The following is a 70,260-nucleotide window of genomic DNA, read 5'->3' as shown; positions in this document are numbered from 1 at the left end:
AAAGAAGCGTCCGAGAGAAGTTAATTGGGCAGAGTTCGGGGAATGGTCAGAGGGCATCTCAGGAAGCATGCATGAACCGCCCCTCACCATTTCAAAATGCCCAAAAGCCACATCCTTTCGTTCCTATTTTATTCTCTTCGTCTCTCTCTCTCTCTCTCTCTCTCTCTCTCTCTCGTGTCTCTACCATGTTTCCATATCTGCACCATTCGTTCGTGAATCATATTATAAAGACTAGCTAGCAGCTTATTCGTCATCAAAATCAAAATTAAAAGGCCTTTTCGCTTTCCACAGTTTTCTTTTTGACAAATTCACTCTCTCCTGAGCCTAGCTATAAGTCTAGCTTCTCGAAGTTTTGCCCTTTTGGTACATGCACGATTATACCGACAAAAACACGTCAATGGAAATAAAGGATCCAGCGTTGACTGTGGATGTCATCAAAACAGGAACTGAGATAGTGTTTCGCAATCAAAAACAAAAACAAAACAAAACAAAAGAAATTAAAATTATTCAAGGCGTTTCATATAATTAACGAAATGAAATTAAATAGCACAGTGGAATCTGTAATTAACTTCAGTTCCTTGAATAACCATCCCTGAGATTCTATGTCGTCGCTTAATTCCAAATCAAACCTCAAAGCTTACCTGTTTTGCACTATGCATGACTATGTATGTCTGAGTGTTCTCTTTAAAAAAGATTAACTAAGTTGAAAATGGTTAGAACTACAACGTATCATAGTGAGAACATATAGAAATAAATTTTATGATTCCTTCAAAAATAATGCTGCGGTTCTTTGTGTAGACTCATGATGATAATGGCCTTCGCACACGACCAACGGTATATGCTTTTGCGAAGCAATTGGACTGTATTAATATCAATGACTAAAAAACCGGATCAAATGAAATGGTCGGATTGGTTGGGTCATCAATTGATTAGGCTAATAGCTCGATTAAGTTGAAAAAAAATCATTTGAAAATTTGGGTAGAATTGAGCTGCTTTAGCCAGGCTATTGGATTGAAAATCAGGATCAAGCTAGGAACCGGATTTAGTTTTTAAAAATCAGACTGTTCAAAAAAGTGCCCTTCCCTTTTTAAAAAAATTTATCAATTTCTTTAGAAAATGATCGCTTTTTTTAATCATTTGATATTATTTTGGATCACATGACATATTAAGTCATGATAAACTTAAAATATTTAATTTTATTTTTAAGTTAAATAGTAATTTCATATTTATTTCTTATACATAAATTATTATATACATATATAATTTTTTTAATTTAATTATTACATCATCGGTTCGACCATTAATCTAACCCGATTGGACCATATGAATCGTGAATTATTGACATTTTCAATTCAATATCCGATTCATTTTTAAAAATATTGGTTTATATATAATTAATGTAAACATAAAACTTTTAGTTTCATACACTGCAATTAAAACTTTCATACTTACACATGTCTAAGCTATTATTTGCAATTCATTTTTGAACAAAATTCTTGGAATCTAAATATAACTAAATTAAACTTTTTCAGGGAACAATTATAAATAACACCCACTCTAGCTCCTACTCATATTTACACTCCTTTACCATACGAAGGAAACACATATACCCATGACCCATCACATACCATTCCGAGCTCAAACACGCATCCTCCAAGCTTTGATGAGTTGGTGCCATCGTGGTGGTACATGGGTCACAGGCATATAAGGGAATGAAAATATATGAACAAGAAAAAAAAAATATAGAATGCTTTGAGAATTACTTAAGGTTATACATATATTTTTTCTCGCATTTTATGTGGTTTGAAATACATTACGTTATTGGCAAAAAAAGAAAGAAATACATTACGTTATTGTTTATAACTCATGAATAAAAATGTGTAATTTATTTAGATTTTATATTTCACACACACTCATATACTGATATTGGTATCAATTAAAAAGTAACCAATTAATTAGTTGTTCTTTTCTCTATTATTAGCTCTGAATCTGATTAAAAAAAGATGATGCAAATCTTCCAGTTTAGAGAGACAAAGAAGTCAATAAGTTAATTAATCCTGATTAAAGAATGACATAGTAACATGGATGCTAACAAGAGAGGAAAATAATTAATGTATATTATCCATGATATGCGGGTGGCTTGATTGATACGATGCTGTTAAAATAAGTGTTATGCTCGTATTCAGTATCACCTCTAAGTTCATAAATTTAGGATTTCAATCTATAAAATTAAGGACTAAAATATAAATCTATCCTAGATGATTTTAAAGAGACTTAATTAATATCCTTACGTTTTAAAAGGCACAATATTACTCCCACACTTTTAAAAACAGGACAATGCTGCCTTATACCAAAAGAAATAAGTAACAGTGTTTATTTCTTCAAGTGAGCCCCACATATTATAATGCCACATATGCTTGACTACTTTTGACCAGTTCCACGTTGATCTTCTTCTTTATCCTCGATTTGTCCTCGCACCCACCTGCAAGACACACTTTCTTCTTCCTCCTATCACCTCGGAAAGCCATAATCCCTTGAATTTGAGAAACATAATCCCTAGCATTTGAGATTTGTACCAGCCCATGGCAGTAAAATCTTGCAAAGCCCTACACCCAATCATTGCGGCAAAAACATAATCCATAGCATTTGATATTAATCTATCCAGGTCAATTGATATCATTTGAATCAAGAATTGAAAAAAAAAAAAAAAAACAATAATGCCTGGGTAAACGAGAACTTGGCAAAATAAGTAACAAGGATATTAGTATTGTTTAGAATATTGAAGATGGAGTTTTGGGTGCCGCACGCGATAGCATGCACTGGAACTAATATCTATAGTCTCGCTTGTACTCAATGATTACACCAATTCTAGGTAAACTCAAACCAGACCGAACTGCCGGTGAAAGTGATCGAAGAGCTGTGCAGATGATGGAGTTCCAATGAGTTCGACCATCAGATCTTGGGAAGCAATGATGGAATCTCGATTCACAGAGTAAGGAAGGAAGGAATCTCGCATTCTTCAAGTCTGAAGTTTGGAGATTTGAAGACGGCGCCGACGAAGGGTTGATAGAGGTAATCTTGCAGTCTTCTAGTTGCAAAGAAAAGAATATTGCATTCTCAATGAATTTGATCTTGGCAAATAGAAGGGGAAGAAGAAGAGCTCAGGCAAAGCTGTCATGGCCATTGATGATGGAGGAAGATGAAGATAATGATGAAGGGGTGGGGAGGAAGACGAAACCATACGGCAGTGAGGCCAAAGACAATGAAGAGGTGAAGAACTAGCTTGCGTGGCAGTAGGCAAACAATTTTCTTGCACATGGGTCGTTAAAATGTTAGCCCATTGGACCAAATTAACACCGTTAGCTATCTCTGTTAGTATAGGGCAATATTGTCCCATTTTTTAAAACGTAGGGGTGACATTGCGTTTTAAAAAGGCAAGGATATCAGCTGTGTCTTTTTAAAAATATCTGGGATAAATTTATATTTTAACCCTAAAATTAATTGGTATGAATCCTCTTAAATTTGTTCCCCTACATTTTCATGAAATCTGATGGTATACAAGTTTGGACTTGAAAACTCATCAATACCTCTTATAAGATGCAACGAGTTTCAATGTTCACCAACTTGATGAGCATCACGGCAATTATCGGGGTAATGAAATTTAAATCATTTAAATTTTAATTTAAATAATCTAGATTTAAAGGGTTATTTTTTGTTTGGATTTTATTTTTATTAAAATAAAAAATTATAAAATTTTAATACATCAATTTATTATCAATCTAAACACTACTGTATAGGAAATTTATGATAGGGTGTAGATACTTTATAGAAGGTGTTTGGTTATAGGAGAGGAATTTTACCCCCCACTCCTTATTTGATTTGAAAAATTAGAGGGATGGAGAGGGGACATTTCTTAAAATCTCCCCTCCCTTCCTCTCCAAAGCCTCTTCTCCAAATTGGGAGAATTGGGAGGGAGGGGTAAATTTTTTTATACTCTAATCAATATATCTTTTGTCATAAGTATAAAAAATATAGATACATTTTTTTAGTATATCAACACTAATAAAATGAGCATAAAATTGTTTATATGTAATTATTTTTCCTCCTTCCTCTTTCTGAATCAAATAAAGTAACATTAAATCCCTCTCCAATCCTCCATTAAAATCATTTCCCTTCACTCCCATTGCCTTCATTAAAATCCCTCCCTTTTCCCCGAACCAAACACACTCTACAAATTTAATCTGAATAGTCTAATTTAATATTAAAAGTTTTATAATTTATTATTCAAATATATTTTGAACAGTTTAAATTTAAAATTATTAACTTACAACTTTTTTCAAAAAAATAAAAATTTATAAAGACTATAAAAATTTTAATATTGAATATAAACTATCTAGAATACATTTAGATAGTTAATTTTTAAAAATTTTAAAATTAATTAAACCACTCAAATTAAATATGTGTTTTTAAAATAGGTGATTGTGAATACCGTATTTTGTCTGAGTATTTTTTAAAAATAATAATAAATAATCCAAAAAAATATAAAAATATAAAAATGAAATTTAATTATTTTTAGGATTATATTTTCAAAAAAATAATGATAATTTAACAAAATCAAAAATCTTGCTTGAATTTAAAAAAATAAAAAAAGAGATCTCTCCCAAATTATCCCAATCATTTAATAATATTGGGAGTCTACTTTTGAAAGTTAACTTTTCTCTCCTCAAATCTTATTTTTATTTAAATATTTTGTGTGTGTGTGTGTGTGTGTGTGTTATTGATAAAAAAAGAAGAAGAAGAAAGCTGGATGAAATACTGATGGGCAATCAGCACACACAAGCAGCAACATGCACGCACATGAGAGAAACAAAAACCTGCAGGGCCACATACACGCAACACAGAAAAGAGAACACACACGCACGTATACTTTCAGCCATGCAGCAGAAATAGCAGAAACAGAAACGCAAAACACACAGCCACAACATAGAAGAGACACATGTTACAGCAAAACATGAAGAAGGAAAAGCAGAGGTGGTCGTTCATGCACACGTTACAGCAAAGGTGGAGGAAAATGCAGGCACATTGTCAGTTATCTTTTTGGCACTGATTAAGGAAAATAGAACACACAAGAATCAGTAACAGAGAAATGAAAAAGAAGCAGAAATGTAGTACTCACATGCAAAAGAAAGAGCAACAGAGTAGAGAACTTTCGGCACATGCAGAAAATGCAGCTGAAAAGAAGGAAAAAGAAGAAGAAGCGGAGCAGGAGAGAAATGATTCACCTCTTCCATTCTTTATATAAGGCTGAATGTGAAACAGAGGTAGGGAGAAGTTGGTTTTGGCTAGAGATAGAAGAGAATGAGAAAATGTAAAAAAAAAAACTGGAGAGGAGAGCACCAAAAATAGGGGAAAAAATGAAAAAAAAAATAGAGAGAACTGGGAGCAAGAAAGAAGAGACTAAGAGAAAGAGAGAACTGAGAGCAAGAGGAAGCTTTTCTGAGAAAAGAAAAGAGGTCGAAAGAAGAGAAGAGAATACGAGAAGAAAGAGAGAAAACTGAGACGAAAAATAGAGTCACGAACGAGCAGAAAAGAGGAGAGAAAACCAAGACAAAGAGAAGAGGAAGACAACGAGAAAAAGGAAGAAGAACAGAGAACAAAGGGAGGAGCATCCGAAAATGAGAGGAAAGGACACAAGAGGATGAGAATCAGCAAGAGAGAAAAGAGAATAGAAAAACAGAGGCTGGGAGGAGGAAGAAGAAACTAAGATCAAAGAGAGAGGAGCTGCTTTTGCTAAAAAAAAAGAAGAGAAACGAAAGGGGGACAACAATTAGGAGACGGAAATGGGCTTTTCTTTCGTGAGTGTGCTTTCTAAAAAAAGACTAAGAAGAGAGAAGAAGGAGAGGCAAAAGAGGAGAGGTTTGATTTTTTCTGTGTAAAAAGAATGAAGGCTGCATCTTGCATGTAGGAAAGAGCAGCATTCTGGTTCAGAAGCGTGACTGGGAGCTAACTATTTGCTTCTATCACTGCAAGAAGTTTGAGTGGTTGGATTTCTTTCTCCCTTCTCTGCTTTGCTAGTGGTACGCTATACTTGTTTTTTATGTTATCTCGTATTTGTTCTAAATTCTTGCAATAGATATGTGTGTAGATTTCTATCAGGAAAATAATCTTTGATGATAATTCCTGGTATTTGAAATAAAAAAAATTTGGAAGTTTTGAAAGTTTAAACATGGATAGAGAATATTTAAGAAAACATTTGAAGAGAAAGTAGCTTTGTATCATTATGTTTTCTTTCTTTAAATCATGCTATGTATCTTAAATATGCTCTAACACGTGTTTATTTGCTTTTACAAATGAGGTTGGTTTAGTTATAATATTTTTCCATGATGCTTTCAATTTTAACATTAAAAAAAAATTATTGTTAAGCTAAGTGTAAAGTTAGATTCAAGTTTGCCTTCTAGCATGAAAAAGTATTAATCAACCTAAATTTAATTTTTATTTCTTTATTTCTCAAAGTCATACATTATTTTGTGTTTAATTTTCATTTGAGATTAATTGAATAATTGTTGAAGGTAATTATGATTTTAATGATATCATTTTCATATGGGGATTTTAAATGTATGGTTAAACATACAATTTTATTTTGTTATTATTTTCCAAATATAATTATAATTAATTAAAATATTTGAATGGTATTGTGAGAGATTTAAAAAATTTCCGTAGATATTCAGCTTAATCGCCTCATTGTGAAGGATAATAAGTCCTCACAAATGTCATGGTCATTAACTTAAAATAAATAAATAAATAAATTTCATAAATAAAATTACAAATGTTTTTTAATAAAATTAATTAATTAAATTAATGCATTAAATCTTTTGGTTATGTGAGATTTTTGAATATCCATAGACCTCTAGAATAATCATCTTACTGTGAAAGTTAATAAGACTTTATAGGTATAGCGATTGAGATTTTTATATTTAAAAACGCAAATTATATAATTACGTATTAAAATATTTTTATAATATATAATATTTAATCATTTATGGTGTGAGAATTTTGAATCTCTGCAGATATTTAGGATAATTGTATTACCGTAAAAGTCAATAAAGCTTTGCAAGTATGATGATTAAGAGTCTCTTAAAAAAAGAGAAGTATATATGAATGCACTAAAAATAATAATAATAAAAAAAACTTAAGTAAATAAACTAAGTTGTTAAACTCTTTTATCATACGATAATTTAGATTCTCCGCAGATATAAAGAATAATTGTATTACCGTATGAGCCAATAAAGCTATACAGGTATAACAGTTAAATCCCCAATCATAAAATATAAAAGAAAAATAATTTTAAAACTCTTTTCTCTCTTTATTCCAAAAATTCAAAAATTAAGAAAATAATTAAAATTAAATTACTTTTTATAATTTAAAACACACATATCAAAATTTCAGAAATTGTTTTATTTATAAAATGGTGAATTAGTTCTAATTAATTTCTTTTCAAAAAAATATTTTCACCAACAGACTTTTAAGTCCAAACTACGTGGACTTAGATCCCCATTACAGGGTACGTAGGCCTCAAAGTCAGATTTTAAGTCAAGTCCTCTCCGTAAATAAATAAATATTTTTGCTTAATTCTTATCACTTTTTTTATATCAAACACATGAATATAAAAGGAATAATTAAAATAATTTTAAAACTATATTTATATAGCATAATAAATTTCAGATAATCGTTCTTACGAACGGGTATTGTGAGATGCCTAACACCTTTTCCACACTCAATCGACTCTCGTACCTATTCTCTGATTTTGCAGATCATCCTTATCTACCTTTAAACGGTTTTTCGAGATTTTTCTCAAAATCTTGGTGACGGCTCCCATCTCTCCGATCTTCCTTCCAAAGGCCGGGAACCTCCACTCTCGCACCGTCCGCGTCACATTTTCGGGTGCGACAGTGATAAAATAAATTTATTAAAATTTTATAATTTTTATTCAATAAAAATAAAAATAGATTTAAATCTACACTAATAAGCATTGAAATTCTTTCTCTTATGAGATTTGGGTTGTCTAAATTTGATTTGGATAGTAGTTCATATTTAAAACTCTTAACTTGTAATTCTATTATAAAAAATGTTTTTTTTGGGAAGTATCAGTCAAGGGAATTGTTTTTATTTTTACTATGTATTTATCAAAATAAGTATTTGTAAAAATTATAATTTTTTTGATAATTATACTCAATATTAATTTGAATGGTCTAAATTTAATATTAAAATTTTTTATAATTTTTGTAAACTGAGTATCTAGATTTTACTTTACACACTCCATATCTAATATTAATGACTTGTATAATATTTTATATATTTTAATTTTGATAAATACAATATTAAAAATAAAAATAAATCTCTCAACTTATATATTTTTTAAAATTTTTAAAAAAATTACATATAGATCTCATAGAGATGACTTATTTACACATAAATTCTACAAATTTCAAAAACTACAACTACATACCTTGAGACTTGAGTGTAATATGAAATTTAGCTCAAAATATAGTAATTTCCCTATTAAATAATATACATTATATTAGTTAAATAATTTATAATTATAATTTTAAATTTCTTACAACTATAATTTTATATATATCTAATAATTAAGTTGACAAAGTTTAACCATTTAATATGTGAAATTATAATTATAAAAAATTAAAATTATAGTTATAAATTATTGATGAAGTAGTTGTAAATAATTAATGTTGAACTATTAGATATGTGAAATTAATGTTATGAAAAGTTGAAATTACTTTATTATTGACTCATGATTGTTTAACTATTGAATATGTAAAATTATAATTATAAAAAATTAAAATTATAATTGTAAATAACTGATAAATAATTATAAATTAATTATTTAATTGACATAATGTATGTTTAACATGAATATTATTATTTTTATAAATTAATTTTAAATTACACTCAAGCTTTAAAAATGTTGGCTGTAGCTTTTAGATTTCATGACTCTACAAAACTTATATATAATTTTTTAAAAAAGTTTTATGTCTAAACTTTTCGTATCAAATCTAAACGCCTTAAATTTTATCAAAAGTGATCAAGACTGTAGTGCTCATCACCTTAAACAGCACCTGTCCCAAACTTTGCTTTTCAGTCTTTATTCGTGAGAGGTCTCCCTCCCTCCCTCCCTCTGTATATGTATTATAAATGAAAAATAAGCAGAAAGTATTGTGCCTCACCGGCCGTTAAAAATACAACCTCAGGAAAAGTTTCAGGGACATAAAATTCAAAGGGATTCGTTTCCTTTCATACAATCAGATTCTGATTCATAAATACTATCGTATAGTTCATCTCAAGCCTACGTAAATCCCGCGAGTCTCCTTTAATTTTACTCCTAATAGTTGAATTTGGCTTCATAATCAATTTTGTATTCCAACAAGTCTACAGAGTTAAAAATAATTAACGGCTGAAGTCTGCTTAGTTGAATGTGAATGCGACTTGGTAACATGACTAGTTCGGTGGAATGAGAACTTCTAATATATATACCTCGTCACTAACATAATATTTTTTAATTAAATAGTGAAAAATCACTCAATCAAAAAATATAAAATTGGTATGATTTAGCGTTATAACAAAATAAAATAAGCTTCATTCTGCACTTGTTTTACATGATAGTATTATGCTACTACATCCGGTTCTATATATATTTTCCCCGTTCCATAGCACAAGATATTTTGTTCAAAATATCATGCTAAAAATATACTCCTTTTATTTCAAATTATAAAATAATTTGAGATAAAATTATACATACCAATAAAATTTTATAATCTTTTACAAAAAAAGCTTAATAATTACATTTTACAATTTTTTTTTAAAATTATATACTTTTAAAATTCCCTACACATTTACTTATTACATTATAATATCATTTCAATTCTCTCTATACTTGAAAGGTAATATTAAAAAAGTATCATTATAAAATCCTAATTTTTTTAAATTATCTTATAATTTAGGACAACAAAATATCTTCAAAGTTGCCTTATAATTTGGAACAAAGAAAATAAGATATTTTGGGTCTTTCAAAGAGTAACTAATAAGATTTTTTCAAAAGTACCATTAAATAGGGTTGTGATTAATAATGTTTTCAAATCGAGACACCTTATTAAAAAAGAATAGACATTGAAATAATATATAATTTTAAAAATAATTAATTAATTCATTAGAGAGTGCAATTTGGTTAAAAGTGGTTCCTTATATAGATTTGAATTTGATGATCAACGAAATAAGTCTACTTACTCAATTAGTATATTAATTATATCTATTGAATTTCATCAACTCTTGAAAATTATCAAAATACATTTCAATCAAAAAATTAAAAAGAATCTCCAGAGTCATTTCACACATGTCCCTTGAAAAAGCTCAGATTTCATGCTTTTTAAGTATCAATGACAAAATCTATGGCAATCTTTGATTGAATAAAATGATTCTCATCATATCATGTAAAACCCTTATAGTGTGAGTTGACTTAAATTACTCACAAGATCAAAATCTTGCCTTATACGAGCAATATTGAAAAATCAAATACCCCTAATTAAAATTTCCTTGAAATTAAATGATTTTTCATCTTTTCCCCTAATTAATATACCGATTTAAAAATCAAATACTCTTTCTATCCTCCTCAATAAAGGGAATTTTTGAAAAAATAATTAAATATTAACTAAAAAAAATTTAAAGTGACTCATAAGACAGACTAGAGTGAGTATTGCATAGAAAAAACACAGCGTTGTCTTAAAAATAAAATGTCCGCAACAGTACCAAGATATTTTTTGGAATGAAAAAACTAACTGAAGGAAGCGTTGAAAAATACAGAGGAAGATAGAGACGAAGAAAATAACAGGCGAGTCCCAAAATGGCTTGTAATCAAGCGAATGATCCCCACAACGGTACATGCTAACCCAACAGAAGCCCCTGTGCTTTTCAACTTTTGTAGTTTAATGTTCTCCCTCAGTGCCGTTAGTAAGGACATGCACCCGACAAATATCACGCCACCACGTCCTTCGCCATTGCCTCCCATTAACCACCACAAACCCAAAAAGATGATCATGGCTTATAGGGCTACGTACAGATTTGGGATTGGATATACACCAACACAATATATGCAAAATGCGACATCACACACACACTTGCCAAGCACCTACCTTCATCGTCAACCCCAGCTAGCTAAGCTATTTTTTATTTTATTCATTTCTTTCCCAAAAAGCCATGCCCGGGGAATCTTGGCACAAATCTTTCACAGATAACACACAGTCACATTAAAAGATACACATGGGGTCCTCTTCCCTCATCATCCCTTTTACTTCCACTGTTTCTCTCTTCTTCTCCATCCATCTCCCTCTTCCTTCGTCTTCCAAACCACAGAGCTCTCTTTGTTTTCTGCGTTCATCACCATGGGAAGCTCTGTTCGTTTCAGAGAAGCTCTGGCTGTCACCCCTTCTGCTTCAACCCCTGCTGCTGTTCTCCAGCTGTCTGCTCTCGATTCCCAGCTCTTCCTTCGCTTCACCATTGAGTATCTTCTGCTGTTCCCGCCCTGCCCTGCCTCCGACCATGCTTCTACAACGGCAGCTCTGAAATCGGCATTGGCTCGAGCTTTGGTTCCTTACTACCCTCTCGCCGGCAGGGTCCGGGCTAGGCATGACGGCTCCTGTCTTGAGGTCGTGTGTCGGGCTCAGGGTGCGGTTTTCATCGAGGCCTTCTCTGATCGTTTTTCGCTCGGCGATCTCCACGATAAGGCCCCTAAAACGGTGAACCAGTGGAGGAAATTCCTCTACCCCCCTGTCGCCGACGTTCTCGCGGGATTGCCTCCTCTGGTGGTTCAGCTTACGTGGCTCAGAGACGGTTCCGCCGCCGTCGGCATTGGGATCAATCATTGTATTTGCGACGGAATAGGAAGCGCCGATTTTCTCAACCATTTCGCCGAGTTAGCGAAATCCTCTGTCCTTAACGACTCAATCAAGCCCGCACACAAACCCGTCTGGGATCGCCACCTGCTCAATTTACCATCTACGAAGAACACTCAGGTCACGAACCCCGCGACCCTCCCCGAGTTCAACCAAGTCCCCGATCTCTGCGGGTTCATGACTCGGGTTTCGAGCGACCTGAGGCCAACCTCCATCACCTTCAACAAGAGACACCTCGACCAGCTCAAGAGCATCGCCCTCGACACGAGTCGACTGGGCGAGTCGTCGTTCACGTCCTTCGAAGTCCTCGCCGCTCACGTGTGGAGGAGCTGGGCCAGAGCATTGAACTTCCCGGCGAACCAAACACTGAAGCTGCTGTTCAGCATCAACGTGCGGAACCGGTTGAAACCGGGTCTTCCCGACGGGTACTACGGGAACGCGTTCGTGCTGGGGTGTGCTCAGAGCAGCGCGAGGGAGCTGGAGGAGAAGGGAGTCGGGTACGGGTCGGGACTGGTGAAGCGGGCGAAGGAGAGAGTGGACAGCGATCACGTGAGGAGGGTGATTGAGTTGGTGTCCGAGTCGAGAGCGTGTCCTGACTCGGTGGGGGTTCTAATAGTGTCTCAGTGGTCAAGGCTGGGGCTGGAGAGGGTTGACTTTGGGATGGGGAGGCCTGTGAGTGTGGGGCCCATATGTTGCGACAGGTACTGTTTGTTTTTGCCGGTGAAGGACCAGAGCGACGCTGTGAAGGTCATGGTGGCCGTCCCTACCTCCGCCGTTGACGAGTATATCTATTACCTCACATCGCACTAACCAGAACCCACTAATTAAATACCTTTTGACTTTTTTTTTCATTTTAAATAAAAAATCAATCACAGAACCAACACAATTTGATTTTAAATTCGTGTTTCATGGTATTTTGTTTAATTCCCACACGGACATTGATGCCTTCATGGGAATGAACATGAGATAGAGTCAGGGTATGGTTTGGCTGTTTCTGTAATTATCATCCGAGAACCAGAATATGAATGAAAATTATAGCAAGTTTTAATGAAATGAATGACGGGTTTTAAAGAAAAAAAGATTCTGGTTAGATTTTCTTTTGGCGAGAAGATATTGAAGGATGAGATCAGATTGTGAGAGCATATTCTAAATTTTGCATGATCATTCTATTATTCACCATTGAGAAAACGTGGGGCATGGAAGAAGAGAGTACGAGTTACTTTGTCGAGAGTAGAATAATAAATATCAAGCGTGTCAAAAATGTTAAATCTTAATTAATAATAAAAAGATTTCGAGCTTCCTTATCATAGTTTATACAGATATAAAAAAATATAAAGCTTTGATAGAACAAGTGTTTAATTTTTATTAAAATGTGAAAAGATTACAAATTTAAATTGACAGACTAATAAATTAAAAAGGCTAATAAATGTAAAATTGTGTCTTTGATTGAGTGTTGGTTAGTTTCTTTTGTGTTTTCTTCTATTTATAGTGTTAAAGTAGCGGTAGCTTTTTCTTTAAAATCTAGCATGTTTTGTCGAGGAATCAGTGATCTCGCGAAACTCATGGCACGATCTTTATTCCATGCCTTTTATTTTGATAATTAGCCCGTTTCATCGAGATACTTGAGCGTGAGGTTCGTAGATTTTGACATTACTTAAGATCACATCTTTTGTGCCAACAGTCTAATATTTGTAGCTGATGAGATTTCAACATATTTATTTATTGTGACTTTTATTGAGCCTCAAGGTCGGCTCCTTTCGTTTATATTGAACCCGATGTTTTAATTACTCAGCCCAACTAATCTTGTGATTTATTTGAGCGACATTTCATATTTAGTTTAAATATTCAAAAATTTGATACTCAAACGAGAAAATGAAGAACCACAAATTTATTCTCCCGAGTATATACTAGCTTAAATTTTTTTAATTCCACATGATGTTACGCCTAAATGATGCACTATGTTTTTTGAGATAAGATTTGCAAGGATTCTTCAAGCCAAACAGTAACATGAAAATTCAAAAGCATACCAAATCTTCCTGTGGCAATCGATTATGGTCACATCACTTGCTTTATTCTAGCTCTTTACATATTAACTTACTTCGGTGAACAAAGTAACTATGCATCGTACCATTAATTTATTAGGTGAACAAAGCGTTGGAGATAAATTTAAATACACATAATGGAAAACAGTCATAGATATGGTAGATGATTTAGTGGTCTTACTTTAAAAAGGGGAAAAAAAAAGAGTAACGGAAAGAAGATGATTGTTCTGAATGATAAAAAAAAACAAGCTAGGTTCCCCTAACCCAGACAAGCAAAATAAGCCATTGGGTTCATCTCTACAGACATGGGCCCATAACTGGAAAAGATCAGCCCATTTAACTTTATGGATCCACTCAAGGTAGGCCGAGTTTGAGGGCTATGAGCCTTTCGCTTGAAAAGGACTGTCTAGTCACCCAACACAAAGTCATTTGCTAAAAAACTATTCGGCGGAACTGAATCTAATGGACTGAATTGATTCTTGATAATATAACAAATCGAGGTTCTAATCTCTGATGAGAAAGTTACCAACATTTAGGATTGCTTCTAATATAAGGATATCTGTACAACATAAAAAAAAAAAACTATCAAGTCCACAAAAACCCATACTTGCCATTGCAATTTGTATGTTTGACTTAATTTTTGACATTTTCATTGAGCACATACAAAAGAAAACCCCTAAATTCACACTCATTGCAGGTGATATTGTTTTAATAGAGGTGTCAAAATAGGAGATACGCTCTAAAATTGAGTCGTGGAAACAAAATTTACGATCTGCTTGGGTACAAGTGAGGTGAAATATACGTGCTACCATTTTAATAAAATAAAAGAAACGATTTTGGAGGTAAAAATTGGAGATTAAACTATACTACAAGTGTTAAATTTTAGATTCGCAGGATTAGTATCATACGATGATGGTGAAATTAATTAATGATATGATGCATAAGGTGTAAGTTGAACAGTTTTTTAAAAGGCATACTTCCCACCAAAAATTTAATTACCACTGCATATTAAGACTCAGACTTGAAATCACTTTTGGTTGAGCTGAATACTCTTATCCAGTTGATCCAAACAAACGCTTGGCGGTCACAAAAGTAGTAACTTGAAAGTGTAGTTTTAGGTCATTCCCATGGTGAAGCTGTTGAACGTGGTGACAGGTTGGGCAAGTGTGGACGAGAAGGAATGCTGGAAAATGAACCTCGTTGATCATCATCCACCGCATTGGACTGTGCAGTTCATGGAGTTTTAGGTCATTTCCATGTTTTCAAGTTTTAATTCTTACCTTTTTCATTATATATATATATATATATATAAATACTGTTATTATATGCTAGTAAAGGTTAGGTGTTGAAAAAGATAATAAGAAAAAAAAAAATTACTCCCTTCATCCTAAATTATAAAATATTTTTAAATAAAATTTTATATATCAATATACCTCATTAAATATATTTAGTAACTTTATTTTTTCAAAATTAAAATATAAATTTTTTAAAATATTTATCATTTAATATATTAAAAAGAGAAGTGATGGAAATTAATTATAGAGAGAGAAAGAATAATATTGAAATTGATTCATTTAATGAAAACTTAATCTATTTAAAATATTTTTTATTTTGAAATGAAAATTTTTTTTCAAAAGTATCACATAATTTGAAATGGAGGGAGTATAATAAATGAGGTTAAATGTTAAGATGAATGTCAATTTGTTTTTTTTTTTAATATAAGATTCATATAATTAATGTATGAATAAATAGATGTAACACCGATCAACGAGAACATAGTAAGAAGTTAATGAAGGTGATGGGGACTTATACGAAGGCGACAGAGTGATATGATATTTTACTTTGGTTATTTAAATTATTTTTAAATTTTATTGAACAAACTTACAATTATTTTGATTTAAAAAAAAGTTGGTAGGGGACCACCAATGTAAGACTGTTATAAATCCTGTTGACTATAATAATTTTAAAATTTATTCCAGGGCCACTAATTAATTAAAAAGCTATTAACTTAGAATAAACTCGATTGAGTTCCTAACCATAATTTTCATTAAACAAAACTATATAACGGCAAAAAGTTATGCAACTGTTTTCACCCAAAAAAAAAAGCTATGTAAATAATTGAATTGAAAAGTTTATAAAAAAATAAGACTACAGCTAAAATAATATCATAAAAAACAATTTGCCTTCAAAAACTTAGGTTGAAGTGCCGCTGTTGATTTGAACACATTTTTAGTAAGTATTTTACACGTGCCCACAAAAGTATACTGTGAGCCACAAAGTCTGTACTTTTCTTGAACTTCATGAGCCTAGAAAACTATATTTATGTATGAAAAATTCATTTACTTTCTCTTGACAAAAAATAAAAAAATAAAAAATGTAAGTGAATTTTGTATAAGTAGCTCAAGATTGTTAAATTTAAGAGTTTAATTAAAATTATAATAGAAATGTAAACTTGCATCATAAACTAAAATAGTAAATTTATAAGAATTTATCGTTATTAATTAATAACTATTAAAATATAATCATAATTTAATTTAAATATATTAAAAATATAAATTATTAAAATTAAACTCATCTATATTAATAAATTATCATATACAAAATATAAAAAAATTTAAAATAAAGAAAATTATTTTTAATATTTTTATTTTTTTATTAATATTAATTTTGCATTTTAAGTTATTTTTTTGAACTAGATCCTATAATATTTATGAACTAAATTTTTAATAATATATACTTAACTCGTTCAACTGAAAAAATTGATAAATTTAATTTAATTTATATTTAATTTAAATTTTTAAATTAATTGATATGATTTTATAAGTAAAAAAATAAACATGGTAAATTTAAGAGTTTAATAAAGTTTATATTTTGTCTAAATTTAGAATTGAATTGATATAATTTTATAAATTAAAAATATAATAATATTAAATTTAAAAAATTAATTTGAGAGTGTAACATCTATGAGCTCGTGCATCTTGGAATGGATCGCAATTTAAAAAAAAAAAAAAAGAGATACGGTTAGATTGACAACAGTAAACAGTCGCAGCTTCAGGCGGCCAGGCGGGTACTAAAAGCCTTTTCGCTCCAACTGCAATCTCCAAAATCCTTGCGGAGGTGACGTCGTCGACGTCACAATTGGCGGTCAGCCCCATTTGCTTCCGACGGACCGCTTTCTCTTTCGTTTACGATTTTCTTCTTCCAACCCTATCCACGCTGGCCCGACACGACAGTTGGAGCGCCGTTGTCTCTGATACTTCATCCAGTCCTGGGGCGGCTGTTGCCTCGAGTTCAACCGCTGGAAGGAGGTTGCCGATGCCGTCAACGCCCCTCAAAACGGCGTCAAGCTTTCCAAGGCCGATGTTCAGTGCAATAATAGGATCGACGCCATCAGGAGGAAATACGCGCTCGAGAAGTTGAAGCGCCCTCCCTCCAAGTGGTTCTTCTATCGCCGTCTCCATTCCCTGATCCGCCCACACGCCATCTCTACAGTCTACAAGAAACGCCTCGCCATCAATTTGACCGTCAAATCGTCTAAAGCGGAAGCGTAGCCCAGCCCCGATTGGCGAGCCGGCTTTAGCAATATGTCCCGGCGGGTTGATGTCGGAATGTGGTGGTGGGTCCCCTGAGAGTTCACGTGGGGGAAGATGATCATGATAATTTATGGATTGATGCGTGGGAGAGATTGCCTTGCTCTTCTGTATTTACAAGTGATTAGTAAAATTTCCAAGAGACCGTACGTTTAGTTGTGACAAAAAAAAAATGATTAACACGAGGTGAAGAGAAAGGGCCGTGCACTGAAACGGAGACATCATTCCCGCTCTCAAGCCTTGATCCGAGTATAGTTAGTCATATCTGGATTTAAACGGAGTAAAAGATGAAACCGCAAAAAACTGCTACCTTCGTGCATTATGTCTATGTGCGCGATTTATTTATTTTAATAATTATAGATGTGTGTGATTATTTTAATTAAGTTATGTGCTGCTAGTCTTGTTTTATTCTACCGCTGTTTCATGATTTGATTTTGAAGAGGCTAAGTCCTCCCCTCACAGTTTACGAGCCAGCTTCAAAGTCATTGATTTTGAAGTGATGTAGTGATGGAATACCTTTTTGTTTTGTTTTGTTTTTTTTTTTTTTTGTGGGTATGGTATTTGTCACTTGGGGTCTACACCGAACAACTACTGTGAAGGGCTGTCAGTCGCAAAATTAAAAGATCCTATCTTTTCCGAGGGTATCCAGGAATTCAGAGGTACTGTAGCATTCCATGAAAGGTCCTCAATGACGAGACATCCTTTTTCTCTCCGAAACTATCACATTGCCACATACCAGGCACACGCGGTTCAAAATATTAAAAATGAGAAACCCTTGTTCAATTAACTTACTGTGTATCTAATTTAAGGATTGAAATTCGAACTTCTAACAAGTTATTTAAATGATTAGAGCCTTTATCACTAAAGCCAAATTGATAAAACATGAATGTTTGATGAGGTGGGAGGCTTGGTGGTGCCATTGAAGTGAGAAGTGGCGTTTCCGCCTTAGGATTCCCCAAAAGACGATAAAGGATAACGGCCACATGTGGGGCTGGGTAGGGAGTACTTGGGTGTGAAAATCATAATGGGGGTTCTCCGTGTTTCGTTGAACAGTGCTGTCAGATCCACTATGAGTCGCAGCAATGCCTCCCAGATAAGTAGGCCTCCAATTTATTAGTTGTGTTGCTTTCTTTGTACTGATTGGTGTCTCTCTCCCTCTCTCTCTCTTCCCCCTCTTGCTCATCGCAATGAATGCCCACCATCCTCTGCCCCTACATCCATTCCCCCCATTACCTCCCTCCCTCCACACTTTCTTTTTCTCACTTTCGGATTCATCCCTCGCCTTCCCCCGCCCATGCCCCCACCCAAAACTCAACCAGTCCTCCATCGAATTAATCCCAAGAAACACTCGGTCACAACATAATTAGAATCAATTGAAACACTCGTCATTTCCAAACACAGTAATTAATTAATGAATTGATAGTGAGAGTAGTAATTCCATGATTCACAAGGAGTTTTTATTTATATCAGCACACACATATATATAACAGAGTGCCCTGTTTTGATTTTCTCGAATCCAATCCATAACAAACCACAATCACACAGGGAAATCACCGAGAGCATGAGAATTCAAAATATATATGGGGTTTGGAAAAAATCATCCACCATATCATGTCGGCTCGATAACTGAACCTGGGACGAGGAGAAGCCGTCGTCGACGTCGCAGCAAGAGGAAGAAGAGTCGGGGAAAGGAGGCAGGGCCGGGTGAGCGGGGAAGGTATCGTCGAAAGAAGAAGGGAAGGCGAGGAAGGCGTCGGGGGCGGGGGGGCGGGGCGGGGGCGGAACTGATGGCGGAGGCGGAGGCGGAGGAATAACGAGCGAGGCGAGCCCTGGCGAGGGCGAGGTCGTGCTGGAGCTCGAACATCTTGGTCTGGAGGAGAGCAATGGCGCCAATGCAACCGTAGACCGGGTCCTTGAGGCGAGCGTCGGCCTCATAGGCGAGGGAGTTGACGGTGTCCTCCCGCTGGTCCTCGGGGACCTCAAAGAGGATCTTGCTGACATTGCTGGCGCCGAAGACCTTGTGGACCTTGGCGAATTTCTTGCACTCGTCGGAGCGAAAGTAGGGAGCGAAGATGCAGGTGGGGGTGCAGCGACGCTTGAGGAGCTTGCAGGCAGCGCAGGAAGAACTGGAACGGGGCTCATAGCCCTTCATGCTTTTCATTCCCTATCTCTCTTCTCTCTTCCCTCTTTCCTGTTCTCTATTGCTATGCCTATCGCCTCCCTATGTATCCTGTCTCCAACTCCTCCTCACATAAATATATGCTCCCCCCTCTCGTCTTTTCACTCCCCCACTATGCAATATATATATAATTATATTTTCCTTTTTTTTCAAAAAAAAAAAAACCGTAACGTCTAACGTTTTCTTCTCCCAATTATGAAACATATTTAATAAAGAGATGAGAGAAATGGTAGATGTTTCTTATATTTAAATAAAAAATAGTCTTGACTGTTTACTAAAATACTCAAAAAGGCTGGCGGGGCAAATTTTATTTTGATTCAATCGTTTGCCATCATGAAAAATCTTAGAATATTATCAGTTCTTCTCTAAACTAATCCAAATTTTACTGTCGAAAATGTTACTATTAATGATGAGGGGAAAATCTTTTCAATAATTTTTTAATTAAATACGCCAAAATCATTTTTAAAATTTTGTAAAATGTCATATAAGAATACTAAAACTTTATAGAGGATATGTCTTGTGAAAATCAAAGGAACGGAAAGAGTATAACTTCTCCATGGGTAAAAAATTTCCATTTGTTTTTCTCCCATTGTTCATCTACAAGGCTTTTCCAGTTGGCCAGATTACCTTGATACTTCCTACAATAAATTTAATTCTCTTCAATCTCTTCTCCAAGGAAAGGAATTTTCAAATTAGCCCCTATTTGAAAGGAAAAAAATATATAAAAAATAATGTTTCACAACATCACTATAGTACCATATAGAGATTATAATTGATAACATGCCATGTTCCTGTCTAGCAGGATACAGCAGAGTTTGAATTACATGGATAGGTAAGAATTCTTTCAAAATTCACTTCTTCACGCAGCCGTAGTTATTTATTTTTACAAATTACTCCCTCCGGTCTCATTTATAAGTTCAATTTTAAAAGATATATTTGGTCCCATTTATAAGTCACGGTGCGTCTTTTTAGATAATATTTAAGAGGTATTTTTAAAATTACCCTTCATGAGAGAGAAAAAGTAACAGGACATTACTTTTTAGATTTGTTATATAGAGGCATGTTTGAAATTTTACTTACTTTTATTTCTTGTACTTTTATTGTATTGGTATTGATGAGGTTGGTGAAAATGACTTATAAATAGGACCGGAGGGAGTAAAATATAAGGAATTCATGATTGTGTAGGTGATATAAATTGGAAGGCATGGTGGGTAGCTAGTAGCTAGCTGCAACTTCATTAATTTATATTTCAGTGTTAGATGCAGTGAGTCATCAAATCTGGGAGTGCAAAGGGGGTCCAGATAATTGAGACATCAGGACTTGGGGGTTCATGTGTTGGTAGTTTTCAAGTCAGACATGATAGTTCGTGACTAAAAGATACCGATTTTTTCATTCATTCCCCCCCCCCCCCAAAAAAAAAAACTATTTTATATGTGTTTGTCACAAAAGGAGAAAACAATCCAACTACTTTATTTTTTATTATTTTATTTTATTTTCTGGATCAATGCAAGTACTTCACTACTAGTTCGGAATCTTCAGTACAGTTTTGTGGAGCCAAGCATAAAGTAGCCACTGAGATAATGGTTTCATATATACTTTCTATAATTTTATATCAATTATTATGGGTTTTTCTTAATTATTACGCTCGAATTGGAAATTCAAGGTATATGATGTGGAAACACGATCTGGGCATGCCAAAAGTAAACCACGTCAAAACATCTACCAGACACAAATAGTGTCACAAAAATCAGTTTCTTTCTTTCCTTTTTCTGGTTTTAATTCTTGGCACGATCTTTTGTTCAAGTTAATTAACATGAGCTTGTACGTAATGAAACATAAGAATGAAAGAAGAATGAGGAAAATAAATAAAGCTCTAGGAGACATAATAACTTTTATGACGTCCAACAATAATTTTGTTAATGCATCTACTTTCATTGTGTTGAAAGATAAAAAAAGCCATTTCTGATCAAACTTCGCTTTTCACTTTAACAATTATGTCGGTTGATTTGTGTTGTTTGTGAATATGGCATATAAGCACGGGATATTGATTAATCAGTTCTTGTTCTTTATCAATTGAACCACGCAATTCCAACCTTGTATTTTGTTATCAAGTATTGATTAATCAGTTCTTGTTCTTTATCAACTGAACCACACTATTTCAACCTTATATTTTGTCATCAAGTACAAAATTTATATTCATTTGACAGGAAAAAGTTATACACAACTTTGGACCATACATTGATTTGGAATTTTGTATTTGTTTGATTATATGATTTTTATTTACCAAGTGTTAAACGCATATGAGACTCTTAAAAGTTATTTGGATATTAAATCTATCTTTAAAGCATTTCTTGAAAACACGTTCAAAAAGTAAATAAAAGTGAATTTGGTAGGCATGAGAGGGTGAAGGTTTTAAAAAGTGAATTTGAGTGCTGAGCATTTATTTCTTTATTTAAATAATATTATTAATTTAATAAAAAATATAATCATCATTTAAATAATAATCATTTTAATTTTCAGCATTAATATATATTTAATTATTTATGTAATTTTTTTGTCCAATATATCCAATTTATATTAAATTATTTGGCATATCAAATTTTATGTTGTCAAATTTTTTTCATCATATATGATTTTTAATCATTTCTAATAGATTGCATTTGTATAACAAACATTGATGCCTTTTTACATTTAAAAGAACTTTTAATCATATGAAATCCAAACAACTATTAGCTTACATTGAATTAACTTTTAAAATATGTATCAAAAATTATAATAACTAATTTTTACTAAATTGATTTTTGTTAAATGATTTTTTGACAAAATAACTTTTAATCAACATAAAGCCAAATGGGCCCATAATTATTTCAATAATGCCTATGATATAATTTGCAATTTTTTGGGTCGAAAATTTGCTTTTGACGATGTTAGAGTTGGGTGTTCAACCACAAATTGAGTTTTTGATTACTCATTGTTTTGTTATCCGACCAATATGTTTTCGGCCCAGGTTTAGATTTAAATTGATTGGAAGGATATATGTATGTGAGAGAGGAATGGGAGCGATAAGAGCCTGAAAATAAGGGAGAACAAATGATTGATGAAAGGAGTAATGGAAGGACCACGTCTTAACTTAACTTTTAAGACCTGAGTTTATGATTTTTTTTTGTTTTTTATTTATTACTTATTAGATGCAATTTTTTAATGTGAGACTTTTTCCATCACCATAAATCTACTTGCAATTAAACATCTTAACGATAAATATACAACCACCCTTGTATAGATTCATAATTTTAATGACATAATCTAATTAGCAAAGTCCTAAATAATAACTTCGAATGATAACTCAGCAGAATGTCAAATACCAGCCAAGTTCATCTAGTCTTATATTTTATTAGATTTTTTTTTTGAACAAATTTATAAATAAAATAAACATAATATCTTGATTCAAATTTGTGTGATCCGTTTGATTGCTAGAAAGAAATAAAATTAAATTAAATGAGTCGATAGAAAGTAAAACTGGCTAGAATAAGGTTATATCAATCCTCATTCTCACCTCTCTACCGTTTCATGACTCTTCTCTCTCTCTCTGTCATTCCCACCTCGTTATTTATGATCTTATTTTAGAGCTCCTTGGGTTCGTAAGAGAGAGGTGCCAATAAAGGAAAAGGACGTAACATGGATTTTCTTTTGATTCGTTGGCGTGAATTTTAATGCTTAGGGACCAAATTTTAAGAAAGAAATTGGAACATGGGTTCCTTGCTAGACCCAATATTACAGATTTTTTTTTTTTTTTCGCTTGGAAAATATTCTTCATCCCCATGGCCTCCCTAACCTCAAACCCTCAGTCAGCCGCCTTCTCCCTCTTCCGTCCCTGCCAACTTTTGTCATCGCCGTTATACAATATTTGGTGGGTAACAAATTATTTTTTTAAAAAGGAAACGATAAATTCTTTCTACATACATTTCTCTGTTTCGTTTTTTTAAAAAATACTTTTCTATACACCCAACTGCCTCGAGGGATTATGTTCAAGAGTCACTTCCATTCCATCTACAAGTTTAATTTTTATTACAAATATATTCACCGAGACAATTTTTCCTTTCACTTGAAGATAAACCTAATGTAATAATTCTGTAAGAGAAACACTGAAGTAATAATAACTAGTATTTTTTATAAGGGTTGTTTAATTTGAGTTGGAAGACTTACCAAAATTTATGTAAGAAAAAGGTTAGTTAATAAAGGCATGAGACGCAAAAATCTTGATAAAAATTGGTTCAATTGGATTAACATGATGAGTGAACCTCAGGGATTATAAATGTGAAGGTGTTGCTGCTAAGAAGCAAAATAGAAGTATTAGTAGGTGGAGGGTTTATGACTCGTGAGGCAAGAGGTGTTTTTGGAAGAGCAAAGTCAAGGATGTGTGAAAACAAAGGGAGAAAAGCGTGAATTTTGTGATATATTAAATAGATTGGAGAGACATGGAACATGGTTTGTGTAAGGCAGAAAAGAGGTAACTTTAAAACTTTGATTGGATTGTGGAAGTTGGGGGTGGAAGTTGGGGTGGAGAGAGAGAGGGGGGGGGGGCAATGATAAAAGGGGGAAGATAGATGAATGTCATCTTCACACAATTTCATTGGAAAATGATAGAAGCTGAGATAATGCATTTGATCTTCTCCTTTGATCTCCCAACTCTCCCTCCTGGGTCCCACTTTCTTTAATGCGCGTCCTTTTCTCCGTCCCCATTCTCCACGCGCCTCCCCACTCCCATTCCCCTTTGCCTCACTATTTTAACGGTCCGTCGTTATCACGCGCCACGTCAGAGAATGGCCGTCCTCTATACTCGGCTCAGCAAAATGGGCCGACCCAGGAATGATTGGAGATGATGAGTCCCACTTTGCTGGGCTCTATTTATTTCTTCCTTTGTTTTTTTATTACTTGGTAATATTTATTTTTTATTTTTTTCTAGTTATAAAATATTGATTTTTTTATCATGAATTTTTTTTATCTTCATTAAACATTAATTAAAAAAGCATGTTATTTAATATCAACAAGGATAAAAATTTATTCAATTAATAAGTTTTTAAGGTTATTTAGTTCCTATAAAATATGTTAAAAATAAATTATAAATAAAATTAGAGTAACAGTATATGAACTTTCGCGTAGAATAAATGTAAGTTTGTAAAGTATAATGATCAAATTTTATTGATATATATAAGCTTATTGTAAATTGTTTTATAATTTATGGTTCAGGGGGTATTATTTTACACCTACCCTTCTCTCATTAAATTCCAGACTTTATTTTCATTTTAAAGAATGTCGGCCATTTTAAAAAATACTATTATTTAGTGGTCTCATTGCAATAAATCTTATTATTTGAATTTAAAAGCGTCAACAATAGAAAATGATTCAAACAGGTTAAAATCATTTCGTCCTCATCTATTTTCTCCCCCAATTAAACTAGTGGGACATACAGGGGCGAAGAGCATGGATGGGTAGTGAGAAGGGACACTACTCTCATGTCATCTGCGAGACTGTTTTGGCATTTATTGTTTTATTTTAATTTGCATGGAAAATTGATTCTCTTTTAAAAAATATAATAATAGGTTCCTATCTTCTGATTGTGTTTTGCTTTTAATATTTATAGTTATATTTCATTAATTTTTTTTTTTTGCTCTTCTAGTTTGATCCGTTAGTATAATATTAGTTTGTATAATTTTAAAAATGTAATTAAAGATTATGAGCTAGCATAAACAGAACTATTTATGCTATTGTTTTGTTAATCCCTTTTCTAAGACGGTAAAAATATGTTGATATAAAAATAAATTGATTAGATATGATTGAAAATAAAAAGTAAAGAAAAAACTTTCTTTATATTAGGCTTAAATAGAAGGTGAAAGACGAATGCGAGATTTAATACACATTAGTGAAGGGGTTAAAAGATCATTAAATACATGTTAATAAAATTAAACCCTTCAACACTAGTTCATGTTTTTATGTGCGTTTTTTAAATTATAGAAACTAATGTTTTAAGCTATCAAACTGTTGTTCATAAACAACAAAAGTGCAAGGTATGCCAAACACATTGAATTTCAAAAGATAGCAAAAGAGTTTTTAGGCTCTCTTACTATAGTCTACTTGAATGTAAAGATACAAAAACTCGAATGTAAAGATACAAAAAAGTTAAAATAATAAGTGTTTAATTAATAGAATGTGCAAAATACAAGATTGTAAAGATTACAAAGCTAAAACTAATTCTAAAATCTATCTGGAAACTAAAATTCTAAAATAAATATTGAGAGTCAATTGCTGATAAGTCCTCTCATCTATGTGACTTTTTCTTGTTTTTATAGTAATTCGGCTAAAGCAGTTGCCCTCAATGAAATTCAGAGCTTGTTCAAAAATTTCAAGGATTCAAATGGGTAAGGTCCATGAGATTCGTGTCATGACACACCACATCTGATCTCATATGCCTATCTTGAATCTCAAGGGTTAAGTTGTGCGTTGCATGTTCTTCTTATCTACATCATATACTGGCCATTGTTAGTTATTTGTAATTGTCAGCTCGGGTCCTTGAAATATTTGTGGATGAGAGTTACTACCCTGCAAGATTTAGGGTTTGTTGAGATTATGATCTTGTGTGAGGTAATCAGTCTAAATAGTGGTTTTGAGTTTTAAAGAATTTTAAAATTCAATTTGTCTTAATTAAATTATTTCATCACGATATGGACCGACTTTGTCATTATAGGATCTCTACCTAGACCTAATGCTTTATTTACTGAGCCCATTTCTTGCTTTAGCCATTGCATCCTTTTGCACAATCGTGGCTTCAAATTTAACCTAAATACAAATTAAAAGGATTGAAAATAATAAAATAGAATTACAATGACCGAAAACAAAATACAATCATAATGTTATATTTTCATTTATAAAGTGCGCGCGTGCGAACATAAGAATGATAGCTGTATAGATGCTTTTTTTTTTTTTAAGTTATAACTTATTTGTTAAGTTTCAAATGATACAAGGGACTTATCTAATTTTTTGTACGTAGTAGGAATTAGAGGCAAATGGATAATTTAAAGAAGAGTGGAGGGGAGAAAAATATGTTTTCAATTGCTTTTAGGGGGCCTTGATTGCTATCCCTTTTTTTTTTAATGGATGATATATTATTCGAGGAAGATAATTAGTTATTCAAATATTGTTTGGGAGATTGATGCAGTATATTAGCATATGTTTCATATCACATTCACAAAATGCTTCCAGCAGGAAAACCACGTTTTGTGATCTGGCAACTTGTTACCAAACACGTCTTTAAACACAGTCGCTTTTGCTGAGAATGAAGTTCATCGAAATCAAAAGATGTGGAATTTGAATAAAAGGACTGAAACAAGCGATGTGAATAGGAACAAAGGAAATGAAAAAATGGAGTGAGATTATATGTTACCCACTTATTCGCACAATTTTAAAGGAAGAGCAATTTTCAACCGAAAAAAAAAATACTTATTAGGTGAAGGTCTCTCACACTGTAAATCTCATATCATTTGAAAAGTCGTCTAATATAAGACTCATTATAAATTTATGGTTTTAAAACTTCTATTCAAGCTGAATAGGACATTTGAATCATCAGTTGTGGCATGATTGATTATATACCTGTTAGTTAAAGCATCATACACACAGAGATATGTATACACGTACATGTGTGTGTCAATATATCCAATAAATTGATAAATAGCGACGTATTATTGACAATTCTCACTGGTTTATATTATAGACACGCGCATGCAGGATGGTGTAGGATGAGCTTTGTTTTTAGTGGACTCTAATTACATATCCATACAATTGTACTGTTCGACAAGAGGATACTGACTTGTATATATAGATTTCATGAAAAGGCTAAAATATAATTAGGTGTCCAAAATAACTAAAAATAATAACAGTAATATATTTAGGTAACAGTTCATAAATTAAAGATAACCTTTTTAGATGATAAATCAGAACCTTTCCATGAAAATTAATATATTACGGATGAGGCAGTTCTCCCATGTTTAAATCAATCAGCCACAAATATTAAAGATACTATATAGAAAGTTGTCTTTTTAATTTCTCTGGACCAATATGTTTTCTATATATTTCATCTAAAAATTTGTCTACCAATATTTTAGATCTTAACGTGCAACCTAACCAGTGTTCTAGTAAACTTCATGATATCTTAAATTTGTCTACCAATATTTAGTGCTTGGATTTATCAGTTATATGTCACGAGGTCACCCCGTGATATATATCTGCCTAAACACAGAAAAATCTCCACGCATTCGACTATTCCATTAAACTTCATGCCAAAAAGTATATATACTCAAAAGTGCATCAATCTTCCCCAACAATAATATTATTAATTCTCTCTCTAATTATATTGGTAAACCTACTGGGCAAAATATATATACATATACATACATATATATATATATATATATATTGGTAAACCTAATCGTCTCGCAAAAAGTCTGACTTGTCGTATCCACACACATTATTCCACAAACTGTAAACGCTTAGCCTCAGCTTCATCACTCACAAAGCACTTCTTCCTCCTTCCGCTTCCTTCTTATAATCTCTTTGGCTTTCTCTTCTGTCCTCCACCATTGACTAAGCTAGCAACAACCAACAAACCACACCTCGTCCCCGTCAACTGACTTCCTGGTTCACATATATTTTAGGCTCAAGGATCTATTTCCTGCTTATTTGAACTCAGACGTGTCTGAGCGTCACTGTGTAGTTAGTTTTGGGTCTGCGGGTTCTGGCTTCGGCAGAGTTACTTGAGGAGGCTGTGACAACGCTAGAAATATCATCGACAACGCTCTGTTTGTGATCAGTGTTTGAGGAGGTTGCCTTTTGATAAATTATGAACGGCAATACGATCACACATGCATGCCTATGATCTACTCATGATGAATTGGTTGGGAATGGCAGAGGGCGTCATGTTCAATTGAAACACTGCTCCCACAGCCTATGCGTTTAAATGATCTTGCATGTTGTCCTGGGTGTGTAGTATGTACATACATCTAACATGATTATTGATTTAGGTGAATGCTAAAAACTAAGCTCCTTGTGGAGCATGCTGGAGTTTTCTGGTTTGTCACTTGCCTTCGCTCATCATCACTCATAGAGCCTAAATATATACAAGTCAAATTGACCTCAGGCCCCTAATGCTTAAGTCCGAATTGATGGGTCACACTCAAGGTCAAGGTCCTTGCTAGAATTGTCACATTCACAAAGTGATATTTGAAGATAGCCTTGTGTCACAAGCTGTGCTAAAAAATAAGAGAACTTATGAGATTATAGTGTTTTTGAAGATGTTCAAGATGATGTAGAGAATTCTAAAAGAGTCTAAGATGTTCAAGAAGAATCTAGAACATTTTGAAAGGTTCTAGAAATAACTGAAGAAATTTGAAAGGTTCTAAAAATTTATAGAAGGTTCTAGAAACTTATAAAGAAAAGTGAAAATATCCATAATATTTTAAAATATTCTATGATATTTTAGAATATTTCACACATATTTTAAATATCAGTTTAAAAATATTTTTATAAATATCTAGATATTTGTTGTAAATATTTTTATAGAATATTTTAGAGATAGAATGTACACTGTTGAAATAAATTAATCCTAATTATTTGATAGAATGTACATTGTTGAATTGAATTAATCCTAATTATCCATTAAGGAGGTGGAAACTTTTTGAAAGAAGGAGGAGGGTTATAAAATACCCCTTCACCTCTCATTTGTAACCACTCATACAAATCAATAGAACTCTTAAGTTCATATGCTCAAACTTTCTACTCTCTAGTTGTGTGAGTTGTCTTTTTGTCTAAATTTTGAGAGTTCAGCTAACTTAATAACAATCAAAAGTTTGATTATGCTAAAACTGGCATGGTTCAAAGACAAGAAGGTTTCAAGACCGTGACACTTGCCTTCAATTCGCAGCATGGATTTTTTTTTTTTTGGAGTAAAACTGCAAACTTCATTAAATAAATGTAACAACAATAACAACATGGTTATTTTCAAAGCTGTGGTCCAAATCATTACGCTTTGAAAACCATATTCCCTTTCATCAGTCATTTGATAATTGTACGTATCCTACCTTTTAAGTTTTAACGATGAAACTGTCATTACTACAATATTTTCCATCTCTAGCTATATGAACACACTCCGTCAGAGCTTCTCGTGGCTCTTATTTTGAGATGCAGAGCGTGCAAAAATAACAATAGGGGTGGATTGAAAGGGAGTTGGCGTCACTAGCAATTTAAGCCCATTAGTCAGAGTTCCTGAATTCTCTGTACTCATCGAAATCAAGGCTTCATTTTGTAACAGTACATTAGTGTGGGCAAGTTGATTGTCATAGACTTCTGATATGCCATAAACATCATCTATTGATAATGGAACTTGAAGGGTGATATATCACAAAACAATACCCTTTTCTAAAATTTCAATCTGAAATTAAATCAAGGGAAAAAAAAAAACAGAGAGAGAGAAAGATTATCCCGGGGCAGAGCCCAAAAAAAAAAAAAAGAACTCCAAAGTAAATCTGAAAAATGAAGTTCGATTGCTTTATTGTGCTGTGTGTCAAGCCCAGATTGCCAAATCACTCAGCACGTACCAAACTAAACTCTTAGGCCCTATGAAGGAACCGAGAAACTCAGCCTAAAACCAGTCTTTCCACGATCATGCTCATGCTGCCTGAGTATGTAGTAGAAATTACCCTGAAAAAGTGTGAAGTACGTCAGAGACTTCAATCTCATTTTCATGCGAATAATATTATAAATTCGCAAGCAAGCATTATTAAGTCTCTCTCAAACCGTTAAGTCCCCGATTGGAAATGAACAGAAATAAGGGAATGGCTTTATTTCATTCCGTAGTTTATATACTCCAAACATAATATATCAGGTTACCCCAAAGTCCCCACATGATTTCGTCCATCGCTAACATCCAATCTCCACCAACTTTTAGTTACTCTCACTCTGAACAGTGCTTGATTCAATATGATTATATAAATAAAATAAAAGAAACTAACCTCCAGCCGAAAAACTTTAGTTGGAATAACAATTCCACATCCCACAGACGTTCGAAATGATTCCAAAAATTTTTTAGAAGAGAACTTCCTGTATTCATTCTCAGCTAAATTGGCAATATTCCCAGCACCAGCAAAAACATGTCCATGGATTCCATGTTCTCTTAACCAGCTGATTGGAAGATCGAAAGAGAGGTCTGCAAAAGCAGTAACGGCAAGATCTCCTCCAATGAAGTCCCTTCTAGAGGAATCGACATTGTCATCATTATTTCCATCTCTACTTTGTCTTCGCGGCTCACTAGGGCCCAATGCCCTTGTCCTGAATCCCCATAATGTCGTTGGCCCTCCTAGGGCGCAAACTGGAGAGAAATCGCCGCCCAAGAAAAACCTTTCTGGCAGGGGAGAAGGCTTGTTCAAGAACCCATGGCCCCATGGAAAAATGACACCAGCAGAGATCCCAAGGTTGAGCGCTGTTTGAAAAAACCCAAAAGGAATGGCATATCGAACATCAAACTCCTGCATTAGATGAGGGGGGAAATTACTCAACAAAAGTATATTTAAAAAGAAAAATAGACATGCACATGAGGGATATTACAGCAACAGTTTATTTTAAATATATTTTACCAAGGAAGTATAGTATACACACATCTCCTGAGCAGGTTGTGATTAACTGACAATATAATCACATTGGTGGTTAAATATGATGTGACCATGCAACCATAATACACAGCCCACCATATGAACGGGAAGCAATAACAGCAAAAGCGATTAAGGGATAATTCACAAATAGCAGCATAGCAGGCTATTATATCGTTTTTATTTTTCTTTCTCCGCCGCATAATCCTTAGTCAATGATTCCCATTCAAAATATCAAGAGGCCATGGTACTTGCCACATAGAATACAGACATATTTATACCGCATCAGATGCTCCAGGAAAAAAAGATGTTCTCTCTCAAGAATTGCATCAAATTCTAAGGCCCCCCATGCTGAAAACTACTTCAGTCGTAATCTCATTTTTATACTCATTAAGTTTATCATTTCAGTTCAAATTGTATGGTCTGCATCAATATACACATTCTAGCGATAATTGTGAGAGGTTATCACATTTTGTTCATGACATATTCAATTGCAAAGCAACTGATGAGTGGAAGTCCAAATTAATAAAAAGAAATCAGTCACACCTGACGCAGGAACTGCAAGCTCCTGTGATCTGGTGCAAGGCCACCTAATTGAGTTGTAGAAAGAAAAGCATATCCTCTTGTAGGCCTAATTGTTGAGTTCCTCTGGTCAATCTTAAATGTATATTTCAAAGATGACAATAAACTATGTCCAACCTGCCTCCTAATAGATCTGGATGATATTTGTGATGGATCTGTTATGGTACGCCATCCAAGATTGTATACTAAGTCATGGTGCTTAGTTGAAAATAAGCCAAGAGACATGCCAGACGATCTCTCTTTGTATGAAGAATACTCTTGCCAATCTTGGGAATGCATGAATGCTCGTACCACAACAGGGGTTAATAATCCTTTCAATCGAGGCACAAACACCCCAACACTCACCTCTGAAGTTTGATTGGGACCATATGCTAGAGAACCATCCCACAGATCACCATAGCCTAACAAGTTTTTGAACTTTAACGCACCTTCGAGAGACCAAGAACTAACCTGCAAGACATCAGAGGATTTATTTTAAAAAGAGAAAGACATCAGATTAACCTGTTAAGTACCAACACACCACAAGAATAGGCAAAGCAAAGTCATGCAAACACTGTTAGGTCTTTGAGATGATGAATAATACACTTCAGGCAACAAAAATATCTGTCCTAACTTGGCAACAATAACAAGCTTTATCCCACTAGGTGGAGTCAACTACATGAATTGCATGATACTATTGTGTTTTAACCAAGCTTTTAGGAATAATATTAACTAAGAAGTCTCGTTCAATAACTTTCATAATTGTTCTCTTTGATCTTCCTCTACCCCTCTTTATAGGCTCAAGATTATCCATTCCACTTTCTTCAACGGTGCCTTTTGCAGCCCTCTTTCATATAGTATATCTTTCTTTCATATTTTCTTTCTTAGATGTAAATTTTGAAAATGTTGAAAGGACTCAAGAAGGGCATTTCAATAACCATAAAAAACCCAGTTGGAATAATATGATAACAAGGCTCAGAGGATTGAAGGACACGAGGGCAATGAAACATTCAGTTATGGGAATCATAAAGTGCAGTTACAACTTACAAGCAGATGGGGTATTTGGAATTTCTTTTAATATTCATTGTAAAGCATGTTCATTGAAATACTTCTTTCCAACCAAACAGTCTGCATCGGGTGAAAAAAATAATACTGCAAGATATTATTCTTGGTCATCTATATCCATATTACCGACAGCTAAGAACATACAACAAGGACAAGTACTTTTCTGTACTGTAATACATTTGTATGCTGTATCGCAGCTACCATGCAGTAGCTTTACTATTAAAAGTTCATCAAGTAGAAAAATTGCCACCACCTTTGACACCATTTTTCCGAAAAACTCTGGGAGAAGCCAAGGTGGTGTATGCATCTAAAGAGAATAACCCAAGGTCTTACTAAAAGATGACAAGGACTGCACAAAGAAAATAGTGCTGCTTTCTCTACAACTTAACCGGAGCCTCTTTGCAGCCTAACTAATAACCAGTGGAACAATTAGGTGAAGATAAATATGCATCTATGGTGCTCCTAGCCAGTAGCCATCCAAGTGCCATCCAAAACATGATCACAAAGAGAGATTAAAAAGCTATTAACATCAAAGATAGAAGCTCCTTAATCCTAGAATGGTCATATTGCACAAATCCCCAGCTAGCATCAAAACCAGCTACCCAGTTGAAATGCAAACTTTTCATAACTTCTTAGTTTCCCATGCTTGCCACTGTGGATATCTCGAAAACAAAAAATGTAAAAATGATTAGAGTTTTGCGGTACTTTAAAGTCTACAACAACCATCATGAATGAAAAGGTGCGACTTCAAACCTAAGAGGAAATATATGGGCTTTCTGGAACTCACACAACAGAACCAGAATTTCTATTTTCGTCAGCAACCATGTCTGTCGTTTAGCATTTAACCAGGCTTAAGATATCCAATACCAAATAGGTTTTGCTTTTACTAGCATAAATCTGCAATGTATAATGCTATCTCATAAACTAACTAAAACGAATTCGAAAGACAACATATTTCTTTAGAATCCTGCAAATTAGACTAATAACTTGCATGCCAACCGTAAATCAGTTTAAATATTCAACCCATTTACTTCTGACTTCTCAGCAGCCAAAAGAAATAGTTAGCAACTCACAAGTAATCCATACACGGAAAATTAAACCACAAATAACCAATTCAATCTCGAAATAGCATCACACAAGGAGAGAAAATGACTGTACCGAGGGTTTTGAATAAATGCCGACTTCACCAGAAGGGTTGCTGTCGGTCTCTGAGACCTCAATGATGACATTGGCAGTACTAGCCAACTCTGGTGGTCCTGGTTCAAGCTTAATATTGACTGCATCAAAAATCTGGAGGCTATGAAGCTTCGCATTGGCAATTTTGGCCGCTTCTACCAGCTCTTGCATAGTCGTGGCGTTCTTCATCCCCTCCACCTCAGCCTCGATCACCCAATCCTTGGTTTTCGTATTGCCCCTTATTATCACATCATGGACTCGAGCAGGAAGCTCCCGTTCGTCGTTGTCTTCGTCATCATCAACTTCCTCGGAGTCGTCGTCTTCATCGTCGTCATTGGAAAAATTCTTCGTATTGGGGCCATTTTTAGGGATTGCAGGAAACGGAAGTTGATTTTCTTCGTCTGAGTTTGCCATGAGAGATTACTAGAGGAAGTTGGTTGGGACTTGGGAGAGAGTTAAGAGATAGCCGGCGAATGTAGGAAGCTCTGCAAGCAGAAGGAAGACGGCGATGCAGGAGCAGATGGTGATCGATGATTAACTGTCCTAGCAGTACATTCTACATATATATATATATTAAACCAGCATTCTGACAGTAATTTTTGGGTGAGCAATTTTGATTCATTTTAAATTGTTTATATAAATTTTTAATTTCCATTGATTTTAAAAATATATTCTTATGTGTTTATCCATGTTTAATATAAAATATCTATAATCTTGGCCAAAGAAAAAAAAAATCTATAATAAAATAATGTTTTCTCTTAAATTATGAAGGGTGGAGCTGTAAACATAACTTCAAAATAAGATCCATATTTTAGTCTAAAATAGAAATGTTAGCTTTAAATCTTAAAACTTAAATTTAAATTTATTATAATTTTTTAATTTTTAAAGTTCTAATTCATTTTGTGCGTATATGTAATATGTAAAGTGCAAACACTACATGTACACGCACTCTATGAATATCATGTGTATGATGGTTATAAGGCCATTTTCTTTTAGATCTCTTAAAAAATCAAAATATCATTGATACAATGATTTTTATACATGCCTCTACAAAATTAAAAAGGAAAAAAGCCACCTTAGTTAAAATTTATAAAACTAATAAATTTAATCTCCATAATAAATCCTTAAGAATTTAATTTAGATGTGCCAAGCTCAGCACAAAAAAAAAAATTATAAAACAATAAAGTATTCTATTTAAATGATTTTGTCCTCAAGTTAAGTCGTTATTGTAAAAATAATTCTGATCTGACCTACAAAATATGGAAAAATAATTGCGACCTTGCCGCTCAGCACGCTCAAATTCAAATCAGGCAAACCAACATCGACCGTCGCCGCTGCCGATCCTGCTCCGAAATGGCTAGTCAAGACCTTTCCTCTTCCATATTCTCCGACATCGAGACCTACTCTGGCAAAGACCCTCTTCTTCCTTGGCTGCGGTATGCTTCTTCTCTCCTCCCTCCTCTGGCTTCTCTTCTCTAACATTCAAGGCTACCTCCAACGTGAGTTGGTGCAGAGGGATTCGAAAGATGAAGGACAATCTGTCTCCTGCGACCCTCAACGACAAGCTGCCTGAGTTCTTACAGAAATGTGCGCAGACTTTTGAGTCCGACCGACGCTACCGAAACGACATGCGGTATCTTCGGGTTTGGCTGCACTTGGTAACTGAAGCACCGTTTTCCTTTATCCCCCTCTTTTTTTCTATGTCTATTTTCAGCTAATTGATAGATTTTTCAAGACTATGCTTCATTGCTGATAAATGGGATTGGAAATCGTGATGAAAAAGCCATGACTTGGTAATATAAAAAAAATCTATTATTTGAGTTATTGTGATGATTTTAGGAAGTTCATCGTTCGATTCCAGTTTAACTAAAGGGACAGTCAAATGGTTTATAGTCTTTTTCCTTGATTTTCAGATGGATTTTGTGGATGACCCGTTGTCGCTTTTGAAAATCATGGAGGTTAATCATATTGGGACAAAACGTTGTCAGTTCTACCAAGCATATGCTCTTTACTATGAAAAGAACAAGAGATATGATGAGGCTGAGAAAATGTACCATCTGGGAGTGAAAAAGTAAGTTTTTCTGTAGTAGTAAGCAATCAACATTTTTGTTTGAATGAAAAAAAATGCTAACAGCTCACTAACGCTCACCTGTTGCGCATGTCTTATGATAAACTGCTCTTTATTCCCGAAAAACAAAAACCTTCAGAAGAAAAAATATTTTCATAGCCCGTTGAAAGTGCCAAGGCGAACCTCCAGTGCTCTGAACTTTGCTATCTTTTGCCCACAATAATTCATTTCCCACTCATTCCACTCTTTTTTTTTTTCCTTGGGTGAAAACAATCCACTCTTTTTTATTAGGCCGACTGATATGTTTTTCCAGTGAAATGGAATACTCACATCAAATTGCCATTCGATTATGCCGCAGAGATCAATCTCAGTGCTTTTTTTTTTTTTTCCTAAATGAATTTTATTTTCTGCCATTTGAAACATATTGATGGCCGTAAAAGTGTCCTGGATTTTTTTTTTTTTTCCTAAAGACCCCACTAGATAAAGCTTGTTGTTGTTTTGTTTCTAAATAATTTGTACAAAGGAAAGGTATATAATTTGAACGCAAGTGAGTCATTTGCCTTTTGGCTTATTGGCATGGTAGATGTAGAATGCACCTAACTATGCTTTAGCTGGTAGGAGAGGCCTATTAGCCTATGATGCTACCCTAATCTTTCAACAATCACGTTCTTTTCCCTTTTTTGTCGAGCAGCCTTGCAGAACCTATGGATGACTTGCAGAAATCATACGAACAATTTCTTGGTCGAATGGAAAGAAAGAAAAACAAAAAAATCCAGGTAGTGCCCACGAAAGTCTTGTATTTTGGCCTGAATTTCTTTCTTTGTGACATAATTTTAGAAAGATCTCCATCGGCAGCAGGAAGGGAGAGCTTCCAGGAGGCCTCTGTCTATAAAGAATATTCCACCTCATTTCAACAAGACCGAGGGAAAAAGTGAAGCATGTAGCACTGAGAGTGTTCATAAAGGACCTCAAATTGCTACTTCTGTGGGTAAAAGCCTTGCTAATGAAAGGCTTGTAGAGAAGGGCGAGGGCAAGAGGTTGTGTGATGAACCCACAGTTGTTGGCAAGTTTGTTGGCACTGCCCTTGTCGGAAGGTCTGAAGCCGAAAACGCCTGCCATAATGGACTGTTGGATCCTACAATAAATATGAAGGAAGCAATGAATGCCATTAATAGTATGTTCCGCGAGCCACTAGAGGATGTTCCCATGCCCAAGAAATCACACAAAAACTGGTCGAAAGAAGATCACCTTGCACAGAAGGGATTAGAGTTTTTTATTGATGAAAACTTGGATAATGGAATCAAATCATCAGCTTCTTCATCTCTGCAGGACGGTACTGAAACAGGCCAATCTCATCAAAAACCACTTCAAATATACATTGATGATGAAGAACGCAGTGAAACTAGTGACATAAACGATGAACAGAGTGATGTCCAGAACCTCTCAGAAGATTTTACTTCCTCTGCTTCTCAATTGAATGCATTTGTTTTTCTTCGTCCCAAGGATATTCCTTCTGAAAAATCTGGTGATATGGATGCACGAAGTTCCCGTAAGTCGAAGTTCAGAGAGGATACAGTCGTTTGCCGATTTGTTGGCTCCGCCATTTCGGATGAGCCAGTGGTAGAAAATGTTTGTCACCATGGTTTGGTAGACCCCACAATCAACATGAAGGAAGCTATGGATGACATTAATAACATGTTTGGGAAGCCAATGGATTTTGTGAGGCGAAAAAGATCAATGAAGCAGGAAAAGGCACCCGAGAGCAATAGCAGAAAAGAGTTCGGTGGGTTTTCAATTCTTGCTGATGATGACTTGGAACATCAAAAAGAGCCACCACCTCCAAAATTTGCGGGGAAGTCAGAATCTGATTTATTTGAGCCAACTCTCCTCACAAAGGAGGCAATAAACGACATAAACAAGATGTTCAATATGCCGTTGAATTTTTAAGAACAAATTGATTGCTGATACTGTAGCATGTATCAAAAACTGTTAAAAAATTATTGAATGCAAGCAGAATTGCCTTTGATTTGCCTGAGGTAATCAAATGTGAGTTATCTTTTCTGTGTTGTCCTTCTCTATTAGTTTTTCCGTCTTGCGCGAATCTTTTTGCTTATGAAACTCGAATGGGAGAGTGGTCAAGAAAAACAAAATCTGGTTCTTGATATTGCACTCGAGTTTATTACAATAATTAATGTGGCAAAAACACGACAACAATTTTCTGCTAGATCAACAAAAACTAAAACAGCAACTGTCAAACATAATACTGAAACGGATCTCAATACAAATGTTTCTAAAATAACAAAGAACAATCTTATGCAGCATAATTAGAATTGAGTAGTGTGAGAGCAACCATTGGGACGAAAAGCCAAGGGGCCAGCAGCATATACGACAGCCTCGTATCTGCTTCCATGCAATCTCTTGTTCTCATAACGGAGTGGAGCTCCGTCGAGTGCATAATTGACATTGGACAGGAGGCTGCAACTTTCAACAGAAGACCAAACAAGCTTCACGAAGCAAGATTGGAGGGGGTGATCCAACAAATAATTCTGAACCTTAAACCCTTCGAGCTGTGCAAAAAGGTAGCCGTTTCTGTTGGTCTCGAAGACCTTGTAGTAACTAACTTGACCCTTGTGGTTCTTGCAGGTAACGCTTACTTTGGCAGCGGCAATGGGCCTGGCTCCAGTCAAAGACCAGGTTCCATAGTGGTCACAGCTCTGACAGTAGACCATGGCTTCCACTACCACATCTGTTTTCTTCTCTGTTGGCACATAGTCATCTGCTTCTGTGGAAGGGAAGACGATTAGGAGAAGCACAAGAGAAAGGCTAATGAGGTGCGTGCTTGCCATTTCTCGTAGGAGTGAAGTGACAAGGAAGAGTTCAGAGCTGAGGGACGATTGATTCGCAGTGAAAAAGATGGCATGTACGTGAGTGTGTATATATAGGTTATCAATAATTCATAGTGCTGGTCGCAACGTGCCCCCCATTAGGCCAGCGACTATGATTCTTCCTAGCTGTCAACGTGGGAGCCACCTTCAGGGTTGCATTTTCTTCCGTGATGAGATTCTAGGTTACCTGATTGAGTATGTAAGTAGATATATGGCCAAATAAATAAATATGCCTTGTTTATTATGTATGCAAAGCTTTAAGTACATGCCAGAAGATTTCCTCACCTCTCTGAAGATGTCACAAATAATTGCATTCATTTACTCGTGCTTAATTAGATATTTTAAAATGAGATTACATAAATGTGTGTGCGTGTGCAATTTATGGTTAGGGTAAGTTTATGAGTAAATATTTATATATTTTTTTAAAATTAGCGTCTGATGTTATATTTTTTAAATATTTTGTTTTAATTTTTTTAAATATTTTGTTACCACAATTAATTATGGATTATTAACTCTAATCACTACAATAGTTTCATACAGGGTATGTTTAAAATGTTTGAGACATCGCTGGAAGGAAATTTTAAGAGCGAAATAGTTTCGAAGGCCTGAGGGGAAGTGAAATTGTTTGAGATGTATCTTGGCTACCAAACTAAGACCGTGATGCAACTCCTTGAAATTTTTGAAGGGTTGAATCCCTACTAGGTTGAAAATTTTTCACAAATTGATGGTTTTTGCGAGTCAATAAAAAGTAAAAAAATATCAACTTAGTTCAAAATGAGAACTATCAGAATTATCATCTCTTCAATATTATCAAAGAAATAAAAAATCTTGTTATACGTGCAATTGAATTGTATCTTTATATTATGTTTTCAAAAAAGCCAATTGCTAACTGGCTTGTTCATCAAGCCAATTACAGCTGTTGAGATACTAAATTCTTAATAACTCATATATTATATGTAAGAATCTTTTGTTATTTGATTGGACCTAATTCTTTAATTCTCTACACAATTTAGTCATGGCCATTTAAAAAGACATTGAGTCTGTTGTCAAACTTTTAGGATGGGTATATTTTCACTATTTAATATAAATTTGCAGTTTTTTTAAAAAGCTTATATACAAAAATTTAAAAAATATGAATAAATTTATGTAATGAAGATTGTTACTACTACTATTTTTTAAAATATGTTCTTGTCAAATTATCATGTTGGAAGAAAATTCTAAACAAAGAATTTATTCCTAACCTTGAATCTAAATTAGCTTATACGTCTAAATATAGAAAAACATAGTTATAGTCAATTTCATTTCAATAATTTTATAATAACTCTCAAATAATAATAAAATGAAACTATTCATTCAATAAAAACGTTGAAATAATAGAACTTTTCTATTCTATTTCAGTTCATCGCATACTGCTTCTTTATATTAAGGACACCAAAAAAAACTAGATTGGTCTAATAGGATTAGGAGACTAATTTCAATCTTGTCCAGTATCTCACTTTATTTTTTTCTTTTTCATATGTGAAAGGTAGCAATTTATTTTAATATAATAAACTCAATTAACATAATAAAATTAATTATAGTCATAAAATTTATTACAACAACAATTATAAATCTATAACAATCTCCAATGACAATAAAAAGTATTTGGGTTACCCATTACACCATGTTAACAACAAATTCTACTACTAAAGTTAGTTGATGTTGAAATTTTGCTTAATATTTATGATTTTATAAGTATAAAAACAGAAAAATTTACTAATTATTATTATAAATTAATTTATTATAATAATTATTAATACATCAATTATAATTATATTAAATAAATTTATAATACTGGATGAAATTAAGTGGTCCAAATGTTTGATCTTTTACCTAGCCCAATTCAAAAAAAAAAAGCCTGATCTTTTTAATTTTTTTAATCTTAAGAGATTAATTTTTATCTAGATCAAAGCAAACTGAGTTGTATCGAATCAAATCAAAAGAATTTTGTACAGCCCCTAATATACACATGGCCTATCCTCCCAGTAAATAATGTGGTTCTGCCGCTCCTTTAGAACATATGAACATGAGAACTTTTTTTTTTTGGTTGACCTGAATGAACACGTCAATCAATCGTTGTCACCCAAAAAATAATAATATTTATAATTTTTGGTTCCGCCATTCATTAATATTCCAACTGGAACTTTGTGCGTCCACGCGCAAATGCAAGTCCTCGTCCACGTTACATTCCTATACTGTCGGCTCATAAGACAAAGTCCTGGCAATTACCTGCATTCGATTTTTCTCCATTCGTGAATGAAACCAACCACAATAGACGATTGTTCAAAAAATTTATAATTTTTCTGGCATCATATATTTAATTAAATAACCATGTTAATGCTCAAAAATTACTCAATTTTACATATATGTATGCGTGAGTCATAAATATGCGTGTATGTTATGATACATGCACCGCAAGATTACAAATTATAATATGCTCCCTTCACTTTCTAATATAAAGCGTTTTTAACTATTTTACTAAAATTAAGAAATACCAGCTACCTTATTAAATATGTTTTAAAATATTTTTTTAACTTTATATCTATTAAAAGCAGGAAGAGGGGAATGCATAATAAACAATAAACCATAAAATTAAATTTATAACACGAATAAAATTAGATTATGATAATAAATAATCTTTCATACGCCTTGTATTAAGACTAAGTTTTTTAAAAAACTGCATTATAGTAGGTTGAAGTATTTTTTCTTTTGCGTGGAGTATCACAAGACTCTTGAACAGAAGATCTACCATCAACACTATTAAATTGCCAGACTTTAAATTCGAAACTTTTAATTAAGCTGATATAACTTTCTTATGGTTGACCCAAGCTTCCAATCTTATGTTTATGACTTCAATGGCCTAAACTATGGAGGACGAGGAGTGAGAAAGAGAAGGGTTGTAATTAAGACTGGAACTGAGTGAAATCCCTTTGGTTGCGGTAGCTTCCCACGCGGCATCGAAAGAGGAGAGCCTGCCAAGAAAAAACAAAAAGAAAAGGGGGGGGGGGGGGGGGGCCAGGTATTCACCACATGTCGCTTATATCTCCTTATATACATGTAAATTTGCAATCGTGAAAACTACATACATGTATCAACCTTCAGGTGAGTACTCTTTGCGCCTTCACCGACAGAAAAAAGATCACTGAATATTCAAACCTCCTTACTTTACAATCTGAAAGTCCCTATCATTTAGCTTCCATCTGCTGAACAAATCTCAAGCTCTGCCCACCAAAGTGGAGAAAGTCTTGGCACTGCTGCATCCGCTGTTATGTTTGTTATTTCTCTCAGCCTCGTACTAACATCTTTCATACTTGGTCTTTGCTTTGCATCAGGATGAACACAAGATTTGATCAATTCAGCAACGTGCTCTAGCTTCTCTTCTTGGAAAGAGGTTAGAGTTGGATCCACCATTTCTCTCAAGGGACGGTCTCCTTGTAAATAATCTGATGCCCAGTTTTCATGTGAGCTATTATCAACTGAATAAGGGACTCTGGATGTTACCATTTCAAATAGCACAACACCGAAGTCATAGACGTTGCTCGGTCGACTTGCTAATGGATCATCAGTGTGTTTTCTGCCCTTTGTCTTCGTCTCAGGTGATGCTGTTTCATATGAGAAACTCAAATCTGCGATTTTCCCAGCATAGTCCTCGGTGAGAAAGATGGAGGAAGAGTTCATATTGCTAAGGGTTACGGGAGGGTCCAGCTGGTGCATATATTGCAGGCAGTATGCCATGCCCATTGCAATTCTAAGTCTTGTAACCCAATCCAAGTGCTCAGCTTCTTTTACTGCAAGTACCAACATGTTCAGATTCATGAGCCATTTCCAGCACCAAAAGAATGACAGAAAGGCTTCTTATTCTAAGGAATTATTCTTGCATTTGAAAGAAAAATGGAAACATAGGAACAGGAACAGTGAACAAATAATACAACTTTCCAATACAATGAAAACTAAAATGCTTGATGAAATCTACAGTTAAGTCAATCTAAATTATGCTGTTGTGAGAGGCCATTCCCATATATTTTCTAGTCTATGCAAGTTTGACTAGAAAGATCAGTCTTTAATTCTAGGTTCAGAGGTTCTAGAATGCTGCATAATATTTTTAGAGATCCCCAATAGCCAATGGTTAAGATCTCTCTCCATGAATCTGAGCACTCCTTAGAATATGTAAATCAGTAACTAGCAAACATCATATCATTATAACAATGGATACACGTTTAGAAATGAACAAACTTGTCCCATCATGCTAGATAAGCAATTAAGAAAGACCAACAAACTGAAAATAGCAAGTTAAAAATTGAGATACTTTCAGACTATTTTCAGTGTAATAGAACCACTGAATTTATATGTACTCACTGTGTAAATGTTCAAATAGTGTTCCATTCGGCGCATATTCAAAAACCAGCATTCTGGCGAAAGGCTCCTCTTCCTCGCAATATCCAAGTAGATTGACAAAATTCTTGTGATTCACTTTTGATAACATATCAATCTGAAGCCAAAATTACATTAAGATTAAGAGTAAGCTAAATTTTAGAAGGCAGCAGATAATCAAATGACCTTGTTGAGCTTTTTAGTACGGTACCTTTTTCCTGAACTGTACTTCTAAAGTCTTTGACCAATCCTTCAATGATGTCACAGTAACAGAAGCTACAGCAATTTCAACTCCGCTAGATAAAGTCCCTTTGTACACTGTTCCAATTGGTGAAGTACCAATTACATTGCTAAAATCTTCACATGCTGCTACAAGCTCGGACCTTTTTAACTTTGGCACACCTAAAATTTTAAACCTCTGTCATGCATGCATAAAGGATAAGTATATATTTCACAGACAAAAATAGCCCAATATTAAGTTATATCAATGGGATATTTAAGGACCCAAGAAAATTAAAGTTGCTCCTTTTTTGTCTTTCTCATGTTGCAGGAATCCTGAATTTGTGTGCGCCGATGTTAACTGACAGTTTGGTTCTGATAAAATTACAAAAGAAATATTCAGATTTACCAGTTACGAATGCCTTCTGAAGCTGTCCACTTAGTCCAGTTGCCCAAGGTTTGACAGTAGCAACTTTGTCGGTTCTATAGACGCATATGCCAGCAATTAAAATAAGAAGAAATACACCACCACCTATGCCTCCAGCCAAAATTGCAACATAATTTTTTGGGGAACTTTTAGATCTTGCTTCAGGTATTTTTTGAGAAGGAGATGCAGCAGAAGAATTTCGATGAGGGGAAGTTTTATTTGATGTTACTGGTGGTACTGCCGAAGGAGTTGGGGATGTTGACGGAGGGTCAGGTAAAGGGGATGGAGATGGAGCAGGGGCAGGGCTATGAGAGGGACCAGCTTCACGATTTAAAGGATTTTTAATTTCCAGTAGTGTTCGCAGAACTCCACTATCTTGGCCAACAACATTCCTTTGAAAAGAAAAGGGATGAATTAGATTTGATAGTAAAAATTAGCCAAAATATGGAATTTAAAGGGAAAAAACAGCGCACCCCAGATTTTTGAAAAAACAGTAAACCCAAAGGAGACCTCTTTTCGGTGGATTGGTGGTGACATACCTTGGAATGGATCTGCTTGCACAAGATGGCAGTTTAGCTGCATTAGTTAGCTGGTTTTCATCCACTTGACTTTCAGAGAGCATCTTCAGTTCATTAATTTCGGGCGAGAACCCACCAAGAAGCTCATTGTTGTCCAGCAAACTGCAAGAAGAATTAAATCAATACCTAATCGCTGAAGTTTTTAAAAATTAAGTGAGATGTCTAAAGAGTATAACCCTACAGGATGGCTAGAGAGATATTACTCCCAAGATCTGCTGGCAGAGATCCGCTGAAGTTGTTGTATCCCAAATCCAAAACCTCCAACTCTTTCAATTTGGTAATTTCTTCTGGGATGATCCCATAGAATGAATTATTTCGCAGAATACTGCTAGCATATTCACAGCGATTTTATTAGGCAACAAAAAAAATTATATAAGTAATGGGTGAAAGTTATACACTTCCCAATGCATCCAAGTAGCAAGCATCTTACATGGACTTCATATGAGCAAGGTTCGCAAGCTCAGGTGCCAGAGTTCCTTCAAGGCAAAGATCTTTCAAATTCCTGGACAACAAAATCATTTCTTATAATTAGAACAACCCCAAGATTGAAAAGAAGGTCAAGGTAAAAATACTGAGTCAACTATATTAAGAAAGGCACATTTGCCATTGGAATGTAAGAAGTATCACGATATGATAAAATTGATCAATTATCATCAAAAGAACATGAACACTCGTCATATACACAGGATTTCTGTGCCATCAAACAGTTTTGGCAATAAATCATAGAAAATAAACCTAAGGGGGAAAAAACCCAATGTCATCTAACTGAAAGATCCAAACATAAAATGTGTTCCTCTTCCTTCATATTCTTAGAAAATAAAAAACGCCACTTACAAAACCACCACTCTTCCATCTACGCACTGAACTCCGAACCAATTGCACGGGTCAACTTCTCCTTCATCCATCCAATTTGACAAAGCACCAAGAGGGTCGCTCACTATCCTCTGCCTCAACTTCAAGAGCGCATTACCTGCCCAGAAATACCATATTCAGCTTCTCTGGGATGGCAACAACTGAATATAGGGAAGTACAGAATCTCAAACCCAAAATTCCTTACCTTCGTCATTTAAAGAGCAGCACAGACCCAAGCACTGGAAGAGCAACCAAACCACCAAAAAGGGGAAAAGCCCCCGATGATCCCCGAACTGACTGAAATTCCAGTTCCTTTTCATTATTGTTGCTAATCGAGGACGACTCGCACGGAAACAAAAGAACCCAGACTGAGTTTTGCAAGAAAAAGAAGATGAGCTGAGTTGAATCGCGAAGCCTTCCAGCGTCTCAAGGAATGGTTAGTTGAAAGGAAGACGGAGAAGCAAGAGAGGCGATGTCAAAACCAGGTTTCCAGCGCTTGCAAATTAGTTTAGATTCAGAAAGTTTTGAAAACGCGTAGGCTCAAAATGTTTATCAATTTTGTAGCAAAAGAAATACTACTATAAAATACGCCGCACAAGAAATTTACACTGCCATGGCAGGAAGGAAAATTGCTGACTTGGAAATTTAGAATTGTCCAAAGCAACGTTTGGAATAATTGACTCCATGTCATTTAGACTTTAAAAGATCGAATGTCATTTAGACTTTAAAAGATCGAATGAATGACAATAATCAAGTTCTCAACAAAATTTTTTAAAAAAATAAATTATAAATATCCATTTATATAGTTATAAATAAAAATCTTAATTACTATAAAAGTTATATTTAAATCTAAATATTTATCACAATTATTTAAATTGACACTTTTAATTTATTTTTATATTTTTTTAAAAGATCTCATTGTTGTTAATTCAATATTTTGGGAATTAATTGTTATTCCTTTAAATTTAAAACTCAAGTATATTTGACCTAAAAAAAAATAAACAAAAATATACCAATTCAATACAAAAAGAAATGCTAAAAAAAAAAAATAACCAAGTTGGGGTAAAAACTTGGTTCATAATTCATGAAATTGTATTTTTAAATTTTAAAACAGACGTGAGAAGTTTATTGATGATATTCATAGACTAACTTACCCATACTTTGTTTTAGCAAAAAAAATATATATATATATATTATTCTCAACTCATTACCAATGATTTAACTTTCAGATTGTTAAGAGATAATGGTAGAGGTGATATGAAATGAATGGATGATGGGACATGCAGAGGCTGGAAGTGTATTGTGTGGATGAGAGTGGGGTGATAGGAGCCAATGATCCGCCGGCGACTTGCTTTGCTTGACTTTGTAAAGGAGAAGGAAGTTGATGATGATGATTATATCAAAACAAGATGTCTGCTGTTTTGGACCTGGTAAAACGCCCCCCTTTTCTGCATTTTCGCACTTGCCTCGAAGTTTCCCTCTCTTGCTATGAAGCCTTTCCACATATTAATAATTCCATATCGTCACACTTTTTTGTTTGAGGTCTCGCGAAATTTTCTCACTGGCCCACACATCACTTGCCCTTTTAATTATCTTTGCTCGTCTCCATTTTTCTTTTTCTTTTTTCATTCTCATATGAAAAATAATTTTATTTAAAATATAATTAAATATTAAATGAAGGCACTTTTTTAAATGAAAATTACAACCTTGATTCTCGTGTTAGAAAAAACTAACCTTTTTCATTTTCAGTAGCTACAACCCATATTAGTTTTTGTTTCGTTTAATGGTGAAAGTCTATATAATTTCATTTAAACTCATACAAGTGATTATGAAGCTCGTCTGCACTGTTTGGATAATTTTTTAAAAATCTCGATCAATCATGATTTAGATTCTTTAACGAGCGTGAGCTACCAGGAGATGCTTTTGCATTTAAAAAATCACCATTAGATTTTTATTAAATTATATTTGGATATTAATAATTCTAGAAAATTGAACAGCTTTATAAAAATTATACCCTCTTTAAGTAATTATATATGTAAACATGATTTTGATTAACACAGTCCAAATAAAATTAACTTTCTCATAATCACTTAAGAAAAAACTATTCAAACGAAAATCATACTTTATCAAGACTACTTTTAATTAATATCATTTTTAAAAATCATGATTATCTATGATCTCGATAGTTCGATTTTATTAGACTCATCTTCCATATGCATAGGAAAATTGCATTGATCTCGTAAACTCGTCATGCGTGTGCATCGCATAGAAATTTTTTTAAGTTTTTGATAGAAGTAGTCATGTTCTACCAACCTTCTGGTAATAAAATAATAAATGAAAAGTGTAGTACTCATCAATATAAAATATAAATAGAATAATATAGCTCATATCAAGATTTTGTATAAACAGCACAGCTAATGTCAAGTTCCTTGCAAATGCATAGAATTCTCTCTAGATGAATTATTATGATAATTTTTTCATTAGTTTTATCGGGCTTGTAAACATATAAAATAATATGAAGGTTGGTATCAAAAAGTCTCTAACTTCCTAAAAAAGAAACTTGGAAAAAAATAAAAACTCTCTAAAAAGTGTAGAGAAAGAAATAAGCGCTGTAATTAGGGTTAAAAAAAAAATTGCGCCTGCAACAATTTCCCAACGATCTCATGCTGTTGGTAGAGTTTAGTTCACACGTGGCTAGCTAGAGTGCAATGGAATTTTAGAAGGATATTATGTATAGATACATTTTTCCGTTTGTTTGATTACACACGCTACAGTGTACGTTGATGATAAATGTGAATGTTGAATGATTGGTTGCCCAACTTGAATGGTTACGTGTTCATGGATCCTTCAAATGGGTCGGTGATAGAGGGTTTTAATTTGAGTAGGAGAACAGAAAGGTAAGATCTGAGTTAACCGATATAGTTTAGAAATTTTATTATAGCGGAAAGCAGCCCATGACTAAAAATTTATTAAATAACATTTGGATTGATTGATTTAAATTTAAATTTTAAATTTTAAATTTTAAATTTATATATTTAAAATTATTTGTTTGAGTAGTTTACAAATTTAAATGAAGAAAAGATGTAAATTATTATTTAAAATGAAAATAAAAATTAAAAATCACTACAAAAGAACAATTGATTGGCGGCTGAAATTTTTATTGTTAATTAATGAAAATTCTGCCGCTAAGCCGGTTGGCAACGAAATTAAGCACCGTAATTAATTTGTTAGTGATAAAATTTGCAATTAACGACATCACCTCAATAAATTAATATCACCTCATCGTCATATAATTTGTCATTATCACATCGAATATTGTTACTTTCAATTATTAATTGGTTAAGCTTGAACTTGCTGTCACATACTATCCAATATTTTTATGTCCACCTTATTGCCAGTTAAGTTTAAAGAAATATTCAATTTTAATTAATAAATTAAATATATAATATTTAATCACACATATATGTTAATATATATATATTAAACTTTACTTATTTTTTTAACATTACAATTTGTGAACTACGTAGTTTGAACTGTGCAGAGTATATTTATAAAATTAATATATATTAATTATAAAAATTTTAATATTAAATTAAATCCTTTAAATTAAATATAGGCCATATTAAAAATAAAAAGTTTATTAAAATTATTTTATAATTTTTATTTTAATAAATATAATATGTAATAATACTTAAAATATGAATTATTTAAATTAAAGTTTTGATGGTTTGAATTTCATCTCAAAAATCATTGAAATGAGTAGGGAAACCAATTCTTCATAAATGCAGGGACGATTTCAATCCTCCATCCCTCATCTATAAACTAAATTGGTGTTGAATTTCCTAACACGTAAAAAATAAAGAAGAATCGGTGATTGCTACTGTAACATAATTTCGGAGAAGATGTGGACAAATGTGACGCAGAGATTTAATTTAATTAATTAGATTGGAGAGTCGAAAGTCACGTTTAGAAGCCAAATTATCATTATCTAGCTTTTACAGATGAACCGTCCCTCACTCATCCTTATTTTGCGTTCAAAGCCTAAACTCTTTCAAGTCTTTTTTACCCCTTCCTCTTCTTGCTGGTTTTTTTAAAAAAAAAACAAAGAAAAACCTTTTATTTTTTTATTTTGACACTTTCAAGGTTCAGGTCATCCTAGTGCCAAAAAAAAAAATGCCATTTGAGTGCTCTTAATTCTTTAATATAAAGTAAGGGCAACTCACAATCTCACGTCCCATTTATTCTAACATTTCTTAAATTTGATGGGCCAGCAGTGGACCATATCTCTTGTATTTTCCCCATTATTGTTTATCAACTCACCTAAACTGTTAACCAAAAAAATAGTCGTATGAAAACAAATTACTAGTTCAAGAAGCATCAAATTGATTGAGTCGTGTCATTATATATACCACAAAACTCCTTACTAAAATATAATGATTTTTTAATGGTTTTTATGTATATTAAGGAAGTACAATTTATTTAATTCTGAATTTAAAAAATAAATGTAGATAATCACAATAAGCTAGACTTAGACAATTGCAATAATTCATTTTATAAAGCTCTAAAGTCCATCCCGGGGAACAGTGTGACTAATAAATTACAAGACCAAACAAGGTTCTCATCGTCAGAATTCATGAATGAGGCTACTGGCAAGTCAATTATAGAAGCAAACTCAGCACAGGCTGCACAGCAGAGCCGTGAGGAGCGAGGTTGGCCGTCACCATCAAACGAAACGATTATCGTTTGCCCCTTGCCACACGATGAAGCGATTCGTCTTACTCAACTTCGTGTCATGCATCCTTTTCATCTTTTCCTTCTGAAAATATAGATAGATGAAAAATATACATATCACACTCATTCAACAGTCAATACACAATAAAATAATTGAATGAATTAGAACAATAATTCTATGTAATATGCATAGCATATCTACATATACATGTGGTGAGAATTGATGGGGTAGAGTTATTTCACTGTCAATGTCAGTCAATATATGAATGCATGTCCTCTTGTTACCTGTAGTTGAAGACAAAGTGGCAGGCGGTCAGGTTGGTCCGCGAACGAATTAATTTGGTAACAAGAGACACGAATTACCGTGGCCATATTCTTTTGCAGGGCTTGTGGCTAAGAGACTGACCAGTATGCAAGCCACTCTGCGAGGATCCAATTTTTTGAAGCTGATAATAGAACCTGGGATGTCATATCACTCGTGCATTTGCAATACCTTTTGATTTGGATTAATGCACTATTCTCTTCTTTGATTCTTCAAGAACATGGTGTCTATAGCCAACCAAAATAAAATAATGTGTCTAATTTTTTTTCTTTATCTTCCTACTAACTAATGAGATGCTACATCCACAACTTTTCAGTCTGATATATACGACCGCATATTTCATATGCAAAACAATTTATTGAGGTGGTAAACTGGAACTTGAAGGAGTATATTTGCCAAATTCTTCACTTCATTCTTAGCTTATTGTTTCGAATCTGATCCAAGGATGAACGAAAAGTAAGTAAAAATATATGCTTCAAGAAAAACTGGAGCCAAAATGTTTAATAAATAGTTTGAAATAAACATCTTTTTTTAAAACTAAATTATTAAATTAATCAACAGTAAAATAAATAGGGGGAGGGCATTTCGATAAACTAATTAATAAACCCTCTTTTAACTTATTGGAGGATGGAAATACTATCCTAGAAATAGATAACATATATATATTTTTTTAATCACAGCAGACGTCTATCCAAATTTTATTAAAAAAGAAGGGAGCTATCATAACATATAGTATAAAAGCTATTTACTCAAACCAATAATGACTACATTGAACATTATTGCAATCTTCTAATTTAAATATTACCAAGGTATTTATTAGTTGTATTTCTAACTATGTAGCTTTTCCCCCCTCGAAAAAGTATTCTTCTATTGAGTGCAAATTCTATTCAATATACCATTAGACACTAAATAAAAACCTTTATTCTAATAAAAACTTGAATTTTAATTTATCATATTACGAGAGATTAGCTCATTCTGTTAAACTCAACTCTATTAATGTATATATTTGTTTTAAATTGGGTACATGGAATCAAAATGCCCAATACATGTATAGGCCTGCTCAAGATAGTAATTCTCAAACTGAGTACAAATTCTGCATCAGTGTTTTTTTAAGTATATAAAGAAAATAAAGAAAATGTTATGAAAAAAGACAAAGAGCAAAGAGATTTAAAATCTATGTAAAGAAAATAAACATCATACAGTCTCATTTCTCTGTTTTATTCACGAAATACACATCAAGAGTAACAAACAGTACAAACGCTAAACAACAAAACTAAACTCAACGCAAGATGAACAACTAGGGAAAAATTAAAAGACCCCTCAAGGAACCAAACAAAAAGCCAAGACCAACTAATACAAGCAACAAAAACCAGTCTACAAATTGAAGGTGCGTGCGGTGACTTTACTATTGAGAGTGAAAATGAAGGGAAGGGATCGATCTGGAGGTTTGCTTTTGATCAGGAGAAAACACTCCAGAATTCTCGTTCTTACTTGGGCTTTGCCTTATTTTGCACCCAAAAAAAAAAAAAATCACTCATTGATAAATACTATGAAAAAAAAAAGAAAAAATTATGTCAGATTATGAGGTCACCTTAAAGCATTGTCTCAGAGAATGAGAGAGTATTAATATAGTCCCAAAACTTGAAATTTTTTACAGTTAAGTCTGTAATAATTTTTTTAAAAAAATTGCAAATATTGATCTAAGAGTAATTCCAACTACAAATTGAAAGTTATACTTAAACTTTAAATATTTTATTTATATTTAAAACTACCGAATTTATGACCATCGAATTAATATTTACAAATAATTCTTGCAAAAAATTTGATGAAAACTTTACTATTGTAAATTCATTATTTTAATATTTTATTGTCATTCTCTCTTAGAAAATGACAACTAAGCCATTAGCTGGCTTGTTGTGAGCACAACCTTGGAGAGAGTTTTTTTTTTTTTTGGGTACAAAATGGGGCCTAACTTTGGAGAGAGTTTTAATATTCAGTTCCTATGAGCCCCGATCGGTTTGATCGCCCGTGAGAGCATTTTACATTTTGATAGGTACAATCATGAGCATTAGATCTATCCTTCAATTTTATTCCCTGCATGGTTTTTGACCAAAGAGTCTCGTGCATGCTGATCATGGGTAAGCAGCAAGATTGAAAATTTGAGGATTGGTTGAATTTTTGTTGGGGGTGGAGCGAAAGAACATGAGGGACGTCATCTGAATCTCATGGCATAAGATCAACATTGCGAGATGGGCGACCCTCGAAGGTAGAGGCCGCTTTTCCACGCATGTGAATCCTGGTGCATTCGACGCAGGATTTTGCTTTTGCTTTTGTTTTGTTTTGTTTTGTTTTTTTTTTTTTTTGGTTTAACCCAAGTTCTACGAAGGATTAGGGAATGGAACGCATGCCTATTTGGTGAGGTTGGCCAAACAGCACAACTAACTGAAATTTGTAAGTAGCTAGCCAGCCTCCACAATACTAACAGGAGAGGAAAAGAAAAGATAAATTGAGAAATACAAAAAGATGCTATGCAATTTCTCTTATTTTATTTTAGAGACAACTTAATTAATGTTTAACATCTCTCCATGCATAATTATATTTATCAGCAATTTGGGCCATTGTTAACTTTAAAAAACAGTACTAGTATTGTAGAGCACAACATTCCTCCATTGTTTTATGACAAGTTGGGCTACAATTATTTGCCAGGAACAAGTTTATAAATTTAAGAAAGATAGATTTCATGAGATTCTGTAACAGATAATAGCTGGGTTGGATCACGTGGAGTGTGGTACGGAAGTCCAGATTCACAGAATTGAACCATAATCTACTGTGGTATGAAGGAGATGGAGAGGCTGGCGGAGGTAACCGAATCAGAGATTCGAATAGACTTCTCTCTCAACTGCAAATGCCGAGCCACCGTGAGTCTCCGATCTCTATGTGCTGCCTCGCCACTGGCCTTCAAGGTCCAGACCTCCTCCCCCAACAAGTTCCTCGTTAATCCCCCCGCCGGACTCATCGCTCCTCTCTCTTACGCCACCTTCCAAGTCATCCTCAAGCCTCAGTCCCAACTTCCCCCAACGTTCCCCCGCTCTCCCTCCGATCGCTTCCTCATCAAGCTCGCTCAATTCCCTCCCAACTCCTCCAATCCCGTTCCCTCTCACTCCATTAATTCATGGTTCTCCTCTCTCCCATCCTCCGCTTCCACTCATAATCTCAAACTCAAGGTTGCCTTCGTCGGCCCCCTCCTTCTCCGCCATTCTGTCGCGCGTGGCGATTCAGATGCCGTCAGGAACCTCATCAAACGGCAGAGGTCTCTACTCGCCGATTTGTCGCCCAATGAAGCCGAGTCGCTCCTCCGAGTCGCCACCGGGTTGGCTAACCCGGACGGCATGGTTCACTTGCTGTTGGAAGCCGGGTTGAGGGTGGAGGAGGCACTGGGATCTGGTAACGTGGACCAGAGATGGGCTTCGAAGGGCTGGGATGAGTTACACGTGGCGGCAGCTTTTGATCTGGCGGATGACATCCTGAGGTTGTTAAAGACGAATCCGTCGTGGCCGTTGGATTCCAGAGATCACAAGGGTAGGACCCCTTTGCATTTGGCGGCAGATAAGGGAAATATCAAGTGCGCGCGCGTGCTGGTGGAGGGCGGTGCCAATGTGAATGGCAGGTGTAACGACGGTCGTACGCCGTTATACAGAGCGGCGGCGAATGGTGACCGGAGGATGGTGGAAATGCTGGTTGAGATGGGCGCCGACCCAACTATAGCCGACGATCGTGGCCGTTCGGCCCTTTCCATTGCTAGTGACGAAGGACACGTGAGTGATTCCTATCATTTTTGTCACATTACACATGATAGCCGTTAGGGCCCATTTGTTGCAAGTATGAGCTCAACTTTATAGTTTATAAAAAACCCAGTGGTGTACACCAATTTTTTTTTTTTATTATTTATTCTTGAATGCAGGTAGAAAAGATTAGAGATTCAGAAGTTGTGACCATGAACTGTTTGATGAATGGTGTGAAGCAGAAAGAGGTGGTGGAAATAATGGAGCAAGGAGAAGAAGTACTGGACGCAGCGAGGCATGGAGACGTGAAGAAACTGGAGTCACTGTTGAAGAGAGGAGCGAATGTAGAGTACCGTGATCAGTATGGTTTGACAGCACTTCATGCGGCAGCCATGAAAGGGCACAGAGAGATGGTATGGATGCTGACAGAAGCAGGACTGGACTTGGAATGTGAGGACGAGGAAGGTCACGCGCCGCTGCATATGGCGGTGGGGAGCGGTGACCAAGAGACCATACGAGTGTTACTGAACAAGGGAGTGAATGTAAATGCTACTAACAAGAAGGGCGCCACCCCTTTGTACATGGCTAGAATTTTGGGATACGATGCCATTGCTGACTTCCTTGTCACCAGAGGAGCAATGTCCTGTTTTCCTGTGATTTTATCCTAACTTCTCCCATTGTACATCACATAACTCCAAATTCTAATGGTTCTCCCTACGGCAATTTCCTTTTTTTTTTTGGGGGGGGGGGGGGGTGGGGAGGGTCTATAGTTTAATGCCACTGTTCCATGCCCCAATCATATAATACAAGTGCTTGTTTGGATATTTCATTTTTTACATTTTAAAAAAACTTTTGTGGCTTTTAGAAAGTGAAAATTGTTTGCTAACATTTTATTTCTAAATATACATTCTAAAAATTTATTCATATTAACATCAAAAGTCTTTCTCTAAAAAGTCAGGGAGAGTTGTTTTTGGCATTTTAAATTTGAGGGTTAAAATTTTTAACCACTTTTCCATGTTATCCCTTGTTACTATTTTTTTGAAAATGCAAATAAAAATATTATCTATTTTTAATAAATCAACATTAATATAAAAAAATCACATATGATCGAATTTGTCTTTTTTTTAATAATTACACATTTAAACACATTTTCTATCATATATTATCTAAATAATTTTTAATTTATCAAATTAACTTTTAAAAAAATATACTTAAATATAAATTTTATTATAATAATTAATTTTTGTCAAACTGAAAATAAACGCACCTTAATTCTATCATTTTCTCTAGTCATGTAAAACAAGCAGTGGGACTTGCAGTCAATCAGTACTCGTACAGGTCCAGCCAGACCATCTCATGGGTAAACCCTGGTGATTCGTCGAATTGAGTTTTTCTTTGATCACGCAAGCAGTCTAGTCTTCAGATTCGACCCTGAAGCGTGATGGATGTTAATATGACCGACTTCGAAATAACTAATTTAAGAAATTTCCTAGCTAGTAGCTCCCAGACCTACCTCAATTATCTATGGCTTGAAAATTAAGCATCCACTTGATCCAAGTTGAGCACGTATTAAGAGTTCGCGTGTGTTAGTACATCACCAATTCTGGCTTGCTCTATAGCTTGATTTGATCAGAACTCATTATCAATTTTCTCGTCTTTCCAATTAAACAATCTCAATTTTGATCTAATATATGCCAAGTTCACTCGTGTCATCCTCCTCTTGTAAATATCCGATAAGTAACTTATAATCTGCCTTGTTCTTTTATTCACCAAACTTTACTTTGCATTCAATCAGCTAGCTAGCTAGTTCACTAAAATTTTCGTAAGGAAATATAACTCATAATTAAAGAAAACTTCTGTAATTAAATGAGAACACTAAACTAATTAAGCCTAATTTCTTGCTTTTGTACAAAAAAAATGATGCTAGTCCATGGTCCTTAAAGAGTTAATCGCCTTCTAAAAACACTTCCACTGCATAACCAACAAAGGATCCTCGTTCCTCAGTCTTCACCTTCCTGCTTCCATGTACCAATGTTGTGCGTCTTCCTCATGAACACCGTCCTCAGCGTATCCTTCTTCCTACTCCTCTCCTCCTTCGCAGAACCAGTCTCACCCTTCTCCCACCAAGACCGCTACACGAAATCCTCCGACCTCTCTTTCCACCGCCACCACCGTTCCCGAGAATACTTGGAGGTCACCTATCCCCTGCCTTCCGATCAAGTCACCCCATCATGCTCTCACCTTATCCTACGCAACTCCTTCGCCAATACCGTCGACTCTCCTCCCTTCTCCACCCCCTACATCCCTCCCTCTCATTGCCCTTCCCCTTGGTCCCGCGTTCTCCTCCATTTCCACGCCGATTGTAAAGGAGAGCAGTACGACCGCATCGCCGGCCTGTGGGTCGGCGGCGTCGAGCTCCTTCGCACCAGCACCGCCGAGCCCACCAAGGATGGAGTCTTCTGGAATGTTTGGAAGGATGTCACCAGGTACTCCTCTCTCCTTACAAGGTCTGACTTGGATCTCACGATGATGCTGGAAAACGTCGTTAATCATGAGTTCACTGGGATTTACCACGTTACCGTCACTCTCTTACTCTTCAAAGGCCACGCTGTTGTCGGGAATCCCATTAGGCTTTCTTGTGAGAGGAGAATGAGGATTCTTAGGGATGAATCTGATGGAGGAATATCGGAAGTAACGGTGGAACGGGATGATCTGGGTGATACTGATGTCCGTGGGGGTTCCTTGGATTTGGATGAATCCCCGGCTGATTTGATTATTCCGATATCTGATGACGGCGACCGTGGGTTTTGGTTTAGAGTTGAGCGCGAATTGGATGTGCATTCCCGGAGAATTCGAATTCCAACAAATACTCACCGTGCAGTTCTTGAATTGTACGTGTCATTTCATGGGAACGATGAGTTTTGGTACTCAAACCCACCCAATTCATACATAAAAACGAATGGCTTAAGCACAAGCCGAGGTAATGGGGCATATAGGGAAGTGTATGTTACAATCGATGGCGAAATTGTTGGGACAGAGATTCCATTTCCGGTCATTTTCACAGGAGGAATCAATCCCCTCTTCTGGGAGCCTGTTGTTGCAATTGGGGCTTTCAATCTTCCTTCTTATGATATAGAATTAACACCGTATCTAGGTAAGATTTTGGACGGGAAAGAACACAAATTTGGAATAGGTGTGACTCGGGGCATCTCGTACTGGCTTGTCAATGCAAATTTGCACCTTTGGTTGGATCATCGTTCCAAAGTAGTTCACGCAGATGGAGTCATTAACAAGCGTCCTGAAGTGTCAATAGAGCGCCAACAAGAATTTACAGGACTTGATGGGTCGTTTGAGATAGAAGCAGAGAGGGAAACAAAGGTAGCAGGGTGGGTTAGATCAAGTGCAGGCAACTTGACTACCATTATCTCGCAGGGATTCAAGTTGAAGAACTACATAAGGTTTCAAAAGAATGGAACTTACAAGTTTGTGAAACAAAAACTCAAAGCCAAGAAGAAGATGAGGTTAATAAATGGTAGTGGTCAACTGGTTGCATTGTTGAAGGTTAAGAGAAAGTATCCCCTGCGTGTGATAACTTGGACTAAGCCATGTTTGCAAAAGGACAGATACCTGCTCGTGACCAATGTTTCTCATGCTTTGAAGGAGGAGCATTCAGGTGCGTGCTTTTCGAATAAGATTAGTAACAAACAGGATTCTGCGGGATGGATGGAAGTGAAAGGTCACTCTGTGCTATCAGGGCAAGCTATCACCGGGCAAAATTATAGTTACATTGACAGGTTCAACTGCTTCGCTCGAAATGTTGCGGCAGCTAATGGCAGGATAATTGAAGACAATTCCACTTTTCAATGCGAGGAATGAGAAATGTTTCTGACTTGTCTTTTCATGTCTCTACGTTTTATTGTTAGCTAGTGTCTAGTGATAACATCAGTGTCAAGTCTGAAGCCCATCGAATTTGCGTTGCTTTTCGTGTATAATTGCAATTTAGTTTGGTGAAGCTGTATAATATCTGTTTTTTTTTTTTTGAACAAAAACGCTGTATAATATCATTTGAATCCCATTATTCATGAATATAGGACCCTGGAGTGGTAGTGAATCCCTATTTTTGCACAAAGCCTGAAACAGTCTCTTGTCCTTACAATCATCGCAACTTTTTACGTATACTTTATATTTAATCATAGGCCCCGGCATACACATCTCGGAATAAAATTAGCAACAACTGTGCCAGGTCAACCGATAGTAAACATTGCCATCTCCAGATACTAAACGTACCCATGAATAGAGTAACAGCTTTGCCTTCACTCGACTCTAATTTCATTCTCATGGCGAATATGTCTCTCATTCCGCTCGGCGATTTTTCAGGGTATAAAATTCTATGCCTTCAATACCAAGTATCTTGGTACTGTTAAAAAAGAGCATCAAGCCGAAGAAAATAGACCTTGTTCATGAGATAATAATATCCATACATTCAAATAGCGTTAAGGACGACTTTCTTAAAGATTCAATGTTCAATGATGGGAGGTGTGTGCAGGAAAGGGTAATTACGCGATGTCCTTATCTTTATTATCCCTACAGGACTTAGTCCTTGAAATGATTTCAAGTCTTTTTCCACAATAAAATTTCTAAATTAATCCTTTTTAAGAATTTTTCTCGAAATTTAAACCACACAGGCACAGTTGATGTGAAAATTCAAAATTTATTGATAGATAACTAATACTTACTCTTGTAATGGAAACCAAAACCCAAATTATTTATTTTAAGTAAAGCTGTGAATTAAGGTTAAGTTTATCATTAAAGCTGACCTTCTATTTTATATTAAGAAATAACCTTTTTAGATCCTTTTATCATTATTTTTAATCTCAATCTTAAAAATATAATAGACTAAAGATACTAATTAAAAGAAATGAAAATTTAGACTCACTCTTCTTTCCTGCATTTATTCATCAATATTTTAAATTTTATTGACATTAATCTTGATATTGTAACTTAATATTAAACTTGAATGTTATACATTTATTGTGATACACATTGATTTAAATTTATTTTCTTAAACTTAATTTTGTGTAATGTTTTTTGGAATTATCAATGTTCTATAATGTTTTTAATAAAAACTTAATTTTATGTGTAATGTTTATTAGGATTATCAATGTTCTATAATGTCTTTAATAAAAATAAGGCCGAAGCTGCAAAGCCAGCCATTCAGTCCTAAAGGCTAAAGCCAGGCCACACAAAATAGAACATTGAGATATAATTAAGTTTGTCAGACCAAACTGACCCTAATTGACACTCTTATTGTTAAGTATAAGAAACTGCAAGACTGAATACCAAAATATAAGAAAAGGGGATCTGGTCATAAATTGCGTAAAAAACGGGGATAAAATTGAATTTATCGGCAAATTGCTGAGTGCTAAATATCCTTTTCCAGACGCCCCACAATCGCTCTGCAAGTATCAGAACATCTCTACATACAATAATCTAAAGTTTGTATTGTACAACCGCATTAAAAATCTTTTCTGAAGGGAAAAAAAAAACAAAATTTAGTAAAAACCGTCATCCTCTATGCCTTTTGACCCTCAAAATTTTGTCACTCTGTTATCCCAGCACCCTGGTTCTCCACATCAAGTTCTCCCATTCCAGTATCTTCTTCCTCTTCACCTTCGTCATCACTGACCTCCTCGTTCTCTTGGCGTAGCTTAGCCATGTGTTCAGCAAGCAATTTATCATCTCGTTCACTCACCTGAATCACAATGACAAATGTCAATCTCAAATAAGATGATTCTAAAATGCATCCATCATCAAAAGAAAAGAGGATCCAAATACTGCAAGGTTTTGTGCTTGTAAAAAAATTATTCAAACAAATTTAAAGGACGTCAACACTCACTGCTCTGGGCTCCTCCTTCACAACAAGTTTCCCCTTGTGTTGCTCTATGGCTTCAGTGCAGGCCACAATAGCATCGTTAAGAACCAATATTCCTTGCTCCTGTTCAGAACATTGCAGGATGTATATTGTAGTTTCAGTATTGAAGTCACCACTTACAAATTAGCCGTTCTGACAAATTCACAACTGCCCTCAGGATACTAGATAAATAATGAACTATTTTCCAAGAATCTGATGCTCAAATAGTAGATAAAACATGTAACAGCTTTTGCCAAGAAAATCCATCAAAACAGGCACTACACGTAAGATCAACAACAGCTAGTCCAGTTGTTCAGCTGCAAGGTCAATTATCATAGCAAATTTTTGTGAAGACTACACGCCAACCTTGTCGAGAGTCTGAGTGGTAAGAACATAAAGTGGGGGAGCAACAAGTTTAATCTTCACTGGGCAATCATTATTTCCAGCAGCTTCAGCTTTCCGCATTGCTTCCTGCATAGTCATGCAATCATACAGCAATTACTCACAATACTTTTGAAGATAGGCGAAGAGTACTGAACACAACAACTTCAAGGACAGCCCAAAGAATATTGGAGAAAAGAAACAATTCAGACCTTAATATGGAGAACTCCATCAAACTGAAAGCACTTCATTTCAATATCTGCCCTAATTTTCAAAGGCTGGGGTGTCATTCGTCTTCTGATGTTCTTTACTAGAGCTTCCTTCACTTCTTCTGATACAGCTGGCACCACCTTGGTCACCTAAAGGAGAAAAATTAAGAAAGCCTTCAGTAATCATATAGAACTTGCGTGGAAATATAGTCTGTACTGACAATATTTACCTCCTGCCCATCAGGGCCAACCTCCTTGACCTCACGGGTGAGGGAATTCAAAACTGAATCAGGATCAGTAACAATTATTTTAAATGCCTGCACAAAATTAGGATCATATAGCAATTGCATATTTCAAAGAAAGTATATATATATATATATATATATAAATAATTTGCTTACCTCAAAAGCATGACCATACTTTCGATATAGAGGCCACCCAATGTGAATATACAGCTCCTGCACAGAGAAGCTTGAATGTAGTTCAACAAATCATGAAAAGTGAAGCAGCATCAACATTAAAAGCAAATAATTAGAACAACCTAAGCAATATTTGGGGGAGGGAACAAAATCATCAGACAGAGTAGCAGTAGGCAAAAAGCCATAAAGAACTAAAGTTAACTGGCAAAGAAGATATTTTAGAGAACAAGCACGTTGAGATAAAAAGCACTCTATATGAAAAGAAGGGGGGAGTACTATATATAATGAAATCAAAATGATCAGTGTCACTGCAATGCTGCTTCCTAGTTTGGTTACATCCACTGAAAAATGGAGAGCCTACAACAGCAAAACAAACATAAAGCACTTAAAAATATGAATAGGATCCAATACCATAGCAGTTGATCCAAACCAGCAAATCATTTTTTTGTGAAACTTAACCCCCACCAAAAAAAAAATGGAAAGGCTGCTTTCTTTAGATCATATACAAATACCCAATAAAGAACACCAGCAACATAGATTAGAATGAACTGAATTTCTACTTTCTTAGCATACATTTCCTACTCCCACTCGCACCCCCCTCCCCGGAAGATCAAGGTGCATGATCTCAACCACCTGTAATCTTTATCCAGGTTTAGAATCTCAGTAGTATCAAGGGCATTATGGAATGTCAGCTACTTTGATCATGCACCAAAGAAAGTATCAATGTCAGCTACTTTGAAGAAATAAGCAACATAAGAAGTATCTGATTGTTAAACAGAAAGTATTTCAAAAACCAAATTGGAAGGAGAATAGATTGTAGGAGAAAAATTGGCACATTAATTTTTAAGCACATGATTCCTTATTATGGACTGAAGAAAACATATGAAGTTAGCATGACAAACTGATCAAAAAATATAAAATAAAAGTAACACATACATTGAAAACTATTTAAAACAAATCCTGGTCAGTGAGATTAATCCCATGGGTGAAAATCTGTGACTAATTAAAACAAGGTTATACAAGACCACAGTGACAATAAATAGAGCTGGGAGAAATAGCTGGCAAATTGTGAGGCTAATTTCCAAATTTTAAACCATAAACCTAATCATGCCATACAGCCTAGATACAAAATGAAAAGCTTGCAATGATTCCAACTATTGCGGGTTCATTCACCTTCTTATAGGGAACCAAAGCTATGACAATAACAAACATACACAAGACTATAAACAACTAAGAATTCAAGCAAACAACTCAACAAGAAGTGCAAGGCTGGTGTGGACTGAGTATTTCATTGAGAAAACGGCTGGAAAATAGTGACAAATTAGTGGAGGTAAGATTGGTGGCAAAGCTCTGAGGAAAAGTCTTAGGTTAAATTTTACATTACATAACATGACAAGTTGGTATTCGGAGTTGGCATTTTAAAAATTAAAAAAATGAAAGTCTCAGGTGGATTCCCTGTCTTTTGGTCCCTAAGTCAGGCTGTTCATGACTCAATACAACGTGTTAGAAACCCAGAGCAGAGGAATCACAAAATCATACTGAAATCACAAAATCGCAAAATCACAATTTGAATAACAGAATTTTCAGAAATTAAGGCAAGTCTATTTTTCTAATGGGTCAGCGGTCAAGTCAACATACAAGGCAATAGTGCTTTCAAGAGAAGGTGGAAATAACGAATGTCCTCAGCTATGTAATTCGGACTACAATGTTAACATGTACTTCCGTTTATAGGGAAACTTCCATCGTTGTTTATTCATCAAGGGTCATCCAGTGAAAGCTAACCAATGAATCCCATAACGCATATTTCCGTTCAATTCTTTTACTTAGCGGGGCAAAAGAGTGCAGAACAGCCATACGTCCACGGAATACTAATATCAAAGTCAATAACTTCCAAGAAAAGAAACAATTAACAGTAGCAAGCAATCAAGCTCATCAATCAAGAAAAATCCGTATAAGTGAAAGAAACGGAAGAAGTAGCGAAATACCTCTAAATCGATATTTTCAGTCTCAGCAACGTGACGCATGATGGAGTGAACAAGCTTGCTCTTGTTGTACCTCTCCTCGCAAGCCTGGATATCCTCCTCAGATACCCTTCTCTTGCTCAAATCGATGTAGCCCTTTTCCTTGTCGACCCTTAAAACCATGACGGGTTCGGTGCGGCCAACCTTGATGAGACTGCTGACACTACGAATCCGGCGGCGAGAGAGCTCGGAGAACAAGATCATGCCCTCGATGTTGTTGTACTCGAGGAGGGAGACGTAAGCGCCCATGTCGGCGATGTTCTTGACCTGTATCATAACGGCCATGTCCACCTCCGGATACTTGGCCTCGTACATGCGACATTCGAGGTTGGGAGCCATGGTTTGGGTTCCTGAGGCTTTGTCGGGATTGGGGAGTGAGCAGCAGGCGGTTTGGTGGAGGTGATACTGATGAGAGATCTCTTTCTCTCTCTCTGACCAACGCAATCTAGGCAAGGGTTTTAACCTGGAAGACGAAGCGAACAGGCTAGATACAAGAGTTACACCGCTACGTCGTCGTTTTGCCGCTGCGGGAAGGAAAAATTAAGGGCTGTCATGGATTAAAAAGTAAAGCAACAAAACGCCCACCGTGGGACTCGAACCCACGACCACAAGGTTAAGAGCCTTGCGCTCTACCGACTGAGCTAGACGGGCACGTTATGACTTGCCCACTTCATTATATATGAATATTTTGATTCCCAGGCAACAGCTCACTGTCATTTTGCAAACTAAAGATCTTTTACCCTCGTGTATACTTAAGCAACGCCTGATAAGTTAAAAGTATATTTAAAAAATGGGATAATGCATTATTTTATAAATATGATTGCCTTGTATTATAATGCAATGTTGATGAATTGACTAATCGGACTAATATTTGTAATTTTGATTATAATATGCGTTGATGGGAAAGTAGAATTGTCCAATGATCCCGTCTCAATAGTTATGCTTCTTGTTTTTCATGTTGTTAGTTTGCAAGCTCCGGTAAAAGCCCGATGTGGTATGAGTTAAAAAAAAAATTAAACATGGAAATGATATCACTATTTGCAGCACTTGTTACAGAGAGTGAAGTTTTATAAGCACAAGATATATCTTATTGTGTTTAAATTATCTTTTGGAATTCTTCGATCCTACCAACTTTAAAGCCTTAAGTTAAGTGCACCAATAATACTAATAAGAAATATAAACAAAATCATAGAGTTTGTGCAGCATTTCACATATAACCATTGCCCAAGCCAATTAGAAACATGCGTTGGAATGGAAGTAAAAGTACGGTGGTCTTGGGAACCAATATAATTTGAAGGCTTGTATCCCCGGAATAACCATAACACCACTTGATTATAAGCTGTCATTCATAATGCACGGTAGACAATTTTTTTTTTTCATGGCAAAAAATTTATGAGTTAAATCTTGATAGCGTCAAGGTTAATGTATATTTTCAAACTCAAAAAGTATTTATAAAAAATTTTATAAATCACTTACCAGTAAGATATTCACATTGGAGGATATATTTGATCTCATGACTTTGTAGGTTATGAGTTAGATCATTATTAACTAAACCAATCTTTATTAATAAACAACTTTTAATTAACTATTCTTTGCTATAACTAACTTTGTGTTTGGTATACTAAAATTTGAAGCATGAAATTGAAAATGAATATGAAATTCTGAAAAATGTTTGTTTGGTATCATGAAATTTGAAAATTTTCTATTTCCATATCCACCAAAATCTGTGGAATTGGCTTCCACGATACACCCCAAGGATTTCAAATTCTTTGCTCCATACTCCAATTTTACCCTCTTCAGTCTCAAGCTTCTTGCCTTCTTAACTCCGGCAACCTTCTCCCCTCCTTCACTGGTGACCTTCTCCCCATCCACCGGTGACCTTCTTCACCCTCTCCAATCCCCCCTTATTCGCCAGTGACCTTCTCCCCCCTTCGATCCTCCCCCCTTCTTGCCAGTGACCTTCTTCATCTTCGATCCTCCCCCCTCCCCACCAGTGACCTCCTTTATCTTCGATCCTCCCCCCTCCCCACCAGTGACCTCCTTCATCTTTGATCCTCCCTCTTCGTCTCCATTCATCGAAGGATAACTTACCTCAATGCCCACGCATGATTGCCTTTAGGTAACCCGCCATGGATGTTGAACATAAGAGCTTCAAAGTCGTACATCATTTTCTGACAGACGATCACCCCTACGTTCACATTTATCTCTGTCCACACTCTCTCAAATTTGTTTTGCTTCATTTTCATATATGGGTTTTAGATCTATTTCATTTTCATATCTATTTTACAGTCAGACTTTTTTGCGATGGTAGTGGATTGCAGGAGCTTGACCATCACCTTCGCCGGTGGAAGAATGTTGGCAACTTGATCAGGATTTGCTCAGGCAGCCAGGTTCCTTGATCGAGTTTCTTGTCTTCTACATTAGATAATGGGTTCCTTGTTCATGATAGGTTAGGCGTCGTACATGTTAGTTTTTTAAGAAGGGTATTTTTGTCTTTTGAACAAAAATGATGCTATAATTCCATGGATATACCAAACATATTTTTAAACTCTATATCCGTCTCCATTTTCATATCCATTTCCATTTCTATATCCATTTTCATTTTTATTAAAATTAATTTCATCATACCAAATGAGGCATAAAAGAAATGAGTTAACTGTGAAGTTATATATACACATCTATCAACGCTTACATTCATCCTCACGGTCAACTTTGCATTGTTTATATTACGTGCAAGATAGACCTGGATTAACGACGTTAATCCTTGATGCGGGGAAAAAAAATACCTTCACATGGTGTCTAAACTCTCTAACACAATATACGCAAAAGCTTTTACTAATTCCATTTTGGTTCTTGCAATGGAAAATGGGATTATATGGGAAAAAAAGGAGTAAATTTTTATGTGAGGAATATCTCTATTCTCTCATGTACTTGAATAAGAAAATCATGAGAATAATATAATCATGACTGTTTATTGATAATAAGACTATAATAAAAATAACGTATTTTAAATTTAGCACGATCAATCAAATATGACTCAATTCTTGTAAAGTGGGTTTTTCACTATAAAATAGCTTCTTTTTTCTTTTAACACCAAATAAGAGTCTTAGATGCGTTTTATCATCGACGTCGCAAACGTGATAATCATAGCTTTGAGAAGCCTAGCCGTGAGACGAGGTAGAAGCCCAGATGCACAAGGTTTTGGTGGGCTCATACCCGGGTCCAATGGCCCATTAAGAGGCTCAAAGGGCCAGTCATTCCCAGTTTATGACACTAACAAGATGGGCCCATGAATTCAACATGAAATTGCAACTTCCTAATATTTTTGCACTGCCTCCTGTCCTCCATCTCCATGCAAGAACTAGTCGAGAGTTTATTTTGTTCTTAAACGTGAGATTTTAGTTGGCAAAAAATAAAATAAACGTAAGATTTTAATTTTTTTTGTCTCTTATATTTGTTTCTTTCAAATTACTTTTGTAGTTAAATTTTTATATGATGTACAAGCTATATTGATAGTACTTAAACGTAAACTATCAAAACGACATGCATTTTATAAAATCTAGTAGACATTTATTATAAATAACTAATAACTAATAACTAACTCGTACACCTATAATTAGAGGGAGTAATAGTTTGCATTGATTGCCACGTTGTCTCTTTTTTAAGCCACATTTATCGATAATTGTTGACCAGAAACATAGCTATTAGCTTTTCAGAACTCTTTAATGAGCTTATTCTTTGACTTGACTGTAGTTGCTTCCGCAGATTCTTCGAACATCTCAATGAGTGTCCTGAGGTGCTTAGAACAGCGATTGGCTTTAAAATGATTCTAGGAGCCTCTTTTCATGCCCCTCCAAACCTGTTTATAGAATAGGAAGAAAAAGTTTTTAACCTATTTATAGTTTATATTATTATTTTTTTTATACAGATTTTTTAATCCAGGTTAGATATTGATGGGAGAATGTAAATTATTAAAGTATATATATTTAATAGAAATAAATTTAACAAATTCTAAATTTTTAGATTGAATTATAATTTTGATAAAACATGCATGTTAAAAGTAATTTATAAAAAGGATCAAGGGAGTAATATTTAGCATATGATATTCAATTTTTTTTAAAAATCTAGAAATATTTGAAAATATATTTTTTATACAATTCAATTTTTTTTTCTCTTCTTTGTTCTCTCCTTTTCTATTTATTTTTCTTTCTTTCTTTTTTCCTACTTAAAAGGTACTACAACCTGTGCTTCTATCCTTTTTTTTTTTTTTTGATATTTCTCCAAGATATCTACTAGCATAAGTGGTTCTCCGATTAATCTGAATTGAGGTGGCTTAGAGCACATGGACATGAAAATCCCTGGGTAGAGATTTTCTTAAAAGAAAAAGAAAAATCCTCAAGTATCCGTGTTTCACAAAGTCACAAAGATGCCAGATGCATTAATTAGTGGTGAGATTACCGAAAGAGAAACCTGGTTTAGAAAGGCATTCAGCATGTCATTGGTACGTAGAAGACAAAAAGCATCTAACTCGAGAATGAATCTCTATCACCACGATGCTCGATCATTTAATGCCCTCGTTGGAGATCTCATGTCTTTCCCTCTAACGTGGTGAAATGTCTGTTCCTTCACCCTTATATTTTATCCTCTTCAAAGTTGCTGATTTCGCAGAGAAACCAGACGACAAGCTTCCACTCTGCTAGTCTCATCTTCAATGCCTCTCGCCTTCCGAGGGATTCAACTCAGCTTCTAAGCATATGCATGCATGACAAACATCACATCTAACGGACATATATTCATGATCCTTTTATGTAAATAAATAAGCATGCTCGTGTTTGCTTCAAGGCCATACTATAAATTTTAAAAATTTCTCGTCTTCTCCCTTCCTCTCCCCTACTTTGGTTTGGTGGAGGGGTTAAAATTTTCACTCCCCTTCCCTCCAAAGCCTCCCCCCTAATTGAGAGAAAGCCCCCCTCTCCTTCCCTCCTTTCGAACCAAACAAACCTTAAACAAAAAAAAAAATGTCCTTTACTTGTTTCGATCTTATTTATGAGATTGAGAAGAATTTTTCTTTTAGTCATATTTATAAAGTATGTTATGGATTTTTTTTATTGTAAGTTTTTTCTTTTATCCCATCAAATAATATGAGTGAAAGAAAGCATGTTATTAAAATATGTTTGATATACTCTTTAATTTTTAGTCTAAAATATAAGCATTTTCTCCCAACTAATGTAAGTTTAGAATATAAGCAATTTAATATAAAATTTTTTTTCCATTTACTCTGTATAATTATTGACTTTAATTTTTGTGTTTGCAAATTTATGATATTCTTTTCACTCATAATAAATTGGGAATAAGGGTAACAAAAGAAAAAATAATATATATTTTTATGAAAATAAAGATTTTATTGGTATGCAAATTTTGTTAAAAATGCTTATATTTTTGATTGAATGGAGTATTTAATAAAGGCAAAGTTAAAAATTTAATCATTTTTTAAATAGAGTCAATGAATTTTAAGGTTTTCATTGATTTCAATAAAACAAGCCAGAAATGACTTATAAATAAAATTAAAAGAGTAATTTTATGGTTGGTGTATTTGTGTGTGAGAGAGATAATGTATTAAGAAAAATATTATACTACTCTATCTTATCTTATTTATAAGTCTATTTCAAAATATTTTAATTTCTAGAATAAAAAAATTTAAAATTACTCATCATTAACTTTGTCTAAAAATTTATTAAGTTTTTAACTTTATCCTTATTAAATACTCACCCTGGTCCTTATTATTAGAGTCAGGAATAAGGGTCGAGCCTGGAGGGTCGGGCTTAGAGGTCCTGTTTAAATAAGGGTTTGGGCTTTAAAAATAATTTTTTTAAAGTAATTGGGCTTAAAGGCTTGGCCCTGATAAGCCCTGTAAAAAAGGGCTCGGGCTCGAGTAGTCCTTCAAGTCCTGTTATATTATTATTATTATTATTATTATTATTATTATTATTATTATTATTATTTTTTCTTTGGTGAAACACGTGTTTGAAACCAATGACCTGCTCACTTGATCCTACACACATTATATTATTATTAATTTTAATTTTTTTTTTAAAATTAATTTAATATAATTTAATAAATATCAGTGTATAGTATAAAATTTTTGATATTTTTTATTTTTCTATAATTATCATGTTTGTATATTTATAAAAAATGAATTATTTTTAACTAAGATTTAAATTTTATTATTAAACTTCTAAATATGTGTTGTTTAATTTTTAAAAAATTATGAAATTTTATTTTTTTAATTTCAAAAAATTTTTAATTAATTTATAATGTTTAATTTTATTTTATTTTTTATTTTTTTAAAAAGGGCTTATGGGCCCAACCCTGAGCCTTTCACATAAGGGCTGGGCTTGAAAAACAGGATTCAAAATAGAAAATCGAGTTTTAGGGCTCAGGCCTTTAAGGGCCGAGCCTATAAGGGCTAGACCCTTAAGGGCCGGGCCCGCCTATATTCCCTAGGGGTGAGCATGGCGTTCGGTTCGGTTTCGGTCTCAAAATATGCAGAACCGATCGATCGAATAACACTGAAAATGAAAACCGAATCGAACCGAACAAGCAATCGAACCGAACAAGGACCGAACCGAAATTTGATAATTCGGTTCGGTCGGTTAATCGGTTTTCGGTTTGGGCCTAATTTTTTAAATATTAAAACAACAAACACTATAAAAGGCCTTTTTTCTTTTCGTTTTTTTCAATATGAGCCCATTCTAATTATACTCATATGACATTAAGCCAAA

The 70,260-nt window shown here is 34.6% G+C and overlaps 9 protein-coding genes and 1 non-coding gene across 14 annotated transcripts; 4 read left to right on the top strand and 6 right to left on the bottom strand.

Moving 5' to 3' along the window:
- Positions 1–11,247: 11,247 nt before the first annotated feature.
- LOC129303629 (alcohol acyltransferase 9-like) lies at positions 11,248–13,093 on the top strand. Its single transcript, XM_054943062.1, has one exon. It carries the CDS (start codon positions 11,451–11,453, stop codon positions 12,768–12,770), a length of 1,320 nt encoding a protein of 439 aa, XP_054799037.1. The 5' UTR covers positions 11,248–11,450; the 3' UTR covers positions 12,771–13,093.
- Positions 13,094–19,027: 5,934 nt separating this feature from the next.
- LOC129303460 (LOB domain-containing protein 21) lies at positions 19,028–19,856 on the bottom strand. The gene is made up of 2 exons (XM_054942790.1): positions 19,381–19,856; positions 19,028–19,349 (listed from the first exon to the last, which is right to left on the bottom strand). Exons 1-2 carry the CDS (start codon positions 19,751–19,753, stop codon positions 19,162–19,164), a joined length of 561 nt encoding a protein of 186 aa, XP_054798765.1. The 5' UTR covers positions 19,754–19,856; the 3' UTR covers positions 19,028–19,161.
- A 10,259-nt stretch (positions 19,857–30,115) lies between these two features.
- LOC129303617 (uncharacterized) lies at positions 30,116–34,813 on the bottom strand. The gene is made up of 4 exons (XM_054943044.1): positions 34,246–34,813; positions 32,008–32,493; positions 30,829–31,341; positions 30,116–30,517 (listed from the first exon to the last, which is right to left on the bottom strand). The coding sequence occupies exons 1-4, from the start codon at positions 34,675–34,677 to the stop codon at positions 30,434–30,436; spliced, it is 1,515 nt and encodes a 504-aa protein (XP_054799019.1). The 5' UTR covers positions 34,678–34,813; the 3' UTR covers positions 30,116–30,433.
- Positions 34,814–35,509: 696 nt separating this feature from the next.
- LOC129303616 (uncharacterized) lies at positions 35,510–38,397 on the top strand. Of its 4 annotated transcripts, none has more exons than XM_054943040.1 (5): positions 35,510–35,699; positions 35,777–35,921; positions 36,177–36,334; positions 37,023–37,107; positions 37,190–38,397. In XM_054943040.1, the coding sequence occupies exons 1-5, from the start codon at positions 35,617–35,619 to the stop codon at positions 38,276–38,278; spliced, it is 1,560 nt and encodes a 519-aa protein (XP_054799015.1). In that variant the 5' UTR covers positions 35,510–35,616; the 3' UTR covers positions 38,279–38,397. The 4 variants fall into 4 exon arrangements, with proteins under 4 accessions (XP_054799015.1, XP_054799014.1, XP_054799017.1 ...); XM_054943039.1 differs by having other exon boundaries at positions 37,187–38,397; XM_054943043.1 differs by lacking the exon at positions 35,510–35,699 and adding an exon at positions 35,999–36,056 and having other exon boundaries at positions 35,884–35,921; positions 37,187–38,397.
- Positions 38,398–38,463: 66 nt separating this feature from the next.
- On the bottom strand, positions 38,464–39,448 carry LOC129299788 (non-classical arabinogalactan protein 30). The gene has a single exon (XM_054938263.1). It carries the CDS (start codon positions 39,175–39,177, stop codon positions 38,656–38,658), a length of 522 nt encoding a protein of 173 aa, XP_054794238.1. The 5' UTR covers positions 39,178–39,448; the 3' UTR covers positions 38,464–38,655.
- Positions 39,449–42,277: 2,829 nt separating this feature from the next.
- On the bottom strand, positions 42,278–46,299 carry LOC129304083 (probable inactive receptor-like protein kinase At3g56050). Its single transcript, XM_054943720.1, has 9 exons — positions 45,908–46,299; positions 45,685–45,820; positions 45,281–45,352; positions 45,032–45,175; positions 44,812–44,952; positions 44,255–44,664; positions 43,838–44,028; positions 43,612–43,744; positions 42,278–43,043 (listed from the first exon to the last, which is right to left on the bottom strand). The coding sequence occupies exons 1-9, from the start codon at positions 46,020–46,022 to the stop codon at positions 42,445–42,447; spliced, it is 1,941 nt and encodes a 646-aa protein (XP_054799695.1). The 5' UTR covers positions 46,023–46,299; the 3' UTR covers positions 42,278–42,444.
- A 7,094-nt stretch (positions 46,300–53,393) lies between these two features.
- On the top strand, positions 53,394–55,279 carry LOC129303436 (protein VAPYRIN-like). 2 transcript variants are annotated; one of them, XM_054942748.1, is made up of 2 exons: positions 53,394–54,570; positions 54,777–55,279. In XM_054942748.1, exons 1-2 carry the CDS (start codon positions 53,590–53,592, stop codon positions 55,203–55,205), a joined length of 1,410 nt encoding a protein of 469 aa, XP_054798723.1. In that variant the 5' UTR covers positions 53,394–53,589; the 3' UTR covers positions 55,206–55,279. The 2 variants fall into 2 exon arrangements, with proteins under 2 accessions (XP_054798723.1, XP_054798724.1); XM_054942749.1 differs by having other exon boundaries at positions 53,396–54,570; positions 54,780–55,279.
- Positions 55,280–56,448: 1,169 nt separating this feature from the next.
- LOC129301674 (peptide-N4-(N-acetyl-beta-glucosaminyl)asparagine amidase A) lies at positions 56,449–58,666 on the top strand. Its single transcript, XM_054940266.1, has one exon. It carries the CDS (start codon positions 56,569–56,571, stop codon positions 58,411–58,413), a length of 1,845 nt encoding a protein of 614 aa, XP_054796241.1. The 5' UTR covers positions 56,449–56,568; the 3' UTR covers positions 58,414–58,666.
- Positions 58,667–59,909: 1,243 nt separating this feature from the next.
- LOC129304164 (eukaryotic translation initiation factor 2 subunit alpha homolog) lies at positions 59,910–63,932 on the bottom strand. Its single transcript, XM_054943853.1, has 7 exons — positions 63,443–63,932; positions 61,440–61,496; positions 61,269–61,355; positions 61,042–61,188; positions 60,815–60,919; positions 60,434–60,532; positions 59,910–60,289 (listed from the first exon to the last, which is right to left on the bottom strand). Exons 1-7 carry the CDS (start codon positions 63,815–63,817, stop codon positions 60,137–60,139), a joined length of 1,023 nt encoding a protein of 340 aa, XP_054799828.1. The 5' UTR covers positions 63,818–63,932; the 3' UTR covers positions 59,910–60,136.
- A 124-nt stretch (positions 63,933–64,056) lies between these two features.
- TRNAK-CUU (transfer RNA lysine (anticodon CUU)) lies at positions 64,057–64,129 on the bottom strand. Its single transcript has one exon. It is a non-coding gene; the product is annotated as a tRNA-Lys (tRNA).
- Positions 64,130–70,260: the final 6,131 nt, after the last annotated feature.

Source organism: Prosopis cineraria, unplaced genomic scaffold (assembly GCF_029017545.1).
Source record: "Prosopis cineraria cultivar Desert tree isolate PC_DT_omini unplaced genomic scaffold, ASM2901754v1 PC2, whole genome shotgun sequence".
In the NCBI taxonomy this organism is placed as follows: Eukaryota; Viridiplantae; Streptophyta; class Magnoliopsida; order Fabales; family Fabaceae; genus Prosopis; species Prosopis cineraria.
The sequence above is the reverse complement of the archived record's forward strand: the minus strand, read 5'-3'. Positions and strand labels throughout refer to the sequence as shown.

Excerpts from the sequence above, each read along its gene's own strand:
- LOC129303629 (XM_054943062.1), top strand. The coding sequence starts at position 11,451 with ATGGGAAGCTCTGTTCGTTTCAGAGAAGCTCTGGCTGTCACCCCTTCT.
- LOC129303460 (XM_054942790.1), bottom strand. The coding sequence starts at position 19,753 with ATGAAAAGCATGAAGGGCTATGAGCCCCGTTCCAGTTCTTCCTGCGCT. Across the intron at positions 19,350-19,380 it reads CTCCGCCTCCGCCTCCGCCA|CCGACGCCTTCCTCGCCTTC; the intron begins TCAGTTCCGCCC and ends GCCCCCCCGCCC.
- LOC129303617 (XM_054943044.1), bottom strand. The coding sequence starts at position 34,677 with ATGGCAAACTCAGACGAAGAAAATCAACTTCCGTTTCCTGCAATCCCT. Across the intron at positions 32,494-34,245 it reads GCATTTATTCAAAACCCTCG|GTTAGTTCTTGGTCTCTCGA; the intron begins GTACAGTCATTT and ends GATGTCTTGCAG. Across the intron at positions 31,342-32,007 it reads GCTTGCAGTTCCTGCGTCAG|GAGTTTGATGTTCGATATGC; the intron begins GTGTGACTGATT and ends CATCTAATGCAG.
- LOC129303616 (XM_054943039.1), top strand. The coding sequence starts at position 35,617 with ATGGCTAGTCAAGACCTTTCCTCTTCCATATTCTCCGACATCGAGACC. Across the intron at positions 35,700-35,776 it reads CCTCTTCTTCCTTGGCTGCG|AGGGATTCGAAAGATGAAGG; the intron begins GTATGCTTCTTC and ends GAGTTGGTGCAG. Across the intron at positions 36,335-37,022 it reads TACCATCTGGGAGTGAAAAA|CCTTGCAGAACCTATGGATG; the intron begins GTAAGTTTTTCT and ends TTTGTCGAGCAG.
- LOC129299788 (XM_054938263.1), bottom strand. The coding sequence starts at position 39,177 with ATGGCAAGCACGCACCTCATTAGCCTTTCTCTTGTGCTTCTCCTAATC.
- LOC129304083 (XM_054943720.1), bottom strand. The coding sequence starts at position 46,022 with ATGAAAAGGAACTGGAATTTCAGTCAGTTCGGGGATCATCGGGGGCTT. Across the intron at positions 45,821-45,907 it reads CTGCTCTTTAAATGACGAAG|GTAATGCGCTCTTGAAGTTG; the intron begins GTAAGGAATTTT and ends ATTTCTGGGCAG. Across the intron at positions 45,353-45,684 it reads GATGGAAGAGTGGTGGTTTT|GAATTTGAAAGATCTTTGCC; the intron begins GTAAGTGGCGTT and ends TTTGTTGTCCAG.
- LOC129303436 (XM_054942748.1), top strand. The coding sequence starts at position 53,590 with ATGAAGGAGATGGAGAGGCTGGCGGAGGTAACCGAATCAGAGATTCGA. Across the intron at positions 54,571-54,776 it reads TTGCTAGTGACGAAGGACAC|CAGAAAGAGGTGGTGGAAAT; the intron begins GTGAGTGATTCC and ends AATGGTGTGAAG.
- LOC129301674 (XM_054940266.1), top strand. The coding sequence starts at position 56,569 with ATGTTGTGCGTCTTCCTCATGAACACCGTCCTCAGCGTATCCTTCTTC.
- LOC129304164 (XM_054943853.1), bottom strand. The coding sequence starts at position 63,817 with ATGGCTCCCAACCTCGAATGTCGCATGTACGAGGCCAAGTATCCGGAG. Across the intron at positions 61,497-63,442 it reads CTGAAAATATCGATTTAGAG|GAGCTGTATATTCACATTGG; the intron begins GTATTTCGCTAC and ends TTCTCTGTGCAG. Across the intron at positions 60,290-60,433 it reads TGAAGGAGGAGCCCAGAGCA|GTGAGTGAACGAGATGATAA; the intron begins GTGAGTGTTGAC and ends ATTGTGATTCAG.